At 30.9% G+C, this 51,572-nt stretch overlaps 1 protein-coding gene across 1 annotated transcript; it reads right to left on the bottom strand.

Moving 5' to 3' along the window:
• Window positions 1–23,322: 23,322 nt before the first annotated feature.
• On the bottom strand, window positions 23,323–29,476 carry LOC131653551 (alcohol-forming fatty acyl-CoA reductase-like). Its single transcript, XM_058923726.1, has 10 exons — window positions 29,300–29,476; window positions 29,108–29,211; window positions 26,244–26,446; window positions 25,993–26,093; window positions 25,715–25,907; window positions 24,453–24,614; window positions 24,300–24,381; window positions 23,897–24,166; window positions 23,692–23,819; window positions 23,323–23,609 (listed from the first exon to the last, which is right to left on the bottom strand). Exons 1-10 carry the CDS (start codon window positions 29,379–29,381, stop codon window positions 23,456–23,458), a joined length of 1,479 nt encoding a protein of 492 aa, XP_058779709.1. The 5' UTR covers window positions 29,382–29,476; the 3' UTR covers window positions 23,323–23,455.
• Window positions 29,477–51,572: the final 22,096 nt, after the last annotated feature.

The raw sequence follows: 51,572 nt of genomic DNA, 5'->3' as shown, positions 1-51,572 counted from the left end.
CCCTAAGCGGATTTGATTCATATTCAATTACATTATTGATCAAACTAGTGTGATCGATACTATATGAATTACGTTCTTATTTTTCGAATTAAGCATACGGTTAAAGATAACGCAAATTAATGACAAAACTAAGCTAAATGCATTTAAATTAAGGAACACATGCATCAATCTAATTGAATCTAATATATTTATGAGAAATTGAATTAAGCAAACGAAATTCTTAGACATGATTGAAAAGGAATCGATATTGAATTGGAAATTATAATAACCTCAAAGTTTGATGGAATCTGAAATCAGTAGTTCAACCTTTGGAGGTTTTGTTGCTCATGGAATTGGTTGTCATCTTTTCTAATTTCAAATAAAATTGAATACCTAGCAGTAACATTGCATGTTTGCTTAAATAATAAAAGAAAATCGAGAAAACCCGACCCAAAAAAAATAAATCCTGCCCAAAAACTAATTATTTTATTAACTTTGGAATGAAAATGCGTTAGTTGACGCATCTACACTTCAAATTGGATTCTGACTTCAACATGAAACTTTTAGCTTTTCCTCCTAGCTTTCTAGCACATATTAGAACGCGTCAAATGACATCTCGTAACTCAAGTTATGATTTGTACAGTGAGATAGTGTCAAATTAGTGTTTACTCAGAAAATAAGTAATAGAAATAAAATTAAAGCAAAAATAAACTAAACTTAGAAAACATACTAAAAACAATAAAATAATAAGAGAAACTATAAAAATTTTGTAGCACAAAGTAAAAGACTGTGCGTCAAAATGCATTGATCAAAGTCCCCCACACTTAAACTTTTGCTCGTCGAGCAAAACTCTAAATTAAAAATTCGAGAACAAAACAGAACATGCAATTTCAATGACTTTCAGGGTCATATAGCGGTAAGTAAAACTCTCATTCTAAGCTTCAAGGAATATGACGTTAGTGAGTAACTTCTTGTGACAATCAAACAAAATAAGAGGATATTTTACCAAAGAGTATATTATAAGTAGCAAGATTCTCATATGATAAAATTCTCTCAACTCTCAAGTGTTTAGGTTATCTGTTTACACTCAGAACACATCATGAAAGTTAGCACCACCATAAGCTTGAAAAGACTCTAACATTCAAACTTGAAATACTTGCACACAAAAATCAAAAGGACTTTATTCTGGTTGTAACATGGCCAAGGTAAGAGTGAGGTAAATCTTAAAGGGTACTAGGCTAATATTTAAAGGGAAAAAAATAGAATTCAAAAAAACCGAGAGTTGAACTAAACAATATTTCATTCACTTTCAAACAACTTCTTTACAACCATTTTCTCTTCTCTTTTCTCTTTTTCTATTCTTTTTTACTTTTTTTCCAGAAGGAATAGTCATATGAATTATCTTCCTTCTTTTATTATTTTTTTCTGTCAACTTTTGAAACATCACAACATAACTATATTAATTCAACCCCACCCAACTTTAAAAAAGACTGCTTCATCCCCTTACATAGGGTTATTACATTATTTTTTCACTTTTAGCTTTGTAATAAGTTATAAACAAAAAAAAAAGATAAATAGGCTCAAATGGGCTTCAAACAAGGGATGATAATTTAAGAGAATTTCTTTACCCACCTCCCTATTTTCTTGGCCACCTCTGGTGAAAAACCCAAAATACCTTTACTTCAGAAATGCATTTCCGAAATGTTTTTTTTTTCAAAATTTATCTTATTTCGGAAATGCACTTCCGAAAACACGAAAAAATGTGTTTTCGGAGATGCATTTCCGAAAACACTTCCTTTTTGGGTTTTCGGAGATGCATTTCCGAAAACACCCCTTTTTGGGAGAGGGGTGTCTTCGGAGATGCATATCCGAAATATTCCAAGGAATGTTTCGGATATACACTTCCGAAAGAATTCAATAATTATTAAAAAATTAAAATCAAGGTGAATCAATACAATTAATAGGTATAAAATCAAGGTGAATCAATAAAATGAAGGTGAATCAATAAAATCAAGGTGAATCAAAATTTCCTAAACAATTTTAAAGTTAAAAATTATTTTACTAACTTATATAAATCAAAAACATTTTAATTATAATAATAACAATGATAGATTGAAAACCTTAAGATCTGCTCTGGCGATTTCCGGTGAGAGTTGGTTCTAACTCCGGCGAGGGTCATCTGATCACTTTTCACGGTGTTTCTTCTCTCTTGTGTTGGCTTAAACTCCTAACCTTAGGGTTAGGGGCCACGGAAGGGGGGAGTAGCACCGATTGCGATTCACATTTAAACTGTTAGGATGGGACGAGGGCGAGGACGGCCTAAGGGTAAGGTGTCAATGCCAGCGACCCCGCCATCGGGTCATGAGGCTTCAGCAAGTACGCAGGCGGGTCAAAAGGGAGGAGATAGCAGTAGTGGAGGTAAGCAGAAGGAAGTAGTGGTAGAGGAAACCCTAGAGGTCGCGAAGACAAGCACTATCGAGGACAACAAGGGTGAGGAAAAGAAACTATGGGTGGATGTTATTAGTGGGAATCGTCTACCTGCGAATGGGCTGCCTATTGGGTATCATGCGCCAACATTTGTAGATGGGATTGAGGAGGTAGAAATTGCACCGAAGGATATCTTGCCGGAGCTGCAATTTTGGGATCATACTGTTATCATGTATGTGTTGGGAAGGGATTTGAGCATGACTGCGGTCAAACAATTTATGACTCGATACTGGAATTTTGTGAAACTACCTGAGCTTTTCTATCACGATGATGGCTACTTTCTGATGAAATTTAGCTGCAGCAAAGATAAGGATATGGTCTTGATGAGGGGTCCTTACTCCATACACAATATGCCAATGGTGTTGAAGGATTGGTACCCGAGATTCAATTTCAAACGTGACATGGTAAGAACTATCCCTATTTGGGTGAAATTGCCTAAACTTCCATTGTATTTGTGGGGTGCTACCAGCCTAGGTAAAATAGGAAGTGCGTTAGGTAAACCGCTATTTACTGATGAGTGCACAGCAAATAAGCTTCGCATATCCTTTGCTCGCATTTTGGTGGAGGTAGATGTGACAAAAAAACTGAAAGAGTGCATCATTATCAGGGATAACAATGGGGAGAAGCTGGAGCAAGAGGTTTAGTATGAATGGAAACCTCTCTTTTGTGATACCTGTCAGAAAATTGGCCATCAGTGTACAAGAGAAAAACAGGTACCAGCAAAGGTGTGGCAGCCGGTCAAGGAGAAAGAGGTAAACAAGTTGTCGGAGGTTAGCACACCGAATAACCCAATTGAACAAGCCTCCTCCACTTGGACTGAAGTGAATAAGAATAAGAGGGTTAAAGGAAAAATGGTGCTTCCTGAGCCTGAAAACAATGAGATTATTACATGTAAGAATGTGTTTGAGGCTCTTGGTAGTAGAGTGGAACAGGGGGGGATGTCTGTACCTGTTCCATGATCGTGTCGTGGAATGTTCGTGGGCTGAATAAAGCGGGGAAGTGCAGGGAGATTGATGCCCGTCTCAGGATCCTGAACCCCACTATTAGCATTTTGATAGAAACTCGAGTAAAAGAGAATAAAGCTGACACGATTAGAAGTAAGATAGGCCATAAATGGTCCTATCTTGATAACTATGATGGTCACCCAAATGGAAGAATTTGGTTTCTTTGGGATAGCAGTAGAATAAAGGTTGTGAAGATTGGTAGCTCGGACCAATACATTCATGTTGGCATTTTTGATCTGAATGGGACTTTCCAATCATGGTGTACTGCAATCTATGCGCATAACACCCTTAACCTCAGGAGGAAGCTGTGGGAGGATCTAGAGGAAATCCACACGAGGATCCAAGGGGCATGGTTCATCATGGGAGATTATAATAACGTCCTATCTATCAATGATAGAATAGGAGGCAACATTGTGAAGGAGAGTGAATTTGAGGACCTGGTGAGTTTGATGGACAAAACGGAGCTGTTTGAAAAGGAAAGTGAAGGAGATTACTTCACTTGGAGCAATAGACACAGCTCTGGAACCATTTATTCGCGTATAGACAGAGTTCTAGGCAATGTAAAGTGGCACCAGGATAACATTGAAACTGTTTTGAAAATTCAGGAACCTAGCATATCTGACCACTGCCTCCTTAGCCTTCAAACTAGGAGGAATCCTTACCAGCACAGAAGGTGGTTCAGGTTCCCTAATGTGATTACAGAGAACTCTAATTTCCTTAGAGCAATTGAGGAAAACTGGATACAGGAAATTCGAGGGAAACCTATGTTCGTAGTGTGGAGGAAATTATTTCGGTTGCAACCTGTTATTAAGAATATGATGAAGCCTTTGTTTGGTATTAATCAGCAGATTATCCGAGCGAGGGAGACCCTGTTTGTAGCACAGCAAGAGTTGATTCTTAATAGGATGGATCACCTTAGGATTGAGAAGGTTAAGGCCTGCACAGAGGACTTGATTCATCTAAGTAAGGTTGAGGAAGACATGCTCCGGCAGAAATCTAAAATTAATTGGATTCGGCTTGGTGATAGTAATAGCGCCTACTTCTACGCCACTCTTAAGTCTAAGTATCAGCGTTCTAACATCAATTACTTGAAGGATTCCTATGGTAATCATGTACAGGGCCAACAAGAGATTGAGGCAGAAGTGATGCAATTCTACAAAGGATTGATTGGTACAAAAGCTGAGAATCTGAGGAAGATTGATATTTCTATTATGAGGAAAGGTGCTCAGCTGAATGTTGAACAATGCGAAGCTCTCACTGCTACTGTTACTGAGAAGGAGATGGTAGATGCTTTGAAGTCCATTAATGACCTGACTGCCCCAGGAATCGATGGCTATGGAGCCAGATTTTTCAAGGTAGCATGGCCTGTTATAAAGGAGAACATTAAAGCTGCAGTGTGGGATTTCTTTAGTAATGACAGGCTGTTCAGAGCTGTTAACAATACGCTAGTCACTATCATCCCCAAGTCTGCTACTGCTTGTATGGTAAAGGATTATAGACCTATCTCGTGCTGCACTGTGGTCTATAAAATCATTTCTAAAATTATGGCGAATAGACTGGGTAAGGTGCTGTGCAAGGTTGTTAGCTTGGATCAAGCCGCGTTTGTTCCCGGGCAACGTATTCAAGACCACATCCTACTGGCGTATGAGTTAATTAGAGGCTATAGTAATAAAGGTGGTGCCCCTAAGTGTATGATTCAAATGGATCTGCAGAAAGCTTATGCCAGCGTTGATTGGCAAGCTATGGAGGACATCATGACTGAAATGAGTTTCCCAAATAAATTCATTAATTGGACGATGACCATGGTGAGGACTGTTTCATACAGGTATAAGGTAAATAATAGTATCTCTGGTCATTTACAGGCACAGAGGGGATTGCGACAAGGGGATCCCTTGTCTCCCCTTTTGTTTGTTCTTGTTATGGAATACCTTAATAGAATCCTCCAGCAATTAGATTGTAACAAAAGGTTCAAGTATCATTCGAAATGCAAGAAACTTAAGCTTGTGAATCTTAGTTTTGCAGATGACCTACTTTTGTTCTCTAGAGGCGATGTGGATTCTGTTCAGCAGGTTATGACAGCTTTTTCTGTTTTTTCTAAGTCTACAGGTTTAACAGTTAATCCCAATAAGTGTAAAACTTATTTTGGGAATGTCAAGGAGCATGTTAAAAGGGATATTCTAGCAGCTACTTCTTTTGTGGAGGGACCTCTCCCATTTAGGTACCTTGGCATCCCGCTTACCAGTAGAAAGCTATCCGCCCACAACTGCCTTGCTTTAGTGGAAAAGATAGTGTGTAGAATTCGGCATTGGAGCTCTCGTCTTCTAAGCTTTGCGGGGCGTATCCAATTGATCAAAAGTGTTTTGTTTTCCATTAGTAATTTCTGGTTACAATGCCTCCCGATCCCGAAAGCGGTTATTAAAAGAGTGGAGGGTATTTGTCGCACCTTTCTATGGTCGGGCAGCGATAGTGGGAGCAGAAAATCACCTGTAGCTTGGAAGAAAGTTTGCACCCCCAGGAATAAAGGTGGCCTAAACATTATTGCACTTCATAATTGGAATAGAGCCTGCCTGATGAAGAACATTTGGAACTTGGCAGGGAAAGCTGATAGCCTTTGGATTCGCTGGATCCATAGCTATTATACGAAAGTTGAAGACATAATGACTATCCACAGCAAGCAAGCGAATTCATGGATTATGAAGAGTTTGCTTAAAACGAGAGATGTGATTAAGGAGCGCCAGGAGTGGCATGTGATGCTGCAACAGAGTAAGTATACCACTAAGATAATCTACTTTGCGTTAAGTGAGGAATTGCAGGACACTAGCTGGAAGAAAATTCTGTTTAACAATTATGCGCGACCGAGTGCTATTCATACACTTTGGATGGCATGTCACAATAGCTTAGCAACAAAGTAGCGATTGTGTAGGTTTGGGATGCTCAATTGCAATGGCTGCCACTTTTGCCAAGCTCCGGAAACGCTTCATCATTTGATGTTTGAGTGTGTAGCTATTAGTGAGATCTGGTCTTCCGTTATGCAATGGCTGGGAGTTCATCATAAGACTGGTCCGTGGGAACGGGAGTTATCTTGGATGCTTGGGGAGAATAGGAAGAAGGGTGGTAAGGCTAGGATCCTGGTATGTGCTTTCACAGAGACAGTGCATGAAAGCTGGAAGTATCGGAACCAAGCGATCTTTGGCGAAACTGTGGACAGAACCCTTGTGATCAGACGAATTATGGATGCTGTTATCTACAGGTGTTGGCCGATAGAAAGTATTAGGCAGCATGTCTGTAGCTTAATGATGTAGTTTTGAACTGTTAGTGCAATCTTGTTCTTTCTTTTGGTTGTTAGGTGTGCTAGCCTGAGTTGGATCTTTTAAGGATCACTTGTACTTCATTTGCTCTTTTTGGAATGAAATAAAGTTATATATTGTTTCCAAAAAAAAACATTTTAATTTCATAAGTAAATTTTGAATTATATAGAATTAAATATAAAATTTATTCATTAAATAAAATTAAGACAATTTTTTTTTTTAATTTTTTTAAACTAAATAAAAAATTATAACTCATTTTTAATTATGAATCAGAATAGAAATATATAAATATATAATAATAATTATTAATTTTGTAAGTGAAATATATAAATATATAATAATTATTATAAATTAAAACACTCATTTTTTTAATTTTTATAATTATTATATAAATATATAAATATATTTATAATTAATATATAAATATATAATAATTATTGTATAAATATATAAATAAAAACACTCATTTTTAAATTTTTTTTATAAATATATAATAATTATTATAAATATATAAATAAAAAATTATAACTCATTTTGTAAGTGAAATTATTTTAATTATTTTAATTAAATTTTTTTAAATTTTAAAATATGAATCAGAATAGAAATATATAATAATTTATTCATAACTCATAAATTATATCAAAATATATAATTATCATTATTCATCACTCATAAATTATATCAAATTTATGATATATGAATTAATTAATATCTTAAAATTAATTTTTGGGATTTTTAGATTTTCTTTTTGTTTTTTCGGAGATGCATCTCCGAATTAATCAAAATCCTAATTTTTGGGATTTTTTCGGAAATGCACTTCCGAAGTCTGGAAAAATTTAGAAAAAAAAATATTTCGGAAATGCATTTCCGAAGTAGGGGTAAAGTGGGATTTTCGCTGGGGGTGACCCCCATAGGGAGGTGGGTAAAGAAAAAACCTAATTTAAGGATTGATTTTTTTGGCTAAGTGACTAAAAATAAAACAAACAAAAAATTCCTACATCATATCAGTATGCACAAGTAAACAATTTTTTTAAACAAAAGTAATGTCAAGTTCTAGAGTAACTAACATACACGAGTGAAATCACAAAAGAAAGAAATTTTTTTTTTTTGTATGTTATCCATTATAAGGCTAAAAATCTCACAAGAATCACACCACGAGTCTTTATTTAAGAGAACAATGAAATTACTCACACTTGCAACCCAAAAACAAAACAAAAAATGCATTTTAAGAAAACAAGTAAATGACTCCCTCCCACCCACACTTAAAACACACATTGTCCCCAATGAAAGAAACAAGTATAGAATAAAGAAGAGAGAAAGGAAGAAAGAATCCCTGATCAAATTGCAGTGTAAGTGGGTTTTTCCAAGAAAAACTCTTTTATGGTTGCATCTTCAAGCATAGAACTTTCATGAAATAGTTTTAAGCGCAACTCGTTGACTTTGAAAACTTTGTCAGTACATTCACTTTTTATTTCTACTACACCATGAGAAAAAATATTCGTAACAACAAAAGGGCAAATCTTATTGAATCGAAGTTTCCCAGCCATAATTTTCAAGCGGGAATTAAACAATAATACTTTTTGGCCAACAAAGATTTCTTTTCTAAGAATCATCTTATTATGGAAGTGCTTAGTTTTCTCCTTATACATTCTAGAGTTTTCATAGGCTTATGGCCTAAGCTTCTCAAGCTAATGTAATTAGAGTTTTCTCTCCATACCTGCTTTTTGCATATCCAAATTATAACTTTTGACCGTCTAATAAGCATGGTATTTAGGTGACATGGCTTACCAACCACAATTCGATAGGGAGACATCCCTATTGGTGTTTTGAATGTTGTTCTTTGAGCCCAAAGTGCCTCTTATAGACAGCGACTCCAATCTTTTCTATTTGGTTGATTTTTTCCAAAATCTGTTTAATTTTTCTGTTTGATATGCAGTAGAGACACTATGCGTAACTCCATACTTTCGGAGCAAAGCTTTCATGATGTAGATACAAAAATATTTCCCCTCAATTGCTAGGTTAAGCAAAGAAATAAATGACTTAATTTTTTTTTTAAAAATAAAATAAAAAAGAATTACACAATTATAAAAGAAATAAAACATAAACCATGAGTGCGTTTGATTTGCAAAAAAGTAAGTGCTGGTCAGAACAATACAATACGAATCTTTAATGTATTGAATAATTTTTTGTCATGTACGATGTTTGATAGACATATAACAGGACAAATAAAATAAAGTAACATTTACTACAATACCCTTGTAAATATTAATAGAGGAGAATGAGAGAGAATATATATATTTCGTAGAAAATAAAATGGTATTTATGTATTTTAAATAGCTTGTACCAGTAAAAAAATAAAAGGGTATTTTTGTCTTTTAAATAATTAATACTAGGGACAAAAGAGTATTTGCATATTTTAAATATTAATAAAGAAGAATAAGAGAGAGAATATATATTTTTATCCCATGATTTAATGAGAGATAAAAATTTGAGTTTTTGTCCAGTCCCTAATTCTGTTTTTTGTCCTGTCCCTTAAGCAAATTTTAAATCAAACATAGGACAACTAGAGTTATGTTTGTCCGGTCCCTTATTTAAAGTGTGTCTCTTAATTAATTTATCCATCAGATGTGTGTAGCGATAGATGATATTTATGTTTTTAAAAATTAAGTGGCACGCTCAGGATTTATTCATCGATCTTTTTGTTGGATGGAGTCAAAATTTTGTCATAAAATATATTATTAATAATAATGAATTTAAATATCATTTTAGGTTATTAAAAAATAATTTATAGTTAATAAATTTTAGTCTCAAAATTTTGGTCGTTAATTCCATATCTATATTTTACAGATATAGTTAATAATTCAAAAATTGTTTGTAATAGTATTCACATTTAATTTGATCTTTAAATAAGTCACTAAATGACAAACTTTTAACTATAAAATTTGGAATGAGCAGCTCACGAGATAGTTTGGTATTGCAATGAAGGAAAGAAGGCTTCCAATGTAATTCCTTTTCATTAGTTCTAACTTTAAAAAAATTAAAAGGTGATGCTAACGAGTTGTCTGGTGCACTCTTTAAAATTTCTATATAAAAAAAATATTCTTTAAATAAATTAATCAATTCAATTTTCAATGCACTGAATACATTTTTTTTAATAAAACATGCATTTTTGCTTATTAAAGAAGTCAATTATCTCTATTTTTAATATATTAAATACAAGTATATTTAACAAAACATTCCTTTTTTAGACTCTTAACCAGTGCCCCTAGGGCACTCGTTAGCATTTCCAAAAAAAAAAAAAAATTATGCAAATTTTCTTGCAATCTTAGAGTTGAAGATATCATCAGTATCTAATTATGATATTCAATTTATGATATCAATTTATTATAAATTGCAATCTATATTCTACCAAATCACATATATATATATATATATATATATATATATATATATATATATATATATATATATATATATATATATATATATATATATATATATATATATATATATGGGACGACTCAAGTGAGAACACTTGGTTATTATGAGAAATGAGAACAATGAATCACGACCATTATATTTTGATTTTGTTGATTTTAATGGACTGAATTAGTTTCTCTTTCTATGATCCTTAACATTTATTTTAAATCAACATAGAAAGAGAAACTAATCTAGTCCATTAAAATCAACAAAATCAAAATTCAATGGTCGTGATTCACTGTTCTCATTTCTCATAATAACCAAGTGTTCTCACTTGAGTCGTCCTCATATATATATATATATATATATATATATATATATATATATATATATATATATATATATATATATATATATTTACTCCAAGAGTAAGTGTAAAAAACTTACTCCAAATCTTAACAACTGATTTTTGTTAATCTAACGGTTTTAATTTATTATTTAATCTATTTATTTTTGGAAATATTTTTCTTCAATTAAAGCCGTTAGATTAATGATAATCAATGATAAAGATTTAGAGTAACTCTTTAACACTTACTCTTAGAGTAAATATATCCTCCTCAAATATATATATATATATATATATATATATATATATATATATATATATTTGAGACGTATCAAATAAAAACCTTGTTTATTATGAAAACTGAAATTTTTTAATAATAACCGTCAATTTAAAATTAGTGTTTTAGATTTCACTCAAATTTTAAGCGACAATAATTAATAGATAGATTCTTATTTAAATACATATCACATAAACGCATATCTGAGTATTGATTTTAAATCGTACGATTATTATTTAAAATTCTCAATTGTGATAATAACCAAAGTTTTTATTTGATACGTCTCATATATATATATATATATATATATATATATATATATATATATATATATATATATATATATATATATATATATATATATATATATATATATATATATATATATATATATATATATTCATTAAACTCTAAATCTATTATGTAGGATATATTAAAGCAATTTCTTTTTATGCAGAATCTAATTGTTAGGTTCTCAAAATAGAATATTATCAAAATTATATATAGAACTCTAATATTTTAAGAAAAATAAAAAGATAAAAAATTAGCTAATAAAAATAAAGACTTTTTTATTGATTTCTTTGATGTCTTAATATTTATAATGGATAAACTAAAAGGTCAAAACTAACAAAATTAAATAACAATTAAAATAAAGTCTACTAATATGTAATTTATCTAATTAGTTAAAATTGTCTAAAGGCGAGTTCCTTTAGTTTATTGATTGTAATTGGTATTGGGTAAGGACTTTTGATTCTACACCTCTACAAAAAACAATCAATTACAAACTTGTAGGAATTGATTACCATCAGTATTGAAAAGCTACATTTCTTGTGTGCTTCATCTACAGCATGTTTTGATAAACATGTCTTGGTGTTATCTTGTGGGTGATGTAATACAACTTTGACATTTTTATCCTTAATTTTGTCACTAAATTATTGAAAATATTTGTGTGTGTGCCAAACATGAGAATAAAATAATTCTCTTTTTAGATTTCTCATAACATAGTTTATGTTGTTATAAAAAGGGAGGGTTATACGCTAAGTAATTGAGTATAATTATATTGTTAATTTACCATCATACTAGAAGAACACTTTAGGGAATGAGTGCAATTATCAAACAATGACAAATAAATGTTTCGGAAAAGGTATGATCGATTTAATCTCTAATAACTTTCATTTTTTTTATTTTTTATTTTATAAAAGAATTAAACTTTTAATGAAAATCCTCAACTTAATAATTTAAGTACTATGATATTGCCGTGTCGCAATTAAGCAATTTCCATAAAGACGAATTTATTATAAATATTATTATTTAATAATAATTTAGTATTTGTTAAACTTAATCCATTAAAAATTAAAGGATAAAAAATAATTTAGAGATTATTTAATATTTTAACATGCTCTAGAGAGTAAACGAAAATTTAGTACTTGTTAAATTTAATCCATCAGAAATCAAAGAATAAAAAATAAATTAGAGATTATTTATTATTTTAACATGCTCTAGAGAGTAAGTTAAAGAGAATGATAGTTGGTAACAAAAAGACAAATTAAAAGTTAATTCAAACTTTTATTACTTCAATTTTTAACTCCTTTGCCCTAATAAGAAGAAAGAGATACAATTAAGTATGAAGGCAAAAAACATCACCGTAACCACTATATTGACTATATGTGAATTTTTTCGTCTCTCTACTTATACAAGTTTTTTTGTGTCTCTTGTACAAATGTAAATTAGTATAATATATGAAATAATTTACAAGTGATTTATGAAGATACTAGCTACATTCCAACATTGTAGATTGTTCTAAGATATTAAGTTACGTGGGAATCTTAAGCATAATCATGATTTTGGATAATGATTTTAGATGGGGCCAATGATAACACAAATGAAAATTATCTTTATATATTTTAAATGGATAAATTTTTATTAACTAAAATGACATAAATGAGTATTTTACAAATGTTTTTGAAAATTAAATTAAATTTAATATTTTAAATTTAAAAATAAACTCTTACTATGGACTTAAAATTTTAATATATTTAGGTGTCTAGAATAAGAGATAAAATGGAATAATAATAACATATTATGTCTCAATCTAATATTTAGTGATACATTAAGATATGATTAATTATTTTTCTCAAATTAAAATTCACATCTTGAATTTGAGTTTAGTAAAAAATCTGCATAATATATAAAAAAATAAATTACTGATTTATTCAAATAAAATACAATTTAAATATAAAACATATGATATAATATAAATGAATAAAATATTTTTTTGCATTAAGTTAAAAATTAATAATTATTTTATAAAATATATATTATTTTAAAAAATTACATGTAATTTTTTACAAGAATAATTTCATAACTTTGAATATAATAATAATTATATAATATCATTAATAAATATATATCAAATATGTATGATAATAATAATATTATATTAATTCTCATGTGTTCATCAAATACATGATATAATATATTTATCATGTTAGTGTCATATTTTATACCGTGTTTATCTTGTTCTCTCCAATTACATTGGTTGGTTACAAAAAGAACACAGATACAACAAACAAATAAAACCAAGTAATTATGCATGAATTTTCTAAAAATTCGATACATTACACGTAAATCCGCTAAAACTTAAATAAAAATTTAAAAACTAAGAATTTCGTAAATTTCTTATATGTTTTTCCAAAAATATGGAAAACCACAAAAAAATTTGAACAATTTTATTAAATATATTTTCATAAAATTGTTTCCAGTGGAGGGTGCCAGTTAAAAAAATATCAGGACAAAATCTCCAAAAGCAACAGTGATTTAATGGGCCGATCTGAACAGAGCACCATCAGCTCTAAAGTCTAAACCCATTTGTTTATTTTTTTTTTTTTTTTTATTTTGACAGTTTTTTTATCTACCCGTGAGGTGAGAATCTCTGCTGAAAACCTCATAATAAAAGGTTGGATTTAAACTGTCAGGTGTTTTTTCAGAGATGTATCTCTGAAAACACCCTTCATATACCTTTTTCTCCTTCACTATTTCATTTATTTTCCTCCAAACAAAAACTCAAACCCTCTCCGAAACCTCCATAATTTTCAATCTATTTTTCGTCTCCAAATCAAGTTTCAAGTGGTTGATCATACAAAAGAGGGCATACAAAGTTGTTTTCGGAGATGCATTTTCAAAAACACTTTTTTTCTAAATAAGGTATTTTCGGAAGTGCACATTCGAAATCATCTTTTTTTCATAAAAAGATACATTCAAAGATACACTTCCAAAATATAGGGGCATTTTTAGAATTTCGCGTGGGTTACTAAGAAAGTAGGGGATGGATAAATAAATTGTCTTTATTTTTTATTGGTTAATTTGGGTTGTTATCTTATTCAATGGAGCCAAGTTCCACTTTACTATTTTTTTTTTTTTGTTTTTCTAAATTTATTTTTAATTTATTTTTTAAACAAAACTTAAATCCAAGTACATTTGGATGAGATGGTAAGAGATATCTTTTAATTTAATTAAAAGTCATGAGTTCGATCTAAACCCTGAACATGCAGCAACAATAGTGTTCACCTATGAACAATCAACAGTGTTAAATTCTCATAGGGAAAAACTTTGTCACTATACCAATTTCTGAAAAAACAAAACTTAAATTTTAAAAATAATAAATATATTTTTACTTAATTAAATCAACAATAATTTTTTAATTACACTTATTACAACAAAAGTATTTTTTAAAATTAATATACGAACAAAAAAAATTTATCACTAAAATTTATATTTTTTTAGTGGTGAGAAGGCACTCAAATAATAACACATAATCACAAAGATTCAAACTAAAGATTTTATATAAAAAAAATTCATCACCAAAATACTAGGCCGAAATAATGAGGACTTTGAATTCTCCATCATACTGAAAAATGTATAAGAGTTCGAAATCACTCTTTTCAATCACTATATAAAAAATTTATATTTTCCTTTTTTTAAATTGCTTACTTTCTTAGTATAAAAATTTGATTTTAATTTATATTAAATAAAGAAGATGAAATAAATATTTTAAATTCATAAAAGTTTCATACAATTAATTTGAGATAAATGTCTTTAAATCGATATTATATGTCAATACATTTCCAACAATGTTAAAAAATTAATAAGAGATAAATATCTTTAAATATATAAATGAAAACCAATTACAAGGATGATCTTACATCTCGGAGAGGGGGTGTAGATTAGAAGATCAATGTTAGCAGATGTATTAAGTTTATTCATGCAATCAACACTTTGATTGTCTTCATGGATGGTGAGGATAACTTTATACATGTTGTTTTCACTTAATATATCCTTAATACTTCGGATCAACGTTGCATGTCTATGATACTTATTCAAGGGGTTCTCGTTGAGACTGATACGAGAGAAGAGTCTGTGTCGCATGTTGAGTCAATAATTCTCATACATTTGGCTAGTGAGAGACATTTCTGAATGGCCCATAGTTTTTCGTGAAGGTTATCTATAGAGTTTGGTATGAAACTAGAGAAGCCACATTGCCAAGTCTCATATGAGGTGCGAAGGGTACCACAAAGGCAGTAGAGGTTGATGTACAATTACAATTTCCATCAACATTAATAATAGTGCAAGAGAAGTTGCGGGAATTCCAGCCGATAAAATAGTTGCTTGTGTGTTGTGTTTGAGTTTTGCTAAAGCATATATGAAATGAGTCCGTCATAGAATGAAAAACCGATGAAAGTTGATATAAGGGAGTTACAAATTCTCCAAGACCACCAAATTCCTAGGGCAAAGAGGTTATAACGAGTCCCACAAATCTCATTTTTTATGCATACTTTTTCTTCTTGAGTCAAGAAAAAAATATGGATGACTAAACTCAAGGTACAACCAATGATTTCTAGAAACCCTACAGTCAAGCACACAATTAGGGGTGGCAAACGAGCATGTACGTCCCGTTTTGGTCCGCCTTATAAAAGCCTGCAAAAAAACAAGGCGGGCTTTGTTGAGGATGCGGGCTTAAAAGCTTGCTCTACCCCGCAAAAAAATAAGCGCGGGGCGGGATGAGCCCACGGGCATTGCACCTTTTAAGCCTAAAAATTGTAATTTTTCATGTTAATGGCTACACCCTCAAAAGCACGCAAAAAATGGGACAGGGCGGACCGGGCATATTAGAGGGTGCAGGTCTAAAACCTTGACCGGCATCGCAAAAAAGTGCGGACAAAACAGGCATGCCCGATAGGCAGGGCCCATTTTTCCACCCTTACACACAATATAGAAAAGTATCTTCTTAAAGGCCACATCTAGAGCACATTGTCGATGAAACCATACTGCGATGATGAAGAAGAGAAAGAGTAGAAACAAAATTGTGATAAGCAAGACAAAAGTGGAACTTGATTTTATCTAGGAGGCATAATTTCCAAATCCAATGCTAGAATCGGATCCCATGTTATGATCCTGTAAATTTTCTTTTATGCCTATGATCCAAAAGTAGCCACTCTTAGTAGTATAAGAACCATTCATATGATCACAACAAATGAAAACACCTTTTGTATTGGGGTTGATGCTGAGACTTTTAGTGGTAAGCTCACTAATGTTGTGATGAGGTAACTGGGAGTACAAGTGGTGGATGTACGGAGGCATCGTAGAGTAATAATCTTTATCTTTTAGATTAAGATCATGGAAGTGGACAAAGTCAAGAAGAGCAATTAGGGGGTAAAGTTAAGTCTAATGGTTATACCAAAAAGAAGAGGAGTTTGGTCTAGACATCCAATCATATTAATCATTTAGCGCATTCTTTTCTCTAACAATAGAACTCCAATTGGAGAAACCTATAGTGGCAGAAAAAGGGAGTAAACAAACTCCAATAAATACTTATGAGATATGACACATGCCCAAAGTTTGTTAATATTTTGAAGCATGTCCCAAACAAGCTTGGTGCGCCCCCTATCCCTTGTTTGGCTGAAGGCAAATCTCCTACCAACAGAACTATTTCGTTTAGTTGATTTTTATTGTTTCAAACTCAATATATTAAAAAACTATTATACATATTAATTTGTTAATTTAAAATATATTAATTTGTAAAATGTTAAAAAATTTATAAAACTATTATACATATTATATACATACTATACATATTATTTTTGTTAATTTAAAATATATTAATTTGTAAAACGTTAAAAATGTTAAAAAATTTATAAAATGTTAAAATGAAACTAAATTTGTTAAAAAAATTATAAAATGTTAAAATGAAACTAAATTTGTTAAAAAATTTATAAAATGTTAAAATGAAACTAATTTGTTAAAAACTTTATAAAATGTTAAAAATGTTAAAAAATTTATTAACGTTTTATTATTTTTATATATATATATATATATATATATATATATATATATATAAATTTTTAAAAACATTAATATATATACTTTTAAACTTTTTTTATAAACTACATTTTTAGTATAGTGTTTATTATATATAACAGTTTACTGTTAATATATAACATTTTATATATATATAATATATATATATATATATATAACATTTTATTTTTTTTAATTTTAATAAATAACATTTTATATATATAACATTTTATTTTTTTAATATACTGTTAATATATATAGTTAGTATATTATACTGTTAAAATTTATTGTTCAAAATTACATTTATTTTTTTATATATAGGTTTATTATTTTATAAAGTGTTTATTATATATAACATTTACTGTTAATATATAACATATAACATTTACTGTTAATATATAACATATATATATATAACGTTTATTATTTTACTGTACTGTTAATATATATATATATATATATATATATATATATATATATATATATATATATATATAGTTAGTATATTATATTGTTAAAATTTATAAACAAAATATGCTGTTAATATATATATATATATATATATATATATATATATATATATATATATATATATATATATATACTATACTGTTAATATATATAAAACGTTGATATACTATATAATATATAGTTAATATACTATATAAAACGTTGATGCCAGAATATATGTCAAACTTGTTTTTCAAGGAATTTAATAAGATTGTTTTAGTTCCATAATATATTATAATAGACAAGTTGGCTTAGTCGAAGTGCCCATTTCATGCATCCTAAAATACATGGGTTTGATTCCATCTTTGTCAAATTTTGAAAAAGTGCAATTTAATTTTTTCACAGTGCCAATGTGGCATTTAAAACCATAATTAAAAAATATTTAAAAAGCCACATTTTGTGGCAGATTCATTACTTTCAAGCAGCTCTCAAATTTTTAAATCACGAACAGTGGAGACTAAATTGAGGACATTTAGAGAGTCAAGTAAGGGGAAACCGTGATATAAAATACAACATAAAATAAAATTTCCCTTTAGTCAATCCTTATGAGTGAGCATGACTAGTGAAGATTGGTTACCTCTTTGGCGATTATTGGTTAATGTAGAATTAAAAGAACGACCATGATTACTGAACAAAAATGCCTATATTCACTCCACACTAACAAAGTTCCTTCTTTATCCATCTTCTAGGTTTTTCCATCTTTTCACTATTGTTGAAGCTTATGTGTTTTTGAGAAAAAGTTGTGTGAAATCAGTGATAATTACTGTGATTGTTATAAAATTTGTGTCTATTTTTTGATGAATTTCATGTATGATGTGTATGTGCAAATATGAGTTTGAATGTTTATGTTCATGGGTTTTTTTGGTATAATTAACATGATCTTAAATTTGGAATAGATTGATGATTTAAGTGATGAATCAGTAGGGTTTTTATGGAATAAACACTGTATGAAATATATGTGATGTTTTCTGTTCTATTTGGGTGGGGTCAAAATCGGAGTTTTGGAAGGGCTCCAATGGTCAAATTGTCTTTTTTGGTTTTGCTGTTCTGGGCATTCTCGCTTAATTAGGATGGACCCTCGCCTAGTGAGACTTTGCATATCGAAGGAGTGTCTCACCCAGCGAGGTGTGTTGTGTGGGATTTTTCTGGTTTTTGGATTCACGCTTAGCACTGTTTGATGAGTTGCTGATTATTTTACATAGCTTTAAATAATTAGTGTTGAGTTTCATGGTGAGTGGCCATGAGTGGGTGAGTTATTGTGAAGTGTAGTTCAAGTGTGAACTATTGTGGAGGATTTTTGGCGTTGTCAACGGTTCAAAGTGGATTAAGTGGTGAATTTATTGCACTTGTTTGTGTTGTTGTTGCATATGATGTGTCATGTGTGTCGATGTTGAGAAGTTAATAATGGTTGGTTCAGTACAGGGGACCAGTGATGTGTTTATTTTCAAAGAGGAACCAGGTTTGAAGAGGAACTATAGTGAGTGGAAGAATGTAATTAACATAACTCTCATGTCTACAAAAGGGTACCACACGTATTGAGTTGAGATGTTGTTCACAATGCATAATTGCATACATAAATGCATTGCGATTCTTTTATTGTTATGAATAAAGTGTGTGATTGAGGACTGTGTTAAATATGCTACCTAGAGCTGTCAAAATGGGCTAGCCCATATAGGCCGGCCCGCTAGGCCAAAAATATCATAAGGCTTGGGTCTTAAAATTAGAGCCCATATTTTTCAGGGCCTTTTTAGCCCAACCCTAAAAAGCCCGCTACGCATTAGGGCTAGCCCATATGGGTTGTGGATAGCCCATTAGGCCCGCATAATTATAAATATTTTTTAAAATATTTATATTTATATTATCTTACTCCAAAATAGCATATTAATTTTTGTCACTTCACTAAATTTAATCTCTATTTTATTCAATCTTTCTCTTTTAAATATTATACATTGATATAATCAACATTTTTTCATTGTATTATATTAACTTTTCTCTTATAATAAATATTCAAGTATTATTTTATACAATTTAGACATATATTGTATTTAGAAACACAGTATAGTATTTATAAGAAATAATATAATACTTAAAAATGTATTATGTTTAAAATAACATAATTTCTAATTTTATTTATAATAAATATTATGGAGTTTTTATTTTATTTTTTTAAAATAAAGAAGCCCATTTATGACCGGGTAATCCGAAACCCATCTAGGACCGGGCTCGAGTAGTAAATCTCGAGCCCATATTACACAGGGCCTTTTTGGCCCAGCCCTGAAGGGTCCAGGACCTGCCAGGGCCGACCCGTTTAGGACCGGGTAGTCCATATTGACAACTCTAATGCTACCCTTACTATGTTTTGTGTAACACCCGAGGCCAAGAGGATAGAGAGTGGTCACATGTAACACACGATACCGACGAGGACGAGAAGTGGTCATCGAATTCACATCGGAATGAGAGGGATCCTAAGGCTGTGTAAAGAAAAGACTGCATGGTTGAAGGAAGACTTATAAGGATTGATTGGTACTTTCTGTACTAACAAGATGCATCTTCTTTCAGTAGTCTAACAGATAAGAACTACATAGTTAAGGAGGCTTGACTTGAAGTAGTATTTAGATAAGTTTTCTAGAATGCGTGTGAGTGTGGACAAAGTATGCTGAAAAGACCTGTGTTGATTTGTGGGCTAAGTCAATAATCCTAAAAGTAGTTTGGGCGTTACATTTTGCACCTCAAATATATTTGAGCGTATTCTCACCCCTGTTTTGTTTCGTTTGTGGTACAAATACTCAGGAGGAGAAATATCTATTGTGAGTTGGAAGATGACACTGAGGCTTTTCTTCGTTTATTTATAATTTTATGTTATTTTAGTTTCGTTTGCTCTGATCTGTAACATTGAGAACAAGTCGTTTGTTAATATTTGAGTTAATGTTTTGAATTATTTAAATTTAATCAAGTACTTTATTTTTGAAGAGATAATTTAAAGTATGTTTCATTTGTTGAGTTCCACTGCAAGTTTCTTATTTAATTGAAGAATATGCACGTTGAGTATGAGTAACACTTTACATTGAAGAAATATTTGATGATCTTTGATAAGTAAAGTGTCGGAGTTTTTATGGTGTTATAGAAACTATTCTACTAACCATAAAATGTGGTCTAAAAATTGATATCTCGTTAGACTTTTATATGGATAAATGTGTGAGTTCTCCCTTTGATTTGGGATACGTGTCACCCCTTTGATTAATGTCTTCCATTTCTTGACATATTTTTTTGACATTATTCAAGTGTACATCTTTTTCATAGATGGTGGGAGTGTAATCTTTTTCCTCTCCTATTAGAGACGCAATTAGCATGAAATATGGTCACAAAGATCATAGATTACGAAATATGGTAATAATGCCTAATTGTCTGGTCTTAATGTATTTTGACTGAACCTAAGGTCTTTTTTTTTTTTTAAATGAAGCTTCCATATATATAAATAAGGAAAAATTACAAAAAGGATAGGGGATACAATAACCAAAACCCTATCAGGAAGTAACAAACCTAAAGAAAGGCAATCCTAGCCTATTCTTTACAAAATCAGCCCTTAAGAAAGAAGGGACAGAAGAAAACTGCGTAAAATCTGTAATAGATAGACCTAAATTAGCAAGGGCATCAGCACAACTATTCCCTTCCCTATAAATATGTGAAACCACAAAATTCCAATTAGAAACTATATTTATACAATTCAGCCATCTATTTCTAATTATCCAAGGCACAATAGAAGTAGATTTAAAAGCTTTTACCACCATTGTTGAGTCAGTTTCCAACCACAAATTTTTCCAATTCTTCTCATGAGCAAACTCAATTGCAAACATGGCGCCCGAGAGCTCGGCAATGAGAGAATTTGAAACACCCAAGAAAGAAGCAAAAGCACCCAAAAAACCGCCATCACTATCCCTCGCAATTCCGCCACAGGAAGAGATACCAGAATTAGAAAGAGAAGCTCCATCACAATTAAATTTAACCCAATTCATAGGTGGAGGTTTCCAAATAACCTCGACGATATCAGGGGCTTTCGGAGGCCGAATAATGACCCTAAATCTCTTAAGAAGCACAAAATCATGCATATTCACAAAAGAGGAAGCAGATGAAGAATTACCAGCCAACGAAACAGAAGCCAAAATGTTGGAGATAGTAGAAGAGAAATTAAAAGAAGCGTTATGAAAAATCACCTTATTCCTAACCTGCCAAATAGCGTTGAAAATAAAGATGATAGCAGCCATAGTAATGATCTTACATTGACCCGTACCAGAAGCTCTACAAGTACTCCAAATGTCGGCCCAATCTCGAATGGGAAAAGAGATATTAAGAGTATTTTGGAACCAATGCCAAAGCCGCAAAGCAAACCCGCATTCAAAGAAAAGATGATGAGTCGTGTCCTCTGCCCCATTGCAAATAGCACATCTAGAAGGAAAGGAGAAATTCCTTCGCTTCCATTGATCATCTGTAGGAACCTTGTTATGAAGGATTCTCCAAACTAAAGAAGATTTGGATGGAGGAATCGATTTGGACCAAATCCACCGCCACCAATCTTGACAAACACCTTTAACCCGCTTAAAGTCAAAAGCATCTTTAGTAGAAAGGTCTCCAGAAGCTGAATGAAACCAAACTCTCTTATCCGGTCTAAGATAAAAGGGAATATGACACTTTCGAATTTTCACCTGGATAGAGGAAGGAATGGGAGTGGCAGATTTAGAGAAATCCCACTGGCCATTGACAATAATGGTGCTCACAGGATGATCCACAATAGAATTGTAATCCACCATATCCAAATACAACGGATTACCACACCAATTATCAAACCACAAGCTGATAGAAGCCCCATAACCAAGACACCAAGAAGAATTGTCCAAAATGGTAGCCAACTCTGATTTAATACTCGTCCAGATGGAGGAAAAAATGTGGAAATTAATTACCTTATCTTTCCTGAACACTCTTTGCCTAAGAAGAGAGGCCCAAGAATCAGAAGAGTTAAAGAGCGCCCAGGCAAGCTTGAGATTGGTGGCTTCGTTTAACTGAAAGATAGATCTAAGGCCAAGACCACCCTCCTTAAAAGGTTGACACATTTGATTCCAAGCCACTGTTATCACTTTTTTCTTAGAAATCTCTCCGCTCCAAATAAATCTTTTCACAGCTCTTTCAATGCGGCGGATAAGAGAAATCGGCCAAGCGTAGATGGACATGCTGTGGGTAAGCATACTCTGAATAGTGGATTTCACAAGCTCCACTCTACCTGCAAAAGACAACAGAGAACCTTTCCAAGAGGCAAGTTTATTAATAATTTTATCGGCAATCGGTTGCAAATAAACAGCTTTCGGTTTTCCTTTGAAAATAGGGACCCCCATCATGATAGACTATGGTTGATTGGAGTAAATTTTGATTTACTCATTTATTTGATTATATTCATATCCCTCCGACTTGTTATCAGCTGAGAATAATTCATATATTTATTAAAAAAAAAACTTCAATCCCACATAGACTTTATCCAACAACACCCCTGATGAAATAAATGAGAAGTACACTTGTAATAGAAAGCAGATAAGAACACATGATGATATTTAGCAACACTATAAATTAAAATTTCAAACTCACTTGACATCTAGCTAATATCAATTACACATCCCTTAACAAACATAATTAATACAATTTTGTTTTGATGGATACACACACAATAAAGTTATGCAGTCTTGTCTTTCTAAAATAAATTTGAATATAACCAAATGTTGGTGTGTCACTTGAAAATGTACTTGACAATGCCAGGGATATGTGTGTTCATAAAGTAATCATCCCAATCAATATCTTTGGGGTCGAAGTAAAATAAATCTGTCTCTGTCCCACTTTCTCTTGCTGCCAACCGCAACTTTTCTGTGTTTATATCATCAAATCTGTGTGCCATAAATTCACAACAACTTAACATCACAACTTGTTGTAATTGGATCACAAATTTATACATTAAAAAACACTTACACGCCCTTGAAGAATAAGTAAGGTCTATAAAGTTCCACCAACTGCATCACAACTTGGATCTTCCTTTTCAGCTCAAGATAAGTTCCTTGAAAATACTGGCATAATGCTGTATTCACCAGTTTCAGCCCCTATAATAAAAATGCAAAAATATATAAATAAGGTTAAGAACCTCTTTATAATGTCTTGAGAATTTATAAATAAGAACCTGTAATGGAAGAAGGTAGCGAATGAAGACGTATCGTTGGAAACTATCCATGTCGGTTAATACGGTTACTTTTCCAACCTTAACAGCTGTTCCATCTTTGTTTATCCATGGATTTGCTGTGAAATATCTGAATCCATAATCCTTTAGGTTAAGGTATCTCACCGGGTTTCTAACGGAGGAACCCACGTGGTATATGATATGATCACTAGGTTGATTTGCATGAGCCACCATAGCTACTAGCATTGCATTCACCACCATGTCTGCTGGTATCTGTATGCCAAAGAAAAATCATTACAACAACGGATACGATAGACACATCACAAAGATAGGATACAATAGTATATGAAGTGGGAGAGATAGCTCAACTGATTAGAATATTTGTAATAAAGGAATTAGAACTTACTGCGTCGACAACGCATTCGAGACCTCCGAGGAAACATGTTAGTTTTCCTTTTCCATAAGCAACGCCTAAACTGTCTATGGTTCTGTAAGAAAAATAATTTTTATCAGCAAAGATTTTGGCTTTCATATATGGATGTGTTTTTTTTATGTTTACCTGACTCCCTCGACCCAACCGGGGAAAGGTTCTTTGAGTGTACTTGTGACAATGGCTGGTCGTAAAATGACAACTGATAAATTTCCTTTCAATTGTTCCACGAACATCTCCCCGATTGCTTTTGTAAATACGTATGTGTTTGGCCAGCCATACACTTTTGCCCTGAAATTCAATCAAATATAATTACTTTTTAATTGACTGAGGTTTCTCCGGTTAGTCACAAGACGTGCTTATATATATATATATATATATATATATATATATATATATATATATATATATATATATATATATATATATATATAAACACCTGATTTATTTTAAGAAGTTTTTAGATTTTAAATACCGATATAATTTTGTTAGAGATGTCATATTTGATATATTTTGACAAACCGAAACATCTTTAAATAAATAGAAGTCTGTGAATTTATTGAGTGATGCATAAGAGAGAAGATCAACATTAAGGTAAAAAATGTTTAAACAATTGGGTAGAGGAAAAGATACAGGTATATATGAAATTGATTTGCATTTTTTTATTGATGAGACTGAGAATGGAGGTTTTAATGTGGAGCTTGCTATTGGTATCAATCGGTCCTCTAAACGCCGAGTACAAAGCTTAAGTAGTTTATCATAAAAAATGTGTTCGGAAAATTAACATATTTTCATAATGGTGTTTTTATCTATCCAACTCAAAAAGTTGGATAAAGTTACCTCCAATGTAAAATATTTTGGAAACATCAAATAATTGTATTATTTTATAATTAATTAAATATGTTAAAATTAAATTGAATTTTCTGATTGGTTGAAGGTACACTACCAAACTTTTTAAGATGGGTAGAGAAGTTGTCCCTTTCTTAATGTACTTAATTTTTTTAACACTTTTGATTTTATGATATCAAATGTTATTGATCTTTTAGTGACAGTCTAAAAACTAATGTTGTATCTCAAAGAGAAATGAATTTAAGAGAATGGTTTTGTCATTAAAGAAAAGTAGCCACAAAGTTTTGTTGTTTGCCTTCAATTTACATAAAACTTTTATTATATAAAATAGACAAATTTCTAAAATATTTTAAAATTAACTATAATGTTACCGTATAATAATGGTTTTTTTTATAGGACGGCATTCTAAAGTCTCGAGGGTGTAGGCATTAAATTTTAGTAACATATTATTGGACGTGTAACTCTTGACAATAATCTTGTGGAAAATTAAAAGGCATAAAGGTAAAGTTGAAACATAAGATTGTGTAGAGATATTAACAAACCTTGTAATACCTAAGTCTCTCATGGCCACTTTAATTTCACGTTCATTGGCTCCCTTCTCTCTTAACTCACCTAACTTTTCTGTTATTAATTTCTTTTCTGCATTAACATCTAATCCAGCAACACCATTTAGTGAATCACCAAAAACATAGGGACTTTCTAGAATCAACCCACTTCCTTCACCACACACATAAGCTGAAAATTATTCAATTATTAAAGTTATTATACTATATGCTAAAAATTCATATTTACATTAACTAATTAATTAATACTAATTAACCTGTTGATACATGAACAAGCACTTTAAGTTTGATACATTCTTTGGCAAAGCTAATTACATGCTTAACTCCAAATGTATTTAGACCCAATGCTATATCATACCTGTATTAAATAATACATAATAATAATAATAATAATAATAATAATAATAATAATAATAATAATAATAATAATAATAATAATAATAATAATAATAATAATAATAATAATATATGATTGTACCAAAAAATAAGTTAATAAAATTTAATGTACCTTTCATAAAAGTTAGTAGTTGCAGCTAGATTGATAATAACATCTGTTTGAGACAAAATGTCTTCCCTTAAAATGGAATCCTTCAAACCCAAGTCTTCACAAGTGATATCTCCAGCCACCAAAGTCAACTTTTCAGAAATAAAGGACTTGAAATTGGTACCCAATTTTTCTTTTAGTGAATTAAACAGGTCCTTTGCTAATATCTAAAATGGCAAAACAAATATATATTAACCATGTATTGAGTAGTGCTATTTATTATCAAAGAAATTGAGGAAGAAATGTAAGAATGTACACCTCTAATTATTTTAGAGTAAATTTTTTAATTTAATTAAAATTTATTTTCTTATTTAATTGGGATCATGGGATAGTGGTGATAATGAGTGGTTGAGATTATTCTTGTCTTTTTTGTTTTCATATTTTCTTAACAATAAACATTTTTATTTTTAAAATATAAATATACATCACATTTATTTAATAATTTTATCAAATTTTAATTTTTGTAATTTTCTCAATTTTATTATTAATAAAAATATTTATCTATCTATTTCTATATATAAATAAATAATGATGGTATGATCAATTGTCTGCAATATTTAATTATGAGATTTTAATGTTTAAATTAAAATTTATAAATTAAAATTATATTGAAATTAACACAAAACCAACTCGACTATATTTTAGTCGAACATATTTTAATTTTAAAATTAACTTTTGTTGAATTCGGTTCATCAACCATATATTTTTATTATTTCTATTTTAATTTTATGAGAAACTAGATAATCCCTAATATGATTTATGAGTATAATTGTAATTTAGATTATTAGTGTTTTTATGCATATTTGTAACTTAAAAATTCTAATATGTGTAATTCAGAACAAATATAGGATAGAATTATATCTGTTCTATAACTATAGACGTAAGTAATTTGATTAAATTGGATGAACAAAAATGTTTTTCTTTTCACTTTGATTTATATTTGCGTAACTATTCCAACAACTTTTAAAATAAAAATCTCACAATTATCCAAATAAAACCTTAAACAATTATTGATATACCATGTGATTTTACATCTTACTTTTAATAATATATCCATAACAAAATTACTATTTTAATTAGAGTTAAAAGATAGTGCACTGACAGTGTAAAATAGTTTTACACTGTCATCCAATAGAAAGCTATCAATTAGTTATGTCATTAAATTATTTTTTAAATAAAAGAGTGGTTTAATTGGATACATGGTGGTGATTGGTTGATAGTGTAAAAATATTTACACTGTCAGTGCATCACCTCTTTTCTCTTTTAATTAATAAATAGATAAATAGATTATATTTGTTTGAAATAAATAATTTTTAGTAATTATTACATAAGTGTACTGGGTATTTAAGTTTTTTTTAAAAAAAACATAGTGGGGACATATATGCACCTACCAACAAACGTGCCTCCTCCGTCCCTTTCAGTCATAGGCTTAATTAATTAATTTGTAACAAAAGGGTGAGGTGTGTGCCTAAATAATTAATAAATTAGAGAAAATTAAAAGTCATAGATATGAATATAATAGCAAAAAAAAAATTATATATTAATGTAAATTAATTATTAATATTTATAAATCAATAATTATTTTAAAAAATACAATAGTAAAAACATAAATAGTAAACTTGTTATACTAACCGAATAATTGAACCGAACAATTATTACAAATTTTTTAAAAGATTTTTAGTTACCCAACTCATAATGTGTTTTTCAATTTGTCTTCTTGTTGGGTCTTGTTAGATCAAACGTTGGATCTATAAATAATAGCCAAACTAAAAATAAAAAATTCATTTGTCTTATTAAAAACTTTAGATAATTGAGTTTTATTGCGGTCCCTCTTTTCTTAAAACTCTTGTCATTTCTTTAACTAATTTATTCTACACCCTAAATAGTGACAAATTTCTCAAATTTATCTGAAATAGCTTTTCCATAAGCAGTTTAAATGTGACACTTTAACTACCCAGAGTCCGTGAAAAAAATTAAATCATAGGATCGAAGTGTGATGATATTTTTTTTATATAATAAATATCTGATATATTGTTATGGCAAAAGTTTCGAAATGTCACTTGTTCATTTTTATATAACAAATAATATTGATAAATTACATTTGTAATTACTAATAAGTAATAAGCAACATCTTTTTTGCAACATACAAAAAAGTAAAAGTTGGATAAAGATATTGAAGAGGTCTAAGTTTACCTTTTAAAATTGTAAATAATTCATTAACACCAATAAACATTAGTGAAATTATCTTGGTCAAAAGATCTTTCAATGTTATTTATTTTATCTCTATTTTATTTTTCAGTAATTTTTCTCTATTTTTTTGTATAAAAATTTATAGTCTTTAATATAATTTTGATATTTAAAAAAATCATAAATATATGAAATACATTTTAGTCTTTAATATAATTTTGATATTTTAAATCATAAATATATTTTCTATATTTTCGATCATTTTTCTATAATTTAATATTTATTATTTAATTACCTAAAAAAATATGATTATGCAACTATAGCTGATCATATAAATATATTTGTGGACATATATTTTAATAAGAGAAAAAGGGATATACACTTACAATGTAAAATATTTTTACATTGTCAATCAATCACAACCATGTATCCAATTAAAAAACAAGTTTAATTTTAAAAAATTAATATGACATGGAAAATATTACGATTTTGATTGGTTGTATCTGTAAAATTAGTTTATACTGTCAGTGCACTACCTTTAAACTCTTTTAATAAAGAAAATACAGCATCATAATAATAAAATAAATTTTGATTTGATAAAACTGCTCATTAAACTCAATTACAAATATGCATTCTTTTACCTCATTCTGCAAACGAGAAGCTGCAGATTTGTCATCAGAAGCTCTTAAAAGAAGAAAAAGCTTTTTAACATTTGGTTGAACTCTCAATACCTTCTCCAAAAATACTGTAAAACACAGAATAATGAGGTATAAAAAATATATGCTAATTAATTAGAATCAAAGGAAGAGATGAAAGAGAGAACATATATATACTTTTTGCAAGAAAACCAGTGGCACCAATAACTAAAATGGTCTTGTCTTCAAGAAAGTGGAGTATGCTTCCTATCTCTTCCATTAGAGAGAAAAATATGTAAAATAATTTGTAGAAAATATATATAGTTATAAAGCAAAGTGGAATCTAGAAAGAAATAGGTATAGTAGTATATGAATGGAAAAATATAGTGCAACTTCTTTCATATTTATAACTAGACAAAAACAAAATTATTTTCTTACTAAAGGATAACTAAATCGTTGAGCAATTATGACTTGAGAGTTGACGTGCAACTTGTAAGTTGTTTTTCAATAGTAATCAAAGATATTTCTTTTATAAATTTATACTCTCAAATATGTATGTGAATAAGGATGCATCATCACTATTACAAAATAATTCATTCTACGACACCATTTTTATTACGGTTGTTCTGTGAAGCACAATTGTGACATCTTAATCAAGTGACCTTTTTTTTTTTTTTTAATTTTTAAATTAAAAATATTTTATATTTTATCACGGTTGAATATATCAATCGTGAAAATTTTTTGTAATGGTCTTGAGTTCGAACATCAACGCTGATAAATTTGTGATTTATTTAATATTATAGTGGCACATTTTTTAATTTATTTTTAAATTAAATACAAGTTTTTTTTTTATGGTTGAAAATTTCAACTGTCGTAAAATATTTGCGTTTTTTTATTTAATTTTTAAATTGTTAAAAAGTGGGCGCTTTGTTCAAATTAAACTAAATAAATAGAATTTCATCACAGTTAGATTTTTAAACTGTGATGAAATAGTTTATTCTTATTCAAGAAATAGAATTTACCTTGTCATGTCTCTTCAGTTTTCCTTGTCATATAAAAACCACATTCAGCGCTTATGAAAACAACTTTGAACCCTAGCACGTTTATCATCTCCATTAACAAAGAGAGTCTTAAACATGTATCATCTCCAACTCGTTCACCATCGTATCATCTTCTTTTCTTCACCATCATATCTTATCCAACTAGTTCTTCAATAAATATGGTCGAACTCTATCAAATTCTCTTCGGCTCGTACAAAGCAACAAAATAGGAAGAAAAAAACCCGAAGGAGGAACATAAATGAAATTTACAAGAAAGAAAGACGAAACTCATATGGTATTTAGCTCTTTGTAAAATATCTTTATCATGCATTTCACAATATTGTTGTTGAGATATGTTACGTTTATGTTGTTGTTGATGATGTTTAGTGTCTAAACTCTCATTAGTTTGTTTCAAGGTTTCAAATTATATTCTCAGGATTATTATTCCCACTTATGTGTTTGGTAGAAATTAAGGTTTCCTATGAATAATTGTAATTTTTTAATTTAAAATTACAAAAAAATAAAAATAAATAAATAAATGTGATTAGTAGTGGGAAGTTATACTTGGTTGAAATTATTCCCATGGGAATGTTATATTCCCACCCTTTAAGCCTTGGAATAAAGATAAAAGAATCATGTGTAGATAAGATTCCTTGGAATAATTTTTTTAAACTTGAATCAAACATAGGAATCTTGAATTTCCATAGTCCTATTCCTGAGAATATTTTTTCTAACCTTGAAACAAACATACCCTAAAGGTTTATTTGTTGTTGTTGTTGAGAATGTTAATGAAAGTTTTATTTTAGTTTTGTTGAGATAAATTATATGTTTATTGTTTTTGTTATTGTTATTGAGATATGGAAGGTTTTGTATTATTGAGATATTGAAATTTTGTTGTTATTCAGATAATGATGTTTTAGTATTGCTCTTGTTGTTATTTAGATAATAATGGTTTAGTCTTGTTGTTGTTGTTATTGAGATATTGAAGGTTTAGTGTTATTGTTGTTGAGAAATGCAAGGTTTTGTGTTATTGGGATATTGAAGTTTTGTTGTTAATGAAGGTTTAGTGTTGTTATTGTTGTTGTTGTTGAGGGTTTATTGTTGATGTTGTTATTGAGTAATTAAAGATTTAGTGAAGGGTTTTTAGTGTTGTTATGGCATTGAATGTTTGAGGATAATGTTGTTGCTATTGTTAGAGCCTAAAATCTATAGATTTTAATGTGTTGTTGTTTTGTTGTTGTTGTTGTTGTTGTTTTGAACATAGATGAACAATTTTATTTAGCGTCACTCATATAAATGAGTGTTCTACTAGTGAGAATAAAATATAAAATAAAAACTTTAGGTGCTACAGTGATGCCTAAATTAATAAAAGTCTCTAACACGGGTGATAAGTTGTCAATTGAGTTTGAGCATAAAACTTGGACTTATTATGGTAAGAATGTTTCCCTTTTTAGGAGTTAAGAGGTGTTCTTCAAACGTAACAAAATGAGTATTTTGATAGATGATTAGTGTCAGATATGAAAAGATTTGAAACTTCATTTATTAATTTGAATTTACATAATTTGATAGTAATTTTAATTTCAATTACTAATACCTACTTATTGATGTAATTGTAATTAATTTTTGAATTTGAAGAAAGTGACGATAAGATAATAAATAAGGGGGTCTTTTATGCCAGTGAATGTTAGATGGGCTTTAAGTCACAGCTAATATGTGATTACATTAGGAAGTCTAAGTTTGATCTTGAGCATGTGATAAGTGCCAAATTATAGTTATAAGTAGTAGTATTTTGTGGCACATATTAGCTTGATGCTTTGTTTTAATAAGTCAAAACCTCAACTTTAGTGTACAAATAGCTCTATAGTTTTATCATATAATTATTGTTTATATTAATCATTTTTTGTTCAATTTATAGGATTTATCGCATTATATTGAGCATCAGAACCACAAATAAAGCTTTAAGATGCAATTTTGGGAGAAAATGATGTGTTACAGAGTTGGTTAAGTGCAGTGTAGCACGCTTAGAGGTGTCAGGGAGGAGGGAATCGCCCTAAGCACCCAATTTTAGCGCTTAGCGCGCTTTAAGTCAATTTGATGAGCAATAAGTGGATTTGTGCTAAGCGAGCTCTGATTGGGCTTAGTGCGGTCTGCAATTATAGAGTGTATATATTCATTTTTTTAGATTCTTTTAGGTTATGGTTTTGGGATTTTTTACTACCAACTTGATGAGACCAATTCTTAGAGATTAGAGGCTTAGAAACAACATTGGATGATGCATCTTGATGATTCAGAGTCAGATTTGCATCAATGCTTAAGACATCAACATGGGTGCTTGTTCTTCTTCTCTCTTATTCTCTTAGTATCATCTATTGTTGGAGTTTGTATGTAAGTTTACTCTTATTGTATGTAGGGGTGGCAAACGGGCATGCCCGTCCCGTTTAGGCCCTCCCCGCAAAAGCCCGCGAAAAAACGGGGCGGGGCGGGGCGGGCTTTTTTAAGAGTGCGGATCTAAAACCTTGCCCCGCCCCGCAAAAAAGTGAGGGAGGGGCGGGGAAAGCCCGCGGGCATTCGGCTTTTTAGACATAAAAATAGTAAAATTCTATAAAAAAACAAATGCCCGCAAAAGCCCACAAAAAAACGGGGCGGGGCGGGGCGGGCACATTAAAGAGAGCGGGCCTAAAACCTTGCCCCGCCCCGCGAAAAAGTGCGGGTAAAACAGGCTTTTCCCGCGGGCCGGGCCCGTTTTGCCACCCCTAATTGTATGTATATTTGCTGATCATGTTGTTGTATAATATCTATTTTACAAATATCTATCGATGTTGTTCTTTTTTACTTGCTTTATGTTTGGATTTGAATTGCTATAGACATATATACTCTTCAAATTAAAATTTAGGATGAACATATAGTTCTAAACTCTAGACATAGATTTAGATCTAATATTCACAGTGGGTATCAATTCTTAATGATCTTTGTTGTTTAATGGGTTGAGACGTCGTTGATTAAGCAATAAGGTAGAATTCTCGTTGTTGTTACAGACATGGACACTAATGTGTCGGATACCTGATGATATTGATGAGTATTTTAGGTTTCTTACAATTGATTGATAGATAATTCTTTGAAGGTTGGATGAAATCCAAAGCTAGACAAGTTCTCTATTCTCTAAGGAATGCATTTATTTTCTTGTTCATAAGTTTACTTTCCACATTTTACTATTTTAAACCATTCAAAACCAAGCTCAAAAACATGGAGATTGTTGAATGACATTCTTTCCCTTGCACTAATCCCTATGGAGACGATAAAATAAAAATACTTACTTTTGCTTGCTGCTTTACCACGACAACGAAACGGTGTCGTTTCCAAAGATTGAAATTTAGATATTGAATTGCATTGCAAGAGTTTCTATATTTTTGAGCTTTGTACATATATTGAATATTTGTACATGTTTGACATACTTGTGTATATTGTATATATCTTTGTTTCCCTTCACGTTTGCTAAAGTGTTGGTTTGGAGTAGGTGTTGGTGGCAACTAGCCATGCAAAGAGGCAAATTGGAGGAGTGTCAATAAATAAAGGTGTCGAGCTAAAGACATAAAACAATCACTTATTGGGAGGCAACCTAACGTTTATAAGTTTTTATAACTTTGTATTTATGTATTATAGGTAATGTTGGTGAGAATGGATGATAAGCACAAAACTTAGGTGCAAACTTGAGTTTCATATCAGACCTGCACGTGCTAGGCGCGGGACTGAAAGTGCTAAGTGTGATTTGCAGGGCTGTTGTGACAGTGGAAATTCGTTTCACTCGGCCCTTTTACCTACTTTCACCAAGGCTATTTAGAGTAGTAAATAGTGGTAGTAATTTCTAAAAAATTTGTATGTTGTTTGTATTCAAATATTGGTCGAATGGTTGGAAGAAGCATGGAGTTATTGTTCAAGTTTGATTATTTAAACAATGCAATTGTGTGGTAATGATAGTATTTGAAGTTGGTACTTTGCAAGATACTCTTTTATCAATTTTTAGAACATAACATGGATACGAAATTTGTAATTTGTACAAATACCATGTCATTCATTCTTTTGCACTACTTCTTCTTGATTGAATCAATTTATATCTTATCCCAAATATGAGGAAGCTTTTCATTGTTCACTATATGCAGGAGACCAACATTATTGTTTTAACTAGATTTTATTAATATTTTATTTATGTAGATTGTATGAAAGCATGAAAAGGATCAAGATATTTTGTTTGATTTTGAGCACAACCACTTAACCAAAAAGTAACTTACCTTGTGAGTGAGTGAGGATTTTCTTACCCCCTTTGAGCCTTGTGTCAGGAACCATTTTGATGATTAACTTTTGGAACTTATGTATAACTAATTAGTTCATTGTTGATTTTAAAGTGGATTCTGAATTTTTTCTTGAATCCACAACCATAACTTGTGGTTTAAATTTTTTCCTTGGCTTAGAAAGTTGAGAGCATTCACATTACATGTTTGGTTGTATTTAAGTTGGGGAGAAAAGGTTGGTTGATAAGGGGTTGAGAAAAAAAGAAGAAAAACAAAAGCCTTGAAAAAGGAACAGAAAAAAATATAATATACCAAATAATTGTGCTAATAAGTTGTATGAACTGGTGTAACAATTGGGAAAAGAGAAAAAGTGTGATTGAAGTTTTGTGTTTAAACATTTATGAATTGATAACTCCCATAGGATTAGGTAAATTTTTGTTTCAATTACCTTTAGCAATTGACTCTTGTTTGTTAACCAAACCACGCTACAGGCGTTGAAAGCCCTTGTGATTCTTGCTTTTATGTTTTCAATACAAATTTTTAAAATGAATGCATTATTTGATCTTTTGTTTGCAAGATTGTTGGGTGAGATTCAAGCCCATCATGTTTGTGTGTCTTTCATCCCTTGATGAAATTTGTGTTAGGTATGATTCATGATTGAGCATGTGTTGTATTGGAATGTTTGTCATGACTTTTGTACTTAAGATTTGTTTCATTTTCATGTTGTCGTTGTAGTATAGTGGTTAGCATTACTTTGTTATTTTTGAACTTCAACCATACATTTGTGTTAGGTTTCTGAAAACTTGTTGATGCATGAATCCTTGGATGTTGCTTTTGTCTCTTTATATTGGGTAGACTTTTGTTTGAGGGCAAACAAAGTTTTAAATTGGGAAGAATTGATAAGTGCCAAATTGTAGTTATTTGTAGTAGTATTTTATGGAACTTATTAGCTTGATTCTTTATTTTAATAAGTCAAAACCTCAACTTTGGTGTACATAATAGCTCTATAGTTTTATCATATAAATATTGTTTAGATTAATCATTTTTTGTTCAATTTATAGGATTTATCATATTATAGAACCATTGAGCATTGGAACAAATAAATAAAGCTTTAAGATGCAATTTTGGGAGAAAACTATGTGCTACAGAGCTGGCTAAGCGCGGTGTAGCGCACTTAGAGATGATGTCCAGGCAGAGGGAATCGCGCTAAGTGCCTTATTTTTGTGCTTAGCGGGCTTTAAGTCAGTTTAATGTGCAATAAGTGGATCAACGCTAAGAGAGCTCTGATTGAGCTTAGCGCGGTCTACGATTATAAAGTGTATAAATTCATTTTTTTTTAAAGATTCTTTTAGGTTATGGTTTTGGGGTTTTTTGCTCCCAACTCCATCAGGCCAATTCTTTGAGATTAGAGGCTTAGAAATAACATGGGATGATGCATCTTAATGATTCAGAGTCGAATTTGCATCAATGCTTGAGACATCAACATGGGTGCTTGTTCTTCTTCTCTCTTCTTCTCTTTGTATTCTTTATTGTTGGGGTTTGTATGTAAATTTACTCTTATTGTATGTATATTTATTGATCATGGTGTTATATAATATCTATTTTACAAATACTTATCGATGTTGTTCTTGTTTACTTGCTTTATGTTTGGATTTAAATTGCAAGAGACATATACTCTTCAAATAAAGATCTAGGATGAACATTTATCATGTTCAAAACTCTAGACATAGATTTAGATCTAATATTCACAGTGGGCATCGATTCTTATTTCTCCTTGTTGTTTAATGGGTTGAGACATCGTTGATTAAGCAATAAGGTAAAATTCTCGTCGGTGCTGCAGACATGGGCACTGATGTGAGGGATAGGTGATGATATTGATGAGTATTTTAGTACTAATCGATAGATTTAAGACTTTGATGGGTAGATGAAATCCAAAGCTTGATAAGTTCTCTATTCTTTAAGGAATACATTTATTTTCTAGTTCTTAATTTTACTTTTCACATTTTACTCTTTAAAACCATTCAAAACCAAGCATAGAAACATGGAGATTGTTGACCGGCATTCTTTCACTCGCACTAATCCCTGTGGAGACGATAAAACAAAAATACTTTTGTTTGTTGCTTTACCGCAACAACAACATTCAACTGTGAAATATAAGTTTATTTGATAAGGAGGATTGAGAGACTTTTATCAAGTCTCGTAGTTCTACTAAATTTTTTGTTAGTAATAATCTTATTTTCAAAAGAATAATATTATTGTGTTTTGCTAATTCTTTTTAGATACAACCATGTAAATTTATATTTCCACTATGTTTATAACAAGTTAAAATTCAATCACAAAATAAAAACAAGAAAAAATATCCCCATAGATTGTCTTGTGGGGGTATAAAAAACTCGAGGAAGAAATGATTAATAAAAAAAGACAACAATTAGGAGATGACTCACTAAGTAGTGATTGCAGCCGTTCTCCCTTATCGAAAGAGGACCTGATAGGACAAAGTGGATAGCTCACTTCATATGCCTCATATGCAGTCGTTGAGAAGATTATAAGTAGATTCTTTTGTCAATTAGAATATGAAATGTAATTTGAATTTATTTAGTAATGATATCTTATTCATGTAGTGTGTAGAATATGTTGGTTGATATAGCTAGTTGAGGTTTCTTTGTTTCATATGTATGACATGATATATTAGTATAAGAAATTGAAACAAAGGAGCATGGTGGGCGTGTTCGTGGTGTTGAACGAGGCATCGTCCTGAGATTATACTTTGGAACGTCAAGAAAGGGTGAAGGAAAGAGATGGATGAGCTTGTTGATTAGAAGTTATAAACAAATTAGAATAGGAGTGGGAATCCCAAAAGAAAGAGAAGGATGTGTTATACCATAAGAAGTTTGAAGAAAAATTAGCACAAAAGCGGGAATTACAAAAGAAAGAGTTAGATGGGCTCTACGATAAGAAGTTTTGAATAAATATTAACACACGAGTGAGAATTACGCAAGAAAGAGTTTGACAAGCTCTATGTCGTATGTACAAATTTCATTTTGTGGGTTGCATATGTTTTGTGGTCTTATAACATGACATATGTGTTGTGTGTTGTTGTTATTTTAATAATGTGAAAATTGGCATCGATGGGAGTAATTGTCCAACCAAGTATAAATGTAGTTGATTAATTGCCTGAAAAAGTTATTTTATGTGGTGCAAGTACAAGAGGAAGTTGTTCAATTGCTCATATCCAAAATGAGACAGCAATTCCTTTTGACTACTCGTTAAAAAAACTAGTATGTTTGATCATAGAAATTAGAGAACTCATTCCTCTTCAATTAGAAAATGCTATTATTTACCAGTACTATAATAGCGGTTTTGGGAAAACGCTATTAATTTTCATAACTATAATAGCGCTTTTAAAGTGCTATCAAACGAAAATATTTACAATAGCTGCGTGGTTAATAGCACTTTTAAGCGCTATAAAAAAAACGCTATTAAATAGCTTTTTTGTAGTAGTGAAGATCCAAATATAGAAATTTTCTATATTGATCCTAAGAATAAAAAGGACTTTTTGTTTAGAAATGAGTGGCTAGACATATCTATACTACAGTTGTGATGCAAATAGGTACATTTTCTAATCTAATCAATGTCAATTTAAATTGGCGCACTTAAGTACTTTCATTGTTAAGACTCACTTTATTTTTTGAATTTTGTTTTACAATTTAGGTACATGCATCGTTTCTGTATAAAATCAAATATATATATATATATATATATATATATATATATATATATATATATATATATATATATATATATATATATATATATATATATATATATATATATATGGGTTTTTTGACCTATTTAGTATGCGACTTATATTGAATCATCCAAACGTGATTGAAGCATACTTACAATCACGGTTAAAAGATTGGAATAAAGTTTGTTATTTAGCACCGCTTATCTATTCGTAAGGAATTTTAAAATTGTATTTTTTTCTTATATTTAGTTTCCATATTTTATCAATTATTAATTATGTTTGTGTTTATTCAGTGGTCACTGGTAACTCATTATTATATGTCATCAACAGAATATTATAATTATGTTATCTTTCTTAGTCAAACAACTTGAACCAAAGATTAAACATATAATTGTTATGTGAGTTTATATTTTATGAGATTCAGTAATATTTTCCTTAACTGTTTAATTAGCTTAACGTGTAATGTTTAAATTATTTTCAATATATAGAGTTGTGGAAAGAACCAATATTTAAAGGACTTAAAAAAATCCTTATTTTATACCCCTTAGGTAAGTGAATTATTTATGATATTCATTTATCTATAATTTCGTGTGTGTTTTTTGTATATTATCAATCGCTATATAAAATAAATCTGTAAACGAGAAAATAATCAGGAGGATACGAGTGTGGATACTATGTCTTGAAACACATGATAAACATTATCCCTACTAACGTTATTGATTATTGGGAGCAAATGATATATATTTATAATAACATATTAATGAATTTTATCGCATGAAAACATATTGTTATTTTGAATCAAGCGATCTTACATTTTTTTCAAATTTATATATATTTTTAATGAACTACATCATTCACATAAAAAGACTTCAAATACATTCGTACACGTTGAGCATGTTACTTCAATGAGATTTATAAGCCAAAGTCACACTGATTTTGTAATATATGTTTACAGTATATTGGTTTTGATATAAATAATGTTTAAGTGTGTGTAACATTTTGGTACTAAATGAAAGTTATTGGGGATTAATATATAAGGTTAAATATTTTTGGTCCCTATAAATTATCAAATTTTGCTTTTGGTCCCTATAAAAAAAGTGAATGGTTTTCGTCCCAATAAAATTATTATGCACGTAGTTTTAGTGCATGATGTTAAACCAATCTGTATTTTTGAATGATTATTTTGTAGACATGTTTAGAACGTTATAGAATGTTGGGGTTTTAGGGTGGCTAATACATCGTGGGTTCATGGTCGATTTTCCATTGTTGAAGCATAGACATTGGCATTGAAGGAAGCGATCCAAGGAGTAATCTAGTTAGACTTGAATCACATCCTTTTTGAAAGTTACTCGCAATTGGTGGTTCGAGCTATTCACGCTCCTTCATACAGTAACTCTGAATTTAGTTTGACCATTGCTAGTATTAAGAATCTTCTCATTTCTCGCAACGACTTTGAGGTCAAGTTTGTAAAGCGTCAAGCTAATTGTGTTGCTTATAACCTAGTGCAGGCAACCAATTCTTGGTCTTGACGCATGTTGCTTTATTTGAGTCCTCCTTGTATTAAATAATTTTATTTAATGATATGAGTTGAGTTTGCTTTTCCAATAAAAAAAGTTCCTTGAAAAAAAGGAACTCAAAATTTGATTTTGAAATCAAAATTTTCATTACTTTTATCATTATCTTTTAAAAAATTTAAAAATTCAAATTTAATTCTTTCCATTTTAAAATTTGATAAATAAATATTTCACTGTAATATAAACTTGTATGAAAAAAATTCAAAATTTTAAAAGTTAAAGGGTAATTAAATAATTTTCAAAATTTTAGAAAATAACATGGAATAAAACTGCATGCATAAAAACTTTATAGGAACAAAATATGTCATTTTTTAATAAGGACTAAAAATAAAATTTGAGATATTTATAAGGAGCGTGTGTGTGTGTGTTTGTGTGTAACACACTACAATTGTATCAGTCAACCGTGGTGAAATGTGACACACTAATTATTTTTTACACATGGTTTGGTTGGAAATCAAACTCATTATCTAACAATATTTCACCGCAGTTGATAAATCTAACCATGGTGAAATGTGACATTTTCTATCACAATATTTGATAGCATGATCTACCAACTGTGATGATATACATTTACAACTGTGGTGAAAAGAATAAATCAAATGAAGAGAAGTCAAATAACTAAAGGTAGAGAAAAATCGAAAACTATAAGAGAAGTTATTAAGAAATATCTTGAGATTAATGATTTGGATTAAAATGTAGTTTTGAGTATAATATTATGACGAGAGTTGATCCCTATACTCGACCCTAACTAGTGGGATAAAGTTAGATTGTTATTGACATTTTTTAATTTACATTTTAATACTATATACAGATATGAAGAAATTTTGTTGTTAATTTTATTAATACAAAAACTAATTCTATTGACTATTTATTATCTAATTCTAATTATTTGTCTTTCTCTCGCAAATAAATAGTTACGAATATTATTTATAACATAATTATTAAAAATATGTAATTAAGGTATAGATTTCTTTATTTTACCTTAATCACAACACTAATATTTAAAGTTTACTTTTTTGCTTTATTCGTACTCTGGTTCTTAGAAAAATGAAGTCATGTTAATCCAGAGCTATTTGAAATTTAAATAATGACTATTTGATGACATATCACTTATAATATTAAACAATCATATTTCGTAACAATTTCTATATTATGATGTATCACATTCCAATAATAACATGTTATTAAAAATTAAATATATTACTTTTGAATATAAATATGTCAAAGAAGATGACTTTATAAAAAATTGAGTCGGTTAAAAAATATATAATCTAAATTGCAAGTTAACCTAATAATAATACATTAAAATTTACAAATTACAACTAAATGGACACTTAATTTTTCTTTAAAGAACAACAATTTAAAATAAATAGAAAGAGTATACGTTCATTTTCTTCCTTTTTATATTTTTTTCTTTCATTTTTATATGTTTTAAAATAATTCATTATTAGAAATAGAGTTGACCTAACTTACCTCTATAAAATCAATTTGAAATTTATCACTCTACATAAAAATTTTCCTAATTTTAACCAAATCAAGACTTTAAACTTTCTCAATACAACACTTCATAATACTACTACAAAATATACATTACATCACATAACATGTTATTATTTCAGGTATTCAATCAACCGAAGTAATAGGTGATATTTAGGCGCCTGTTTTTTTTTTCTACTAAAAGATTTTTCACTACGATACTTAATAACAACCATGGTGAAAGTAGGAAGGTGTCACTTTTAACCACGGTTGGAATTCCAACTATGGTGAAAAATAACGTCTGGTCATGAGTTCATTCACTTTTGCCCTAGACGTACTTAGACAAACTTCATCTTCTGCCTCCAAACTTCTTCCATTAACGAATTTCTGAACTCTATCATCTCTTCTCCAAATTGAACGAGGTATGGAAAGCATGAATTCAGCTTAGCAATGTTAGTTGTTGTTGTTGTGTCAGGTAAAATGTTCTTGTTTAATGATTCCATTTAATTGTTTGCTTATTCTTCTTTTTCTTGTTCTTATTGTTGTTATTGTTGTTTTTCTTGTTGTTGTTGTTGTTGTGGTTGATGTTGTTGTTTTTGTTTTTGTTGTTGTTCTTGTTGTTCTTGTTACTCTTGTCGGTGTTCTTGTTATTGTTGTTGTAGTTGTTCTTGTTTTTGTTGTGTTAAAAATATTTAATATTATATATTGTGATGAAATTTACCAATGTAGCTAGACAAAACATGTGGCAAAAATGAAAAATAATGACGGACCTTTCACGACAGTTGTTTATTACGATTGTGGTTATATGTAGCGTGCTTTTTAGTTTATTATCACAACCAATAAATTATGGTTGTAAATAGCTTACTTACAACCATAATCTATTGGTTGTGGTAATAAACTAAAAAGCACGCTACATATAACATACATCAAAGAATGTATTATAACATATGCAGTAAGTCTTGTAAGAGATCTTTGATATCGATTTTCTTGATACACCACTTCAAAAAAAATGACTTGTAAGATCTTTGATATCATATTAGAATTATAGTTTTGCTGAAACATGGTGTGGTAATGGTACCAATAGAGATGCAAGTATATGTGGACAAAAAAGAGTTTTTGCTTGAGGAGGAACATAGTGGATGGACTCACACTTGAGTATCAGATCCTCGAGAAACAAGTGTGAGTTTAAAGTATCATATTGTTTGAAAAAATATAGATTGAACACTTTATAAGTGAGTAAATATGTGTTGTCTCTCTCACTTGTTTGAGCGAGTCTTTGACTCATTGTGGATCTTCCTCTCATAATGATTCATCAAGTTTTGCCTACAAAACCGACTCGTAAAGTGAGTGAAGGTATTATATATAAAATCTTTCTAAACCATATCTCTAATTAAGCTTGGTACTTGAAATGTTCTTAATATTTATAAAATTGGTTACTTTTAACATTATTTTTTTCTCATTTTTTTAAAATATTAAAATCTCTTTTTTCACTTATCTTCCTTTTTATTAGCAAACTTGTTGTGAAAACGATGCCAAGAACAGAGTATATTAGGGAACACAATAGGAAGCAAGAAGAACAACAAGGATTGATTATAATCGTTATTTTGTACTCTCTCTTTAAATCAATATTACAAGTGTTACAAGAATAACAAATAACTCTCTCACCCTAAATTAGGATTTGATGTATGCAATGATGAGAGACTAGTATGCTATTTATAATAAACCTAACATAGTAAACTAATGGGCTTTTTCATAAATACCCATTACAAGCCAACTTAGGGTACAAGTTAACTTAAATAATTGGACATGAAAAATAGGCCCAATTCAAAATACTAACAACCCTAGCATTTTGACACCCTCATACAAGAACACACTTCGACTACAGTATGTAGGTCTTCGACACCAGCACGTGAATATACTTCGACGGCATGCATAAATCTTGTCGAACCAGAAGCTACTCTTCGACCCACTAGAGTTCGATCCAATTTTCAAAATCTCCACCTTGGATCAAACTCTATAACATCAAAGAACAAACTATCTTTCTTCATGCAGCTTTATCAACTGCATGGAATGGAAAAACTTGCAACTTGGCAATGTCTTGGTGATCATATCAGCAGTATTGTGGTCTGTCGAAACCTTCAATACTTGGACTTCTCCATGCTCGATTAATCCTCTGATAAAATGAAACCTCACATCGATGTCTTGGTTCGCTCATGATATGCTGAGTTCTCCGACAGGTTTATAACACCTTGACTATCACATTTAACAGTGATACCTCGACCTTGAAGTTTTAGCTCTTTCGCAAAAAATTTAAGCCATAATGCTTCTTTCCCAACTTCAATGAGGGAAATATATTCCGCTTCAGTAGTTAATAAAGCATAAACCTTCTAAAGCGTTGCTTTCCAACTAATGGTTCTGCCAAATATAGTGAAAACATATCCATAAATAGATTTTTTGGAATTCATACAACCTGCATAATCAGAGTCGATATATCCTTCTATTACTGCTTTACTATCTTCACTCAAGGCCCCGCCATAAATTAAGACTATCTTTAGAGACCTATTTATGTACCTTAGAATCCACTCCAATGCTTGCCAGTGAGCCTTTCCAGGATTCACCATGTACCTGCTTACAAGACTTACTGCATATGTTATACCGGGTCTTGTGCAAACCATATCATACATCAAAGAATGTATTATATTATCATATGAAATGCTATTAAGATAAGCTGTTTTGACATCAGTATTGGGACACTGATCAATACACAGCTTGAACTGAGGGTTTTTCGAAGTCTCAATAAGCTTCGAATTCGACAAACCAAAATTTTTCAGAATCTTCCATAGGCATGCCTCTTGAGATAAGCATAATCTCGAATGCTTTCTATCTCTTCGGATGTCAATCCCGAGAATCTTGGATGCAACTCCCAGATCCTTCATATCGAACTCCTTATTGTGTTCAACCTTCACCCTCGTCACATCTTCGACATTGTTCCTTGCTATGAGAATATCATCCCTATAAAGCAATAAAATAACAAATGAATTACCATGTCAAAATCGAAAGTAAACATAATGGTCGAATTGGCTTCTAATAAAACTTATGTGTGCCATGAACTTATCAAATCTCCTATTCCACTATCGAGGATATTGTTTCAGCCCATATCAAGATCTCTTTAGTTTGCACACGTAATCCTCCTTACCCTTTTCGACACACCCTGCAGGTTGCCTCATCAAGATCGTTTCATCTAGATCACCATACAAGAATGCAGTCTTACATCCATCTGTTCAAGTTCAAGATCAAATTGTTCCACCATGGCAAGCAACATTCAAACAGACATATGCTTCATAACAAAAGAAAAGACATCATTGAAGTCGACACCTTCTTTCTGAGTGAAACCCCTTGCGATAAATCTTGCCTTGTATCTCTTCGACGCCACTCCTTTGATTCCTTCCTTAACTTTGAAAATCCATTTACAGGCGACTAACCTTGCTCAAGCAGGTTTCTTAATTAGTTCCCAAGTGTGATTATTGTGAAGATATTTCATCTCATCATTCATGGCCTTCAGCCATTCAGTCTTATTTCGAATCCTCATAACTTTCTTATAGTCTATAGTCATCGACATTTTCCTCAACTTCCTCAGCATCTTCTGCTTCTTCTTCGACTTCATATGGTATTTGCAATTCAGCATCAACATGTTCCACCTCAACAGGAATCTCTACGTGTTCCAGGTCTTCGTCATATTTTTCTGCACTTCGATCAACATCATCAGTTTTCTTAAAAGCCATTTCAGCTTCATTGAAAACTACATCTCGATTGTGATACTCCTCTTGTGACCTGGCTCTAGGCACATAGCCTATAAGATTTTACTCCTTCAAGATATCCCATGAACGTGCATTTGAGAGATTTAGGTTCGACCTTGTCTTGCCTAATATGAGCATAGGCTACGTAGAAAAATACTCTCAGTTTGTCGAGATCTAGTGGATATCCTGACTAAACTTCTTCAGGTATCTTCATATCTAACCCAGTCGAAGGGCGTCTGTTTATCAAATATGTTGCTGTCGAAATAGCCTCAGCCTAAAACACCTTCTTAACCCAACACTAATCAACATGCATCTAAATCTCTCCAAAATAGTTCGATTAAACCTTTTAGCCAAACCATTTTGTTGTGGAGTACCTGCAGTAGTTTTGTGCCTTGAAATACCAGAGGAAGCACACAAATTGTCGAACGCCTCATTGCAAAATTCAAGGCCATTATCAGTTCTCAACCTCTTGAACTTTCTGCCAGTTTGATTTTCGACCAGAGTCTTCCAACTTTTGAAATTCTCAAAAGTTTCATCCTTAGTCTTCTGGATGAATACCCATAATTTTCAAGAATAATCATCTACTATGGATAGAAAATACCTCGCTCCTGAATGTGATGGACACTTTGTATGCCCCCAAAGATCAGCATGGATGTAATCAAGGGATCTATGTGTTCTTTGTTTACCTTTGTTGAACTTCACTCTGCAAGATTTTCCAAGTACACAGGGTTCACAAAACTTCAGCTTTTCGATTTTTTCTCCACCGAGCATATTTCATTTCCCTAATTCGACCAGAGCCCTCTCACTGACACGCCCCAATCTCATGTTCCAAATATCTGTCTTTGACAAAGGTTCCGTGGATAGAACATTTGTCAAACCACTTATAACTTCAGCCTGAATGGTATACAAGCCATGTTTCTTCACGCCTCTCAAGACTTCCTTAGACCCCTTCATGACTCTTAGGATACTTTTCTCTCCTTGGAAAACATATCCTTTCTTGTGGAATTCACCAAGAGAAATAAAATTTCTCTTTAAATCAGGAGCATACCTGACTTCAGTCAACAACCTTATTGACTCATCATGTAGCTTGAATCTTACCAATCCGACACCTGCAATTTTGCAAGCTTTGTTTTTTCCAGCAATAAAGATCCACCATCTTGATCACATAATTCCTCGAACAAGTCTTTGTTTGGAGTCACGTACCAAGTGCAACCTGAATCCATAATCCTCTCCTTACTTGAGTCACTGCTTGAAACCACAAGAACATCAGATGATTCGAAATCATCTTGAATAATGGCTGCATTGCCATTATCCTTACCTCCATGATCTTTCAGGCGCTCAGGGCACACCTTTCTTATGTGACCCTCCTTTTTACAATGATAACATCAAATACCAGATTCTTTGCCACTGTAAGACTTTTGTTGACTTTTGCACTTCTTCTTGCCGAACTTATCATCCTTTCGTAAGAATTTTTCCTTAACAGAAAATCTTCACCAACAGTTGAAGGTTTATGCTCCTTTCGTTTGTTCAAGTTCTTAGAATATCGGGCTGATTGAATTTCTTCAAAGGTCAGGTACTCCCTTTCATACAAGAGAGTTTCTTTGAAGTGAGCATGTGTTTGAGGCAAAGCGCACAACAGTAACATCGCTTGATCTTCATCATCGATCTTCACATTAATATTTTAAAGATCAAGAATCAGCTTGTTGAACATATCCAACCGCTCATCCAACACTTTGTCTTCAATCATCTTGTATGAATACAAAGCTTGCTTCAAGTAGAGTCGATTTACCAGCGTTTTGGTCATGTACAAATTTTCAAGTTTCATCCATAACCCTGATGTCATCGTGTCCTTTGATACCTGTTGAACAACCTTATCACCAAGGCTCAACAAAATTCACTGTGGGCTTTCTCTATCATGGTCGTCTTTTCTTTTTCTGTTACTCTTCAACGCTTCCAAACAACCCTGCTGAACCAGTGGGCTTTCATCTTCAAACGCCACAGACCGAAATCGTTCACTTCGGTTAACTTTTCAATCTCATACTTTGTTGAAGGCATATTCTCCATGCTCACGGCACCAATTTTTTGTGAAAACGATGCCAAGAACAGAGTATTATAGGGAACACAACAGAAAGTAAAAAAGAACAACAAGGATTGGTTATAGCTGCTATTCTTTGCTCTCTTTTTAAATCAAGATTACAAGTGTTACAAGAATAACAAATAAGCCTTTCACACTAAATTAGAATTTTGCGTATGCAATGATGAGAGACTAGTATGTTGTTTATAATAAACCTAACATACTAAACTAATGGACTTTTTCACAAATACTCATTACAAGCCAACTTAGGGTACAAGTTAACTTAAATAATTGGACATAACAAACATACCTAATCCGAAATACTAACAACCCTGGCATTTCGACACCCACATATTAGAACACACTTCGACTACAATACGTAGGTCTTCGACACCAACATGTGAACATATTTCGATAGCATGCATAAATTATGTCAAACTAGAAGCTACTCTTCGACCCACTAGAGTTCGATCTAATTCTCACAAAATTTATAATTAATATTATATTTAGATATTAAAACAAATTTCTTTTTAGTGAAAAGTAATAAAGAACTAGTGTTTTGTAGCAAACTACTACGCACACTCTAGTTAAATGGCAAAGGTTTATGCCTCTATCTAACTCAATAAACCAAATTTGATTCCTATACAAGTCATCTTGAATTTCAAATATAAGTCAGATTTAAATTCTTCTGTTTCTGTGTTAGTATGGCTTATTCACGTGAACTCTGACTAGAGAGTAAACTTGACACTTCTGACATCAGAAAGTGTGAGTTATGTGTAAAGATGGGTAGAAATAAGATCAAAGTGCAATGACATGAGTACCAAACTTTGGGGTCCATTTACTATTTTTAAATTTCTTTTGTTATGTACTACCTGCATTGGGATAAAATCTGAGTTTATTGAACACGTACCCTTAAAATTAAAAGGGTGGGTGATAGTTAAGAAGTTCCCTTGGGCAAGCTGGTTTTGGACAGTGATAGATGTTTACTTTTTATTATCATAAGAAGACACTGTCATGTCAACTACTAAGATTAATTAAAGTTGTCACTTATAGGTAGCTTAGCCACCTTATTTAAGGCACATTACTTTCAAAACTAAATGATTTTGTTATCAATAGAAATCAAATTTTATTTTATGAGGTATAGGACACTCCTACACTATATTTAGTTTCAACCACTTGCGTTTAATATAGCTTTTAAATGCAAATAATAAATATTTCATTTAAACTCAATTATAACTTTGCACCTATTAAAGATGATAATTGTGCAGTTAATTTTATATAAATAGAAAATGTATTTACTAGTTTAATCATAATAATAATAATAATAATAATAATAATAATAATAATAATAATAATAATAATAATAATAATAATAATAATAATAATAATTTGTATCAAAAGACTTAAAATTTAATGTAAAGCTATTTTTTGAATAATAAAATAAATATTCATCGAGTATTCTAATTTTGTTTATATTTGTGATTTTATAAATAATAATATAAAATATATATAAAAAATGAAATTTTATTGTTGTATTTTATAGGTGGCCAACCTTTATAATAGGCGAGAACGCAAGTATGGAAATTGGAAATCTTTATAGCAACTTCATATTTTCGAGGTGATTAGTTGATAGTGTATTGAGAAGTTATGAACAATGTGACTTAATCTGTGGACATTTCACAACGGCTATGAAAGTGTTGGGGTTACCCATAGTTGTCCCCCTATAATGTTGATCCAATGAATGTTTTGGAGGCTAAACACTTGTACAAACCACATCTCTCCATGTCGCCCACCTTGTTCTTAGAAGTTCCCCTAGTGGTTGAAGTTGATATTATTCTTAATTGAATTAAATTGTTCTCTAAAGATATGTCATGCGGTATAGATGGTTTGTGAGTATAACATGTATTCGACATGTTATGTGGAGAAGGTACTTTTTTTCCGCAAGATATCTTTTATGAGAAATCACTCTAGTTATTGACTCATAGTTAGGAGAAAGATTGTAGCTTTCGCACCCTTCATGTTGTTATTAAAGTCTGACAGGTTTTATTTAACGGCATCTAGTATCCATGATTGTTATGAAATGGCTTGGTAAAGTTGAGACACGATATCTTAATGACTTCTAGTTTGGGATTGGGGTAGCCAGTGTGAATATTCATCATTTGGTTTCTATGATGACAACTTATGAAGTGGTTTTAAAGATAACAACTCCATTAGTCAAATGGCTTGGGAAAATTAAGAGTTCTTTGTGATAGATGGAGTTGAGTTCAATTTTCAAGTAAAGCTTTTAATGATAACACATGATCAAGAAGATATCTCAAGCCTCATTAGTTTAAAGATTCAAGTTCCAGTTAAAGTGTTAAACCATCATTGTATTCAACAAGGAAACTTGAAGATCAAAAATTGTGAAAGTATGAAAGATTGCTTGATCATGCGCTTAGTTTCCTAAAGGGATTAATTAAAATGTAAAAATTCCAAGAGTGATTCTTGAAGTACTAAGTCAATCACACACACATAAATGTTTTTAAACCTTCTATGAGTTTATAACACTTCTAGAAAACTTAAGAAGGCTCGGGGAAGTTTTTACACTGCCTAATCAATTAAGGAGTTGGTCCAATCGATTAGAGTAAGGTAAGTAATCTCTTAATCGATTAAAAAATATTTTTCTCGAGTAAACCATCTAGCCATTTTTTATTTTCCTTTTCTTGACTAGGGTTACCATATTTTGAAAGCCCTTAGTCGATTAACAACTAGGGTTAGTTAATTTAGTCATCAAAATAACCCATGAATTATTTACGTTTTGAGCCAAATCTTTTCCTAAATAAATGAGCCATATCCTCATTTCATAACACACCTAATTTTTTAATAGAAATCCTTATACCCCATTTCTACTCTATCTACTTTCTTATTTTTTTACTAGAATTTAGCAATGTTAAAAGACCAAAAAACCTTATGAGAATTTTGTTATAATCGGTGTTGTGCTTTAATAAGTTGTATCCAAGAGTGTAATTCTCTTATAGAATTATTTTGTAAAGGTTACAAGCTTGACTTGTATAAAATCTTGGTTGTAGTTTCTTGAGCTTGGCCTATATAAAATCTCTAATTGTAGGTTCTTGAGCTTAACCTATGTAAAAGTTTTGTTTGAAGGTTCTTGGGTTAAGCCCGTGTAAAAGCTATATCTATTAGTTCTTGAGCTTCTCTAAGGTAACAATGATGACTGACTGTCATCATATAATTTTTATTAAGCATTTTTAGGATTTTTTTTAGTTGTTATCAGTATAATATGTCTTAGTTTTAGTGAAAATTGAGGAATATTAGAGAAGTGGAATAAATATAGAAAAAGAAATAAATGTTAATAAAATCTATGTACAACCTTGGGAAAATTCACGACCAATATTGTGTCAAATCAAACATAAATCAATAAATTGTGCCACGATGGAAAAGAATTGTGGCACGATTATGCCTTAAATCAAAATTTTGTGGCACGAATGAAAAGAAATAAGTTTTTGGCGATGTTGTCGGGGATTTTTGTATTATTTCAACAATGAAACTTTTGTGCTCTGATTGTTAGTTTTTAATTTTTAGTTTTAATTTTAAATTTTTATTTCTTTTAGTTAATTTGTGTTTTAATTTTATTTTAAATTTTCTGTTCTTATTTAGTCATTGTTAATTAGTGCAGTGCTATCAAGTTTTTTTTTGTTTATGCGAGATACCAGATCAAGAGAATAACTATTTGATTTGGAGATCTAGAAGATTACGAGAGAAACTCGGAAAGTATTATGATTAGCACGGTTGGAAAAGAAAGAGTAGGAGAAAGAGCCAACATCAATTTCTTCAGATCACGAGATTGGGCAAGAGGAAGTAGTTGTGCCTAATCCCTAAACTATGAGGATTATGGGAAACTTTTGCAGGATAGCTGATGTTTCATAAATATCTCTCGGGTTCCAGCCAGTGAACCCTGTTACTTTGACATTAAAAATGATATTTTCTTGCAAGTTTAAGAGATAAAAAATTTAATTGAAGTACAATTAGATATCCATGAGAGCATATGGCTCGTTTTTAGGAGATGTGTTCTATGAGCAAACTAAAGAAGGAGTAAATGATAGTCAAATCAAGCTGAGATTGTTTGGGTTTTCTTTGACATGAAGGGAAAAAGACTGGATACATTGTTTACCAAGTGGAACCATTCAAACATGGACTAAGTTAAAAGACAAGTTTCTTAAGATATTTTTTACCAACGCTCAGTTTGTTGAAAGAAAGGCTAAAATCTCCAATTTTGAACAAGGTCACTCTGAATCACTTTATGACTTCTGGGAAAGATTCAAGCTTTTACTTAGAAGGTTCCCAAATCATAACATGGATAACATGGAACATACTCAATATTTTACTCTAGGTTTAAAAGTGTAGACGAGAATGCTTCTTGATGTCTCAGTTGGAGATACAATGAGAATAAAAAAATGAAGATGAAGTGAAAAAGTT

The sequence above is a fragment of the Vicia villosa genome, linkage group LG2 (genome assembly GCF_029867415.1).
Source record: "Vicia villosa cultivar HV-30 ecotype Madison, WI linkage group LG2, Vvil1.0, whole genome shotgun sequence".
Lineage (NCBI taxonomy): Eukaryota > Viridiplantae > Streptophyta > Magnoliopsida > Fabales > Fabaceae > Vicia > Vicia villosa.
This window is presented reverse-complemented; position numbering and strand designations above follow the sequence as displayed.

Bases quoted from the DNA above. Each gene is read 5' to 3' on its own strand.
- LOC131653551 (XM_058923726.1), bottom strand. From the start codon at position 29,381: ATGGAAGAGATAGGAAGCATACTCCACTTTCTTGAAGACAAGACCATT. The intron at 24,167-24,299 runs GTAAGTTCTAAT...TTTGGCATACAG, and splicing joins TCGAATGCGTTGTCGACGCA to ATACCAGCAGACATGGTGGT. The intron at 23,610-23,691 runs GTAAGTGTTTTT...TATGGCACACAG, and splicing joins TACTTATTCTTCAAGGGCGT to ATTTGATGATATAAACACAG.